Below are 52847 nucleotides of genomic sequence, written 5' to 3' on the forward strand. Positions count from 1 at the left end.
GATGATGTTTTAGATTTATGCCCCCGCCTTTCATTTTAGAATCTTCTTGTTTTCCTAAACCGAGATTTCTCTACAGCTAGCTTTGCCACTCCCATTTGGTAGACAGGTTGGCCTTGAACTCACAACGATCCATGGCCTGTGCCACCAGCACATATGCCTGGGATTAAAGGCAGTGCCACCACTCTGGCCTCAATTTTCAAACCATTATCGATGGTCCTTATGGTAAAGCATGTAATCAATTTTAGAGGATCATGCCTAGTGTTTAGCAGGCTCAAAGAAGGCAGGATTTCTTCAGATATCAAGCCCTTCTAAGAAGGAAGAGTCTGAACTCAGCCAAACCTCTATATTAATCAGAGATAAATAGAACATCTAGGTGCTTTGGCTGCTCCAAGTCAATTTGGTGTATGGATGAATGTATTTTTCAAGGGGGGATTGCTATCACGTCCTTTGCTCATAGTAACCATTAGGTGTTCTACTCCACCTCATACATGCCTTTGTTTCCCATATAAAAAACAAGCCTTTCAGCATGTATGAATAAGATGTTAAAGCACTACAGCGTGGGCAGGTATCAGCCTTTAAGCTATTTTGCTCTTTCCCAGCTTGTACCTCAGTATTATTTGGCACAGCTGCTCCTGCCCTGTTGCTGCTTCTGTTCCTCCTTTTGCCAGCCTATGTGCACATGGTTCGCAGTCTATGCTGCTGCCCCCTGGTGACTTCTTTTCTCTCCTTCTTCTCCTCTAGACTCTGCTGTCCTTGTGGTTCCTCTAGGACACCAAGTACCAGAACCTACGATGCCCACCACTTCTCTTCCTGCCCAGGCTCTAATTGTCATCAACTTATTTAACTAGTCAAGAATACATGGCTAGCAAACTTTACACAACAGCCTTGGTGTATGTCAGAAGTCGCTCCTCTGGGCTTAACCGATCTTGGGGGCCAGTAGTATTAACATGTTGGATTAACACAAACCAAGCACAATATTGAGATCTATTAAGACTGCAGAACAAAATTTGGCTCTGGACAACAGCTGGAAGTTCTGTCCTGCTCTGCCTCATGCTGGCATTTCGTCAACCACGTCCAGTAAGCAGGCGGTTACTAGCCCCTAACACTACAGCCCAGGCTTCACCTCCATTTCCATTGCCCCACTGTGTCTTCCACCTCTCTTCGCTCCTTTGCTTTACTCACCTCTTTCTGGTGGTACGAAATTAAAAAAAGGTTTTGAGGGAGACAAAACGTGCTAACACGCCTTAGTATTCATTTTTTTTCCAAGAATATAGTTCTAGATCAGGATCCAGATGCGGCAAGACAGTGTGGGACCGTGGTTTGGAGGCTCCAGTGAAATAAATTCAGGGATTGCAGCGATTTTGAGCCAGGAAACCAGGGTCCCCACACGCACGAGCGGGGAGTGCTCCACGGTTTGAGGGACCGGGGTGCTGAATATCGCTCATGCCCTGCACACGGTGGAGTGCGGATTTGCTAGGATCGGAGCAGCTGGGCAGTGGCAAGGGGTAGCAGCAACAGAGGTTAACCCAGCGTCAGGAGTGGCAGTGGCTGAAGGTTTGCAGCTCTCCCTTCCGTGGAGGCAATTAAGTGTGGGTGTCGGATGGAGTGTGCTGCGGGAGAAGGGACTCGGAGGGTTTTGGGTCGCGTGGTGGCACTTGTGACCAAACTGGACTCGGCGGACAATTCAGCCCAGAGTCCCGGTTTCAGTTCAGGGGTAGTTCAGTGGAGACCGCGGTCTCAGCCAGCAACAAATTCTGCCCTAGGCAGTCACTTCAACTCATGCCACAGCTCCCGGCTGTGACGCCAGGCTGGGGGGAGCACTCAAATTCCACCCCTAGCTCCAGCTGCAGCGCAGCGCAGTTCTCACTTCCCGGTGATGCGGCTGGGCGGAAAGCACTCAGTCCCCAGAGGCAATGCTCCATCAACGAGGCAGTTCTGCCCAAGGCACTAGAACAGACTCGCAGCAGTTTGGGGCCGCTAACAAGGACTGAGTGTCAGCACGGCAGATTCAGCCGGACCCGAGCGGACTGCCGGTGAGACAAGATTGGCCAGCGAGACTCTAGTTGAGTGATGCACGGCTGGTGGCTCCAAGTACTCTGGCTGGACTATGCACGCAGTTAGATGACCAGAGTCCTGGGTTGAATTCAGCGTCTCGTGTTGAGTCCAGAGTACCTGCCTGGAGCCCGGTGGCACAATTCCGCCCCAGAGACTCGGTGGATCTCGTCGTGCATTTTTGGCGAGCCGCCTAACTGTGCTTGGCAGACAGATTGTGGCCCAGAGCCTCAGCAGAGCTTTTGGCACAGTCCCGGCTCAGACTCTGGTTGGCACACAGTGTGCGATTTGGTCCAGAATTCCTCGGCTGAGCTTGGTGACAGTTCAGGCCCTGAGTCAATACACCCGCACATTACATTGGGCCAAACGCCCCTAGCGTGAGCTTGGTGTGCAGTCCCAGCCCCCCAAAAAATTCTGGTTGGACACCTGTGTGCATTTTGATGACCCAGAATGCCGTAGCTGAGCCGGCAGACAGTTCAGGCAGCCTGAGAATCTAGTGAGCCGGGCGTGGGTTCGGGGCACCAGGGTCCCTGGCTGGACATTGTCAGGGAAACCGAAGGCTGTGGATACCTTGGGCCTGACCAACGGCTCATTCAGAGACCAAACGTATTTGGCAGGACCCACAGCACAGGAGCTGAGAGTAACGGAGCGTGAGGGACCAAAAATGCACAGGGGTAACCCCTCATGCCATCCAACCAGGAGATATCAGATCTTCCCCCTATGGAAATCGTGAGGAAAAAGTTAAATCTAGCGTCAGACCCCTCCATCCAAAACTCTGGAAGCTACCCAAAACAGAACAACCACCGATGTGAAAAACGCGTAAAAAGCTGACGGAAAAAACCCCCAAAACAACATGACGGCATCGCCAAGTGTCCAGTATCCCAAGAAAACAACCCAGAGACACTCCAAATCCTCATGGAAATAAAAGAACAATGCCTCAACATTAGTATGAGATGGATATTAATGGAGGGAAACAGAAGAAAATTCGTAAATCAAATGCCGGAGACAACAACAACAGGTGACGAGCACTAAAGGAGACCCATCGAGTGACCTGAGAAATTGCGGAAAAATGTCAAAAACAGACCAGGTGAAAGAAATAAAAGATAAGAATCAGTTCAAGATCTAGACGGAAACATGATTCAATCAATGATAACACACAGAGAAGAAGAAACGAGTAACATGAAGACCTCAGATAGAAGTGCGAGCACACAGAGGTGAGCTTTCTAACAAATCCAAGAGATGGAAGAACGCATCGCAGGTCTAGAAGATATCAATCACAGATCTTGAAGCAAACCATTAAGGAAAATGTGACATCTGTAAACTCCTGTCACCACAATTTCAGAAATTAAGGACACTAGAAACAGAAGAAATCTGAGGAGTATATAGGCATGAGAAAGGAAAGTATCAGTCTCAAGCCCCAGAAACTATTCTAATAAAATCATAGAATAAAATTTTCCCAATCTAAGAAAAGAGATGCCTATTATAACCATACAAGAGGGCCTACAGGACACACAAATAGAATGGACCAAGAAAAAAACCTGCCGTCACATAATGAATCAAAACACAAACTACAGAAACAAGAAAAACTATTAACAATGCGCCAAGGGAAAGGCCAATAAGCATTTACATGGGCAAACCTTGCGAATTACAAACCCGACTTCTCAGCAGAGACCATAAAATCAGAAGGGCCTGGACAGAGTCCTGCAACACTAAGCAGACCAAGATGCCAGGCAGAACTACTTACCAAGACAAAACTATCAAGAACCATTGATGAGAGAAGAACAAGACTATTCCAGACAAAAAACAAATTCACAACATTACCTAGCCACAAATCAGCTTTTACAGAAGTACTAGAAGGAAAACTCATCCCAAGGGTCACTAAACCAAAATGCTCAGGAAATAGTAACTATCCCATGGCAAAAACATAACTACACAAACGCTCGACTCGCAACCAACATCAAAATTAAGACCTTAACAGTCACGGGTCTTAATAATCCTCAACATCAAGGTCTCAATTCTCCAATTAAAAAGACCAGACTAACTGAAGGGTGCATTAAAACAAGACCCCAACATTCTGCTTAGCATTCAAGAAACACATCTCACCCATAATGATAGGCCATTACTTCAGAGGTAAAAGTTTGGAAAAAAATCGATCCAAGCAAATGGTCACAAGAAGCAAGCAGGTGTCAGTATTTTTGTTCAAAGAAATAACTTTCAACCAAATTAATCAAGAGGGATTGGAGGAAGGACACTTTCAGTACTCATCAACGGTAAAGTCAACAAGATACTCGACATCAAATTCTGAACATCATGCGCCCAATACAAGGGCACCACATTTGTTAAAAAGGCATCTGCAAAAAAAGCTTAAACCACCCAATGATCGCCCACACAATGAATAGTGGGGGACTTCAACACCCCACTCCTCATGAAGAAAGTCATTGAAACAGACAACTAACTGAGAAATGAACATCATTGAAACCAATGCCATGGGTCAAATGAGATCTAACAGATACTATAGGACCTCTCACCGCAAAAAGAAAGAATATACCTTCTCTCTGCACCATGAAAACTTTCTCCCAAAATTGATCCATCGTGGTCACAAAGCAACTAACAGATTACAATAGGATGAAACTAATACCTTGTATCCTATCAGAAAACCATCGCTTAGGCTGCACTTCCAACAACAACAGGAAAAATAACAAAAAAAACCTACACGTACGTGGAAGCCTAAACAACTCTCTGCTAATGACACATGGTCAGGGAAAAAAATAGAAAGAAATCAAGGATGTTCTGAAATTCAATGAAATGTGAAGAAACAACGTAGCCCAATTTGGGAGGATAATTGAAAGCAGTGCTAAAAAAGAAAATTCATAGCACAAGTGCCATTTAAAAGACAATTGGGACATCAACATAAAGCATCTTAACGGACACACCTGGAAGCCCTAGGAAAAAAGAAGCAGAAAACACCCAGCGGAGTTAGACGTCTGAAACAATCAAACTCATGGGTGAAAATTAACAATTAGAAACTAAGAAAACGTCAAAATATCACAAAACCAAAGCTGGTTCTTTGAGAAATCAACAAGAAGACAGACCAGGTAGCCCACTAACTAACAGGCCACGACAGTACTGAAATCAAAAAAAAATCCGAAACGAAAAGGGGAGGACCAGAACAACGACACTGGAGAAAATACAAAGAATCATAAATTCTACTGTGAAGATTGAATGCCACCAATAATGGAAGTCCTAAGGTGAAGGAACGAGGCGATGTTCTTGACTCAATTCATTTGGCCAAAGTTGAGTAAAAACAGATAAAGAGCTAAATAGTCCCATTCTCCTACAGAAATAGAAGCAATCATTGATAGCAATCTCCCAACCAAAAAAAAGCCCAGGGCCAGATGGCTTTCAGTGCAGAATTCTACCAGACCTTCAAGGGTGAGCTAATACCGATTCTCTTCAAGCTACTCAAAAGATAGAAATGGATGGAATATTACCAAATTCATTCTATGGAGGCCATAGTCTCATTGATACCTAAACTCACAAGACTCAACAAAGAAAGAGAATTTCAGACCAATTTCTCTTATGAACATTGATGCAAAAATACTAAATAAAATACTTGCAAAATGAATACAAGAACACATCAAAGATATCATTCATCATGACAAGTAGGCTTTATACCAGGCATGCAGGGATGGTTTAATATATGGAAATCCATCAATGTAATCCACCATATAAACAAACTGAAATAAAAAACCACATGATCATCTCTTTAGATGCAGAGAAAGCATTTGATAAAATCCAACACCCATTCATGTTTAAAGTTTTAGAGAGATCGGGGATACAAAGCACTTTCCTCAACATAATAAAGGCTATATACAGCAAGCCAATAGCCAAAATCAAAGTAAATGGTGAGATACTCAAGGAAATTCCTCTAAAATTGGGAACAAGGCAAGGCTGCCCACTCTCTCCATATCTCTTCAATATAGTACTCGAAGTTCTAGCCAGAGCAATAAGGCAACAAAAGGAGATCAAGGGTATCCAAATGGGAAAGGAGGAAGTCAAATTATCCCTGTTTGCAGATGATATGATAAGTGTACATAAGTGACCCTCAAAATTCCACCAGAGAACTCCTACAGCTGATAAACACCTTCAGCAAATTAGCTGGATACAAGATTAACTCAAAAAAGTCTGTAGCTTTCCTATACACAAATGACAAGCTTGCAGAGGAAGAAATTAGGAAAGCCACACCCTTCACATTAGCCACAAGCAATATAAAATATCTAGGAGTCACTAAGCAAGTAAAGGACTTGTTTGAAAAAAATTTCAAAACTCTGAAGAAAGAGATTGAAGATGACCTGAGAAGATGGAATGATCTTCCTTGCTCATGGATCAGGAGAATTAACATAGTGAAAATGGCCATTTTGCCAAAAGCAATCCACAGGGTCAATGCAATCCCTATCAAAATACCTACACAATTTTTAAAAGACATTGAAAGTTCAATTCTGAACTTCATATGGAAAACAAAAAACCAGAATAGCTAAAACAATCTTGTACAATAAAAGGTGCTCCGGAGGAATCTCCATACCTGATCTCAAACTGTACTATAAAGCAATGGTAATTAAAACAGCTTGGTACTGGCACAGCAACAGGCAGGTTGATCAGTGGAATCAAATCAAAGACCCAGATATGAATCCACACACATATGGTCACTTGATTTTCGACAAAGAAGCAAAATCCATCCAATGGAAAAAGGATAGCATCTTCAACAAATGGTGCTGGTCTAACTGGAGGTCTATGTGTAAAAAAATGCACCTGGACCCATATTTGTCACCTTGCACAAAACTCAAATCCAAGTGGATTAAAGACCTTAACATAAAACCAGAGACACTAAGTCACTTAGAGGAAAGAGTGGGGAAGGGCCTGGAACATATTGGCACAGAAGACAACTTCCTGAACAGAACACCAATGGCCCAGGCCTTAATGTCAACAATTAATAAATGGGACCTCATGAGGCTGAGAAGCTTCTGTAAGGCTGGAGACACTGTCAAGAGAACAAAGCAACAGCCTACAGACTGGGAAAAGATCTTCACCAACCCTACATCTGACAAAGGTCTAATATACAAAATATATAAAGAACTCAAGAAGCTAAACACCACCAAACCGAATAACCCAATTGAGAAATGGGGCTTGGAACTAAACAGAGAATTCTCAACAGAGGAATATCAAATGGCTGAGAAACACTTAAAGAAATGCTCAACCTCCTTAGTCATCAGGGAAATGCAAATCAAAACAACTCTGAGATTCCATCTTACACCCATCAGAATGGCTAAGATCAAAAACTCAAGCGACACCACATGCTGGCGAGGATGTGGGGAGAGAGGAACACTCCTTCATTGCTGGTGAGAATGCAAATTAGTACAGCCACTTTGGAAATCTAACTGGTGCTATTTCAGAAAACTGGGAACAGGGCTTCCTCAAGACCCAGCTATTCCACTCCTTGGAATATACCCAGAAGATGTTCCAGGACACAATAAGAAAATTTGCTCAACCATGTTCATAGCAGCCTTATTCATAATAGACAGATCTTGGAAACAGCCTAAGTGTCCATCAGTAGAAGAATGGATAAGGAAACTGTGGTACATATACACTATGGAATACTACTTAGCTATTAAAAAGAAGGAATTCCCGAAATTTGTGGATAAATGGATTGAGCTAGAAATGATCATAATGAGTGAGTTAACCCAGAAGCAGAAAGACTTAAATGGTATATACTCACTTATATCTGCACACTAGCCAAAGGGGCATGTCCCACCAAAGCCTTCACTTACCAGGAAACTGGGACAGAGGGGAGGACATCCTATTGGGACTCTAGAGGAGAGAAGCATGGGAGAATGGCAAAATAGAAGGATCCAGAGGGTCCTAGAAACCTACAAGTAGAACATTATGATAGGCAGACTTGGGCCCAGGGGTCCCGCTCAAACTAAGGCACCAGCCAAGGACAATACAGGCGGTAAACTTTAAACCCCTACCCAGATCTAGCCAATGGTCAGAACATTCTCCACACTTGAGTGGAGAGTGGGATATGACTTTCTCACGTACTCTGTTGCCTCACATTTGACCATGTTCCCTGGAGGGGGAGACCTGGTGGCACTCAGAGGAAGGACAGCAGATGACTGAGAAGAGACTTGATACCTTATGAGCATATACAGGGGGAGGTAATCCCCCTCAGGAACAGTCATAGGGGAGGGGAATAAGGGGAAACGGGGAGGGAGGGAAGAATGGGGGGACACAAGGGATGGGATAACTATTGAGATGTAACAAGAATAAATTAATAATAAAAAATTTAAAAAAAGAAGAAGTTAGTTCTAAGCACATAATTTAATATAAAATTCTTCCCTACCATTCACCCCTGCCTTGCATTTTATACAAACACAACAGAGTGTTTTTCCATTCAGTGCTCTTTGTTTTTTCTCCTATAAGGACTCCTGCCTGTGCCTTTAGTGTTGCTACCCATCTTGTACATTTTAATCAGAGGAGATGTGGGGATATGTGGATGAGTAACATCCTTCAATGCTGTCTTCCCATAGAGACATCAACCTACTCACACATCCTGATACCTTTGCAAGGACTGAAGAAAACACAATTCTTGCTTTAGTGTAAGAAAATGGAGAGGTATACTGAAGAACGCAGAGGAAAGGAGTTGCCAGCAGCACCGCCCCTCCCCAGGCCCTACTGCGTGGGGGAAAGAAAATCATGAGTAGAATTTAAAACTGAAACCCATCACCAAGGCCATCAGGATTAAACACAGTGCTTGAAAACCTCCCTATCTACTGGGTCAGTACCTAAGGCTTGGACCACCAGAACTGTGTTAGCTCAAGTGGCTGTTTCCATCACCCTCCTCTAACCAGGAGTAAAACTCCACCCACTGAAGAGCAGGGCAGAAGAACCAGACCAAGGTGATGTCTGAGGACCACAGTGCCAGGCTCACCATGCGGACACCAAGTAAGCAACAGCAACCAATGACCACAGACAGAGGTCAAGGCCATCAACCATACACTCTAGACCAGTGTGATGCAAAATTTCAGTTGTCAGCTGAAGAGACCTAGCATCTCTTGCAAGAGGAGCCACCAAGCAAGGCTGTATGGGAATTGTCTTGAGGAATGAACTGAGGTGGGAAGCATAGCCCATTCTGGTTCTACTCAAGGTGGATGCACCATGTGGGGCAGGGTTCCTAGGCTGCAGAAAGGAGAGAGTGAGCTGAGCATGAACATTCATTTCTTCCTGACTGCACATCATGAGTGCAGTTTGACCTGCCAGCATCAATCTCCTGCTACTGTGACATCTCCTTCATAATACACTGTACCCTCAAAGTGAAAACCCAAATAAAGCACCCTGATATTTGTTACACAAGAGAGAGAGGGTTATTACAGCAAAAAAGGATGTAGGACAACTAGCCTCAAAACCAAGTAGAATCTGTAGAGTAAGTAAGGATTTACTTGAATTATCCTAACCTGGAGTAAGTCAGGGCACACCAGCTTTCCTGCTTTGTGGCCCTTGCATCCATGAGCGTCAGCTTCAAGCCAGCTTAGTATTAGTCGTGGAGGCTAAAGGACCATCTCCACCAACCATCCTGCACCTTCTAGTTGAAGGATCATTACCAGGCCAGCGATGGTGAATAGGAATCTGGAACAGTTCTTATACCCCAAAGAGTCCTGTACCACAGCAGGAAGGACATTTTAGTCTGCATTACTGCCAGCTCCTGTGTGGCCCCATTGCACATGAGCCTGGAAAAGCCCTTGAGATTATGACTTAGACATGGACAGCCAAGCATCAGCTTGTGTGACAAGAGTTTCCCTCACAGACACTCTGCCAGCATCAGGAAGCAGAGAATATAAAGGACTCCATTCACTGACTAGGACCTCAGAGTTGGCCTCATGATGTGTAATAATGGGAAGATCTGAATAACCTCCATCCCTGGAAGTGAAAGTTGAAAAAATCCTGGAGCATCCTGAGACCACAGAAGACACAGAATCCCAATCTGTCAGACTTCTGCTGCATTGGCTGCATAGTCACAGATAATGAGGTCACCTCAGAAATAAGTAGCCCATGCAGGCTTGGGTCTCAGTCCCAACATAGTGCTCTGCAGATCTTGGGGAGCTCATGGTGTGGCCTGGCTAGGCATCATTAAACTCTCCAACATGACTAAGTACCTGGGAATGGTTCACGCTCATCCACACTGACTGTGACCAGAGGAGGCATAACCCAGCCTGAGCACCAGTTAATAAGTGAGGATAAAGCACCTGGGATGGTCCTACAACCAAGAAGCAGCTCGTGTGATGAACTGCTCCCTCTCACGTTACTCTCTTAGTTTTTTGAACAAATTCTTTGTAAAGACTTGAGCTTGGGCTCTCTTCTAGTACTTACGTTATGACAACATAAGGTGCGATCCAGTGATGAAATAGAAGAAGAAACTTCAGGCTCAGAAAAAACGAACACAAAAACAAAGCCTCCTTCTTGGTAGTTCTACTCAGACAGCAAACTAAGCCACGTTAGGAAATCTGACATATCTATTCACTGCCCTGACACCATCACAGGCCCACGAACATGCAGAGCTTCAAAAAACCATGTCCTAACCGCACAGTCAAACTAAGACTGCAGAAAGTGAATAATCTTCCAGGCACTTGTAAGTCCGCACTCAAGCTTGTGACAGGGTGTCAGGGTGTCTGCTGCAAAGAGATGTGGGCTACAGTGGGGACAGCCTACTCTGAGTTGGGATGGTGACTGGCTTCACCTAAGGGGCTTGGATGCTTTGCGCTGAGTCCTAGAGACAATGAGATTTGCTGTAGGGAGTGCGGGGATGGTGAGGGTTAGGATCTGTGCCACAAAAGACTGTGTGCTCAGAGGGAAGGGACCCCACACATCTGTCGTGAGTGCACTGAGGTTTAGAGTGTGATGTAGACTGAGAACAAAGGCCCTGGGGGGACTGATGGATGAACTGAGCCTTGGGTCCATTCAGGGAAAAGAGAAAGGAGGCCTCTGCCAAGATGATCACAGTCACCTGGTCAGAAGGCTAGGGAGGCCTGACTCCCAAGACTCATGCTGGCAAGTCCTCACGCTGAGGCACTGGCCTTTGCTGCCATGTGACAAACAAGGAAACCATGATTTGCCCAAACTTGCTCCAAATTACAGCTAGTAATTAGTTCTAGAGCAGGCAAGTCTGGGCTTTATTTTAGACCCGAAAACCCTAGAGCTGTTGAAGACGCAGTTGGGAGAACGTGAGCTTGTATCCAGGAGGCAGGTGTGAGGCCCTCAGGGGTGGATCATCACTGGGTTTGACAGGTGTGGGGACATGAAGTTAGGATGTTGGGGGCCCTGAGAGCACTGCTGTTCCCTGAGCCCTTGCCTCCTGCTAGGCTGCTGCTTGGTGCTGGACACTGTCCACTGCCTTTGCTGTCAGTCCTCCCTCAGGGCCATGTGGCTCCTGTGGAATCGTTGGCCTCTGCCTGAGATCCCTGGTGGTTACTGCAGTGTGGACGGTATTTGGTGGCAAAAGCTATGCAATGAGGTCCTGGGATCTCAGGAGCTAGTCAGTCACCCAGGTACCCAGAATGCACTGTTCCTCATGTGGACACAGGCTAATAATGTTGGCAGTGTTTGGTTGGGGAGTGCTGGTAGGAGGGTTCTCTTAAAGTCCTGGATAGACTCAGAGTAGGCCAGGTGAACGTGTCCACATAGTCCAGACGGGCAGCTAGGCAGGGTCTCGTTACTACAGTGCAACTGACCATGGTCTCTTTGTTTTTGCGAACAGATGAGAAGTGGAGAGGAACTTGTGGCCCAGGATGTGCAAGGCGCATCTGGCCATGGAGACTAAAAATTAAACTCCTAGTGGCTTGGCATCCTGGCCTGAGGACATGTCTCCCCAGAATACCCACCTCTGGAGGTGCCCCATCTCTGGAGAGCCTGCAGTTAGAGGTTCATTCCATGCCTGGTGTTGCTGCCTGGTGTAGACATGTCCACAGCCCCATTCCACTGTCTGCACTTTTCTTTCTACTCATTCTCATCAGCACGTGTCCTCTCACGTGCCTGCTCCCAGCCAAACACCACCTGACCTCTTGCAAGACAGCTTCAGCCAAACACTACTTGCTACAACTGAATAGTCAAAGAGACCAGAAACTTCCACTTCAGAGCCTCACCTTCAGGACTGAGCCCATGTGGGCTGCCTTAGCAAGACAAAGCAGGCCAGTGACTTTTCATGAACAGATAGAGATTTTCTCCAGATATGAATGCTAGAAATCCAAGTTGAAGTTACTCAAAATTTCATTGTCTGATGAGGACTATGTTTAGCTCATGAAGGAAAACTGCCCAAGCTGCTCATTTCTCAGATTTTTTCTCCTGTTCATGATGGTGACACCCTCACAGTGTAAATGCCCCTGAAAGAACCAACGTCATCAACACTGGAGTCATGAGAGCTCAGCATGTGAATTGGGGCCCAACTTGTTCTCACGTAGAGCAGATGCCAATTGTCCTAAAACCAGAAAAGCCAATTTCTGCTCTTGTGCAGGCTTACTCTCTCCAGCAAACCTCAAGGTGATAGTACAGAATATTCTGCATCATTCTAGGTGAAGGACAAAGATGGGCCTCATCATAGCACAGAGATGTAAAGGGGGTTACAGCCTCCATCATCTCCCACACAGAAGTACAAAAAGGAGAGTCTCCTCCCCACCTTGCCCCAGCAATGCGCCAAAGGACATCTTGTTTGTGGTGCTGTTCTTATATCATTCAGGGGCAGGGAGGAAAGTGGCAGTTTGCTCATTCTAGCTTGATGCCTGGCTTGGTGGCCAAAACTCTATTATGCACAGGACTCATAACAATCAATTGAAATCACATCAAAACAGGCAGCACAGTGATTGAGCTTGATAGTCATGCCAACCACAGATCTGCCCTCCAGTGCAGGGCACAGGAAGGCTACAGTCACCTACATGCTGCCTTGTAACACAGCACAGATGAAGGAAGTCACCCACGGACCCAGTGTCTAGCGTGGCTTCTCTGCGGCTGGAACCACCACAGTGTGTGCGTATGTGGTGGTCAGATGGGAGAGAAAGAGAAGTGAACAGCTTGAAAGTCTTGAAGAGAGATGGAGCTGGAGACCTGAGGGTGGAGAGGAGTAACCTGTAGTGAGTGGCCAGCCCTGACCCCTGGGGCCATGGTGAGGTCCCAGCCTGAGTTGCCACTGAGTGCCATGTCTGAGTCCACGGCTACACAGTGGCAGGGGTCAGTGGCAATGTCCATGGCTCATATAAGCTTGAGAACACTGGGATGTCCCTGATGGAGGCAGCCACTGGAGGCCACGTGGATATTCAGGGCCTGTGATTAACTGGTTCTGCCCCACACAGGATGAGGTGCTCTGTAGAGCTTGGCCCCATCTTTCACCTGGAGCAGCATTTGGGCAGAGACTGGCCTGAACCTTTCCAAGGCAACAGAGTGGAGCTGGCCCTGGAGGCAGGGGTGTGCATGAGCTAGCCCAAGGGGGTCAGTGTGGGAGAGCTTACTTTGCCATTCAGTGCCATGGGATGGCACAGGCAGAGAAGTCATACCTCCTTCCTCCAACCCTCACCACTTGGCAGTCAGAAAAACTGCCCATAGGGTCTTTAGCTAAGGAGAAATAGCTCTTGACATTAGCTAAAGTCATCAAAGAGGAGGGATCCTCTACTGAGAAAGTGCCTTCATAAGACCAGGCTGTAGGCCAGCTTGTAGGACATTTTCTTACTTAATTAATGTTTGATGGAGGATGGTGCAGCACATTGTGGATGGTGCCATGCCTGGGCTCATGATCTTGGGATCTATAAGAAAGCAGGGAAGGCATCCTATTGGGACTCTAAATGAGAGATGCATGGGAGAATAGCAAAATAAAAGGATCCAGAGGGTCCTAGAAATCTACAAGTAGAACAATATGATAGGCAGATTTGGGCCCAGGGGTCCCGCTCAAACTAAGGCACCAGCCAAGGACAATACAGGAGGTAAACTTTAAACCCCTTCCCAGATCTAGCCAATGGTCAGAATATTCTCCACAGTTGAGTGGAAAGTGTGATATGACTTTCTCACGTACTATGGTGCCTCACATTTGACCATGTCCCCTGGAGGGGGAGAACTGGTGGCACTCAGAGGAAGGACAGCAGGTAGCCAAGAAGAGACTTGATACCCTATGAGAATATATAGGGGGAGGTAATCCCCCTCAGGAACAGTCATAGGGGAGGGGAATAATGGGAAAGTGGGGCGGGGGGAGGAATGGGAGGATACAAGGGATGGGATAAACATTGAGATGTAACAAGAATAAATTAATTAAAAAATTATGCTTTGTGGAAAAAAAAAAGAAAGCAGGCTGAGCAGGCCATGGGGAGCTAGCATGCAAGCAACACCCCTTTAGGGCTTCTGCATCAGGCCCTCCCTCTAAGTTCCTGCCCTGACTGAGTTCCTGTCCTTTCATGATGAGCTGTGGATGTGGAAGCATTATCAGAATAAAGTGTTTCATGTTTCATCACAGCATTTAAGACAATCAATGTACCCAGACTAGTACATTTCACACATAGAAACCACAGATTGCCACTGAAATTCTGTGTAACGTGTCAGTTTCTATTTTTTTTTTTTTTTTTTATTAATTATTTCTTGTTACATCTCAATGTTTATCCCATCCTTGTATCCTCCCATTCCTCCCCCCCCCCATTTTCCCATTATTCCCCTCCCCTATGACTGTTCCTGAGGGGGATTACGTCCCCCTATATATTCTCATAGGGTATCAAGTCTCTTCTTGGCTACTTGCTGTCCTTCCTCTGAGTGCCACCAGGTCTTTCTAAACAATAATTATTGCTATCATAGAGAGTGCTTCCACACAAAAACAAGGTATGTTTCTGGCTTAAGCAGATTTTGTTTCATGTTTTTCAACAGGAATGAATTTTTATAACTAATGAGTGAGTGAGTGTTTGTGTCCTGCACAAGCTCATCTTGGGGTGCCTCATTTTTCTCCTGGCTTGCCCTTCCCTCCTCCCTGGCCCACCCGTGTGGAATCACTATCTGTCCTTTGTAGTTACTATGCCCTTATTTTCCTTATAGCTTTAGTGCCGTAGCTGTACAATAGAAAATGTAAACTTTCTCCTGATAAACCTTAGTATGGGGAAGAGGACGCCTGTCTTTGGCTTACCTGATGTATGCGGAGTGTGTCCGCATCTGTGCAGCTCAGTCATGTTTAGGGCTGTGCATCACTGCACTGGACAGCTGTGTTCTCTCTGCAATTGGTGAATATCCGTGTTGTTTTCTAATGTTCTACTGCCATGAGTCTTCTAAAAGTGCCCTTATATGGTCTTGTGATTGTTTTTCCAAAATATTGATCTTTACTGCTTTGTTTATTTAGTAAAATAATTTTCTTTTTTTTCCTTTTTTTATTATTAATTTATTCAAATTACATCTCAGTTGTTAGCCCATCCCTTGTATCCTCCCATTCCTCCCTCCCTCCCGCTTCCCCCCCATTCCCCTCCCCTATGTCTGTGACTGAGGGGCACCTCCTCCCCCTGTATATGCTCATAGGGTATCGAGTCTCTTCTTGGTGACCTTTTATCCTTACTCTGAGTGCCACCAGGCATCCCCAACCAAGGGACATGGTCAAATATGGGGCACCAGAGTTTGTGTGAAAGTCAGATCTCCTTCTCCACTTAACGGTGGAGAATGTCCTGTCCACCGGCTAGTCTGGGTAGGGGTTCGAAGTTTACTGCCTATATTTTCCTTGGCTGGTGCCATAGTTTGAGAGGACCCCAGGGCCCAGACCCACCTGTAGTTTTCCAGGACCCTCTGGATCCTTCTATTTCCTCATTCTCCCAGGCTTCTCACACCTAAAGTCTCAATAGGATGTCCTCCCCTCTGACCCACTTTCCTGGTAGGTAAAGTTTTTTATGGGGACGTACCCCTCGGACTAGTGTCTCTATATAAGTGAGTACATACCATTTAACTCTTTTTGCTTCTGGGTGAACTCACTCATTATGATCATTTCTAGCTCAATCCATTTATCCACAAATTTCGGGAATTCCTTGTTTTTAATAGCTGAGTAGTATTCCATAGTGTAAATGTACCACAGTTTCTTTATCCACTCTTCTACTGAGTGGCACTTAGGCTGTTTCCATGTTCTGGCTATTATGAATAAGGCAGCTATGAACATGGTTGAGCATATGTCCCTGTTGTGTGGTAGTGCATCTTCTGGGTATATTCCAAGGAGTGGGATAGCTGGGTCTTGAGGAAGCCCTATTCCCATTTCTCTGAGAAAGCACCAGATAGATTTCCAAAGTGGTTGTACTAGTTTGCATTCCCACCAGCAATGAAGGAGTGTTCCTCTTTCTCCACATCCTCACCAGCATGTGGTGTCAGTTGAGTTATTGATCTTAGCCAAGTAAAATAATTTAAAGTTGTAAATTTTTTTACCAAGAGTACTTGCAAAAGATTTCATTTCTAAACCATGTTGTAGATATTAAATTTTTTAAATAATAAAAAAAGAGTGCTTCTTTTAGTTTCCAGTTATATTATCTCCAAATCTGGGCAAATTTACCTGCATTAGCTCCTCTCTCTTTACTATACGCAATTTACAAACAATGATTTTCTGCCTGCTTGCTCTACCCATTATTGAGGAGTGTCAAAATCTCTGACTATAACAGTGGATTTTCAAGTTTGTGGTGTTTCAGCTTTTTCCATTTTTCTTCATGTGTTTTGAGAACTTTAGGATTATTGCATCATGTTTGAGACGTGGCATCTTCATCGCTGTGTAGATTTCCCTTGAATCCTGCAATATCCTTTGTTCTGACGTTCACACTTATAACATTATTATAGTATTCTCTGTACATTATTTGACTTTAGTGTGCTCTTATTTTTAACCCACTTGTGTCCTTTTTTAAAAAAGTGGTAGTTCAAATGCATCATATAGGTGGGCCCTGTTTCCTAATACTCTAGCAAGCTACGGTTTTAAATATTTTGCCCATTCATTTAATGTAGTTATTGCGACTGTTGGATTAAAATTATCATCATGCAGCTCCTTTTAATATTTCTATGTTTTCCTAAATTATTTTTTGCCCTATTTTGCATTAATTGAACAAATAAATTAATTCTGTGATTACATATTGCCACTTCTTTGAATTATTATTATTATTACCATTATCATTATTATACTGAGAAATAGTCTTACCTTTCAGCCATTGTTGACTGGGACCTCACTATGTAGATGAGGTGGCCACAAGCTCATAAAAATCTGCCTGATTCTCCCTTTCATGTACTAGGATTAAAGACCCAGTATATTGAGTTATTATTTGCATTTCTTTAGAAATTTTTATACATCATTGGTATAGGAGCTATACAATTTAATTAACAAGTATACTGTTAGATAATACTGTACTTACTAATTAACACAGGATACATAATTTAAGACTCCAAATATCTAAGTCCTCACTGAGACCAAGTATGCTACATATATGTTTGGGAAGTGTAATTCTCCACTATATTATGTATCTGGCCTGCTCATTTATCATGGTCTGCCGTCTGTCTGCCTGTGAATTAAGTGGGAGATTGGAGGAGCTAGAGTCAGGTTTATACACAGACAGCAATAGGCCAAGTAAGCAGAAGAAGAGCACAGTGTTGGGAGAGTCGTGGTGGGATAGAAGCTTCACTTTGCTGTCAGCTGCAGTGGGCAGCAGAGAAGAATGTCAGCATCGCATGTTAGACTCAGACCTCTGTGGTCATTTACGACCAAGTCATGGAGCTGGAGAGACGGCTGAGCATTAGGGGCCCTTTCTGCTCTTCCCAAGGAAGCAAGTTTGGTCCCCAGCCCCCCACATCAGCTCACAGCCTCCTGCAAGTCAGCTCCAGAGGGTCTAATGCCTTCTTCTGGCCTCCTCTGGAACCTTCAGTCATGTGTGCATCTACTCACAGACACACACACACACAGACACACAGACACAGACACACACACACACAGACACACAGACACAGACACACACAGAGAGAGAGAGAGAGAGAGAGAGAGAGAGAGAGAGAGAGAGAGAGAGAGAGAGAGAATAAATCTTTCCCCACCACTCACAGCATTGTCAGGAGGTGACACCTTGCCTAGCTTGGCAGTGTCTCCATAACCTTTTCAGAGAAGAGTTTGTCACCTGTGCCCATTGCTCTCCCACTGCTCTTTCCTTTCATTCTTTCTGTCTTTGTTTTGTTTTGTTTTGTTTTTGTTTTTGTTTTTGAGTCATGGTCTCTCTGTGTAGCCCTGGCTGTCCTGGAGTCGCTTTGTAGACCAGGCTGGCGTCAAACTCACAGTGAATCTCCCGCTCTTTCATCTTCTCTCCCATTCTCCTCCCTTCTCACTCCCTTTCTCTGTTTCACCATTTACCCTGATTCTTGCCCTATCCTATCTCTCTTTATCCTCTTTGATCTTAGTTAATTGACTTAAAAATATTTCATTTTAATCTATAATTTCTTTTGTATGTATATAGATGATTTTGCCTATATACTCTCAAACTGGCAAAATTAAGAGACTAGGACATGTTCTGCATCTGAAAGGAGAGATGTCTTCTATTGGTACAAACCCTCTACCTTGCTCATTATAGTACCCACTATTATCTTGAAAGTAAAAGTTGTAATATGGAAGTCAAGCCTGGCTTCCCCTGCAAACCATTGCTTGTGTGTATTTGTGCACTGGAACTGCTCTGGTTCACACCCAGCTGGGGTCTGGGAGGATGGCTCAGGAGTTAAGAGAGCCTCACAACTGTAAATAGCTTCAGTTCCAGGGGGTCCAGCAATCTCCCCAGGCTTCTGCAAGCACTAGGCAAATGCAAAGGGCACTTCCACACATGTAGGCAAAACACTCGTACACAGAAAATAAAAACAAATAAAAAAGTTATTAGAACCCAACCGTTCAAGTGAATGGGTTCCTGAAAGCCTCCTCAGAGAGGAGACCTGGCTCACCCTCGCAGTCCCGAGCCCAGCATGGCAGCATGCAGAGGCAGAGGGGACCTGGGATTCCACTAAGAGCTGTTGCTTTGCCCAAGTCCTAGGATTGTGTGGGCAGCTAGCTCCATGGGTTCCCTGAAGACAAGGTCAGCCCAGGTGAGAAACCCTAAGCCTTGTTCTCCCACACTCTCCCCAGAAGCCAGGGTTCCATAGCCTCACTCAAGCATGGCACCTGCTGCTTTGCCCAGCTGGCCCTGGACAGCTGCCTGCCCCAGGGGAGAGAAGCTGGAGGCTGGGATACCATGCCTCTAGGGATTCTATCCTCTCATTCTGGTCGAGAATGTTCTCCATAAAGACACCTCAGTGGTGTGGCTATGGGGGCAGGGCAGGAAGCAGAGTGGTTACAATTTTTTAAAAATCAACCTTTTCCCCGGGTTGCCTTCCTCAGTAACCCTTTGAGCAGAGCTCTACAGAGAAACTTACACACATTACTCCTTCCTGTCTCCCAGGGAACACCATCTTGCTCCCTCTGCAGACAGATTTTGTGAGATTTTTTCACCTCTCATGGCTCTTGTCTTTTTATGAAGAGACTAAAAACCAATATGAGAGACTGCCTAGGTCTGGAAGGTGGCTCCACAGTGTATGTGCACCTTGACTGGAAAGATCCTCCAACACCCACCAGGTAATAGGGCGTTTGTGTGTGTGTGTGTGTGTGTGTGTGTGTGTGTATGTATGTGTGTGTGTGTGTGTGTGTGTTTATGTGCTTATGTGTGTTTGAGAGTATGTGTAAGTCTGCGTTTATGTGTATGTTTATGTGTGTGTTTGTGAGTGTGTGTATATGTGCTTAGTGTGTTTGAGAGTATGTATAAGTATGTGTTTATGTGTGTGTGTTTGTGGTGTGTGTGTGTGTGTGTGTGTCTTGTTCACCCTTAAATCTACCAGTAACAATTAGTGTCACCTTGGGGGCAAGGTACTCATCTTTGTATAAACTTTAGGAAAAGCCTTGTGCGCTGAGAATTCTCACCAAGGGCTTTGGTCTGTCTATGGAACGGCCTAATTCCCCACTCAGGACTCAGGAGAGAAGACTCTTAGACATTCTGTTTCCTGCAAGGACTTTCCAAGGAGGAAGAGGCATGTGTGAACTTTCTAAAGTACTGTCCCCATGGCTGTTTTGCTGGCCTGTGCTGTGTCTGAAGGCTGGAGTCGGGTTGGTGCAGGAGCCCGTCTTCGTCATGTGGCCCCAGTATTTCTGTGTGGTGGGGAATTAGTGTTGAGGCAGGAGGATGGAACACTGAAATTCACATGCCACCCACCATCCACAAGGAAGCCTGATTGCTTGACCAGCCTCCCTTAGGAAGGTTGTGTCATCCAGTCAGGCTCAGGACCCCATCAATGGCTAAGAGCTACCATGTCTTGGATCCCTCACAGTGAACAGAGCACAGGGACATCTGATGTCTTCCTCCATCACTCACCTGATTTTTTGGCACAGGTCTCACCCAGGGTTGGCAGCACCCACCCACTGGCTAGGTTGGCTACAGGGATCTAGATGAGCCCAGGAGATCTGGCTGCTCCATGCCACCTCGTCCCTCATGTGCTAGAATTACAGATGAACACAGTCACACGCATCTCTTATGTGGTTCTGGGAGTGCAAACTCTCCTGTGTGAGAGTGAGCTGTCTCCCTGTTTGCACTATATCCACGAAAACAAGAACTCATGGGATCCAATATTCATGAATTGGCTGGACTGGCTGTCCCACCTCCCTGCCAAATGAAGTTTTATTTTCATTTTTTCCATTAATTTTCTTGGTAAATATTCACAGTGCTGGACAGGAGGGAAATGTCTTTCATTTTAAAGATGCAGAAAGATGTTAGGGTACCACTCAGGTTGATCTGTTCACATAAAATATTTGCTTTTTGTTTTTGGATAAAGTAACACATTTAAAAAAATCAGTCAAGTCAAACAGAATAAAGCTACAAATGGTAAAGACTTTATTCCTGGGAATAGCCCCATGACCACAGGACAGAGATTTGTCCTTGTAACAGCCTAATACACTCTTCTAATCAGGGACCATTTGTCCCCAGGATGCTGTGGGAAAGAATGGTGTGATTACTTTTGTCAAATGAGACCAGGATCATCTGCTCAAGGCCAGCAGACAAGTTCGTTACCTTTCCATAGTGTTTCCATTGTGTCCTGCACATGCCCTCCTGTCTAGTGTCTTCCAGTCCCACAGAACATAAGCACTGCCATGGAAGGTTTCTTAGAAGGGCATGGGGTAGCTCATCCCATTTTGCTATCCCCAAGGTCCAACCAAGGGCAAGAAATACCTGATGCACACACAGCAGTCCTTCCACCCGCTACTGAAAAATGAGTGACAGGACTGATGGGTGTGAGGTCAGTGGTGGGTGGACAACTGGCTCTGGGTGGGTTGCGAGAGAGCACATTGCTGTCTCAACAGGATGGTGGCCCAGCATAAGACACTCTGGAGTGGACAGTGTGGGAAAGGGGTCCAGATGGGAAACAGAGAGGGTGACGGTTATCTTGCTGGAGGTGTGTGGATTCAGACTAGAGAACAACCTGGAGGGGACATGTCTGCACAAAAAGCTTGATGCTCCCGCCCTGGCCTTCCCTCCTCTTTCTGCTCAGGCTGGACTCTGGCCCAGCAGCACTTTAAGGCTCTCAGTTTGGTGAAATGACCTGCCACCTGTTGCTTGGCCAAAAGCCTCATATGAATAGTCCTGCCTGAGAGACTGTTGGTCAGCATGTAGGGGCAGTAGTCCCTGTGGAAGGAGACCCCATCCACCACCCTAATTGGGGTACACAGCCCAGGAAGCTGTGGCAGTGTTATAGTGATAACACTCCAATCCACAGTGTTGTTCATCGAGGTTTCAGCCAACCCTAAAGTCTTGGTCTCCTCACAGCAGTGTAAAGCAGCTCAGGGCCTCCATGGTGCCCCAATCTCAGCTGAGGAATATCAACGCCACCTCCCTCCACTCCTTCCTGTAGCTGGCTACACATGGTCTCTTCTGTCCTTTAAGGGACTTGTCTCGCCAGCCTCTTACCTGGGCCTTGCACTTCACACTGATGCTCAGGGGCATCTCCACCCCACTCTGCTGGCATCTGCCATTCAAGGAGACACAGAAACAACCCCACAACTGTATGTGAAGTAAAAATGACAAGCATGACAAAGCTGACTACAAACCACGTGTTTCCCCATTTAATCCTCAGACACTTCTTCAAGCTTCCCCCTTTCCTTCCTCAGTTGCAAAGAGAGCAAAGCAAAGCTGAGGGCTGAGTTTGCTTTGCTGTGTCTCTGCTTCAGCTGAGCTTTGGCTTTGATGGTCTTCAGCTGGGGTAGGGGCAACACACAACATCTTCAGAGACTGGTTTTGCTTTGTTTTGTTTTGTTTTGTTTTGTTTTTAAGAAACTAGCTCACCTGACCATGGAGGAACAGAGCATTTGGACCCGGCTGCTGCCTAGAGGTTGGAAGTTCCTGGAATAAATGCTGGCAGTACTGAAATGAAAGGACCCAAAGTTTGCTCATTAATCTATGTTTCTTGCCAAGGTGGTCTCTAGTTGGTTTCATGTGTAGAGGAGCTAGAAAGCATCTAGGAAATTCATTTGTTCCAAAACATGGTTTTGATAGACACATGAAAGACCGTGAGGCTTGTTAGATATTCATTTTGAGGCCTGTGTTGCATGTTCTTGCTTGTCAACTTGACTCCATATGTTATTGACTACATACGAAATTAACTAAAACTCAAATTCCTGGTCATACTTATGAGGTAATTTTTCTTAATTAAGTCCTTTGAAGGAAGAAGATCCATTTCTATTCTGGATTTTATTTTATTTTTTGAGATTTATTTATTTTATGTGTATGAGTGCTCTATCTGCATGTACATGTTCATGCCCAAAGGGGGCATCAGATCTCATTATAGATGGTTGTGAGACACCACGTGGTTGCTGGGAATTGAACTCAGGACCTCTGGAAGGGTACACTGTGCTCTTATCCACTAAGCCATCTCTCCAGCCCCCTATTCTGGATTCTCAAGATGGGAAGATCCACTTTTAATCTGGGCCACATCTTCTGCTGGCATTCTGTATGCAGGACGTGGAAGAAAAAGCTTGCTCTTTTTGCTTGCTTTTTCTCACTCTCATTGGCAAGTCCATTCCTTCACTGATGTCAGAGCCTCCTCCTTCCGGATTCAAGTGTAGACTAGAGACTAGTTGAGACACCCAGACTCATGGATTAAACAACTACTGGATTCTTGGACCTCCTATTGGTAGACAGCCATAGCTCGACTAGCTTGACCACAGCCTGTAAGCAATTCCAGTGAATCCCCTTTTTATCTCTCTCTCCCTCTCCCTCCCCCCCCCTCTCTCTCTCTGTGTGTGTGTGTGTGTGTGTGTGTGTGTGTGTGTGTGTGTGTGTTTGTTCTACAAGTTCTGTTCCTTTAGATATAGGGCGTTCCTCCAGGATTGTGGTACAAGGAAACACTCAAACGTGTTGACCAAGCAGGGGCCTGCATTACCTGTGGAAGGTCTGTGCAGGTTCTTCCCAGTAAGGAAGCTAGGAAGTCATTCTCCAGTGGATCCCTTACCTGGGATGGGAGGTAGGTAGAGTGGGGCAGGACAACGACCAAAGGAAAGGAACCAAAGGAAGGGCCCTGGTAGGGAGATGACCTAAAGGTGCTCCCAGTCCAGGACTGAGCTGGGACCAGGGAAGCGATGCCCTCAGGAGCAGAGCACACTGACTATACAGCCTTTCTCTCTGCTCACTGGGTGCAGCCCACCGGTCCCCAACCAAGCCCTGCAGCAACAGATTCCTACTGCAGGGTGAGCAGCTGCTCCTGATACTTTCCCATTTGGGCAGAGAAAGTCCTGTGGTCAGGATTCAGCTCAGCTCTGGGCACAGCAGGAGGAACCATTGCCATGGGACTTGGGAAGAATTTCATTTGTCCCTTGGTGATTCTGGGGGTATGTGTTTTGGTTTCTAGTACTGGATTCCCCCCTCCCCCAAACCCAGATAGCCATGTGGTCAGTAGGAGATAACTGACCAGCTTAATTAACCGTTATTGTGGGCTGAAGACATGTTATGGTGACAATGAGCCTGTCCATATGATCACATTACATACTCCCATTTATTCCATTTATTGGGTCTTTCTCCTCTGAGTCATGTAGAACTACCTGTAAGTATGTCTGTGTGACATCAGCAGTTTTTCCTTTCTTTGCTCCCACGTCCCTTTCTACGAGGTACAGTGTTGGTGGTTGCATATTGCATTCAAATCCAATATGAACACTGCATATTTCCCCTTCTAGAAAAAATGGAAAAACTTGAGAAGGGAGTAAAAGATAAGAAGACTGATGGGGGTACGAGTCTTTTCAGCAGTTAAGAACCAGGGCCTAGAAAGGGACAAACTTCCCTCTAGGCACCTGAGGCAGGAGACATGACACCCCAGATAATTGAACATATTAGGCCATTAAGTGTCCCACTCTCCAAAGCAAGGCAAGTTCCTCACTATAGAACCTTGACATCTGTAAACCAGAGACTAGGGAGGATGGGAGCTGATGAAGCTAAAGGGGCAGACACCCAGAATGAGCAGCCTAGACTGCCCTGAGCATTCTGCGCTGGCCTATCCCCTCAGACTGTGCAGAAGGGAGGTCCTGGGATAATGGTAAAAACCATCAATCCCTCAGGGAAAGGTGCCTCAGACTCTGATCATTAAGGCACTTTATCCCATGATTCCCTTGTGTGAGGGATGTGAGGTGGTTACAGCAGAGGAGGTGAGTTCCTGATTGCTTCTCTCAGTAGTTCCTGTCAGTTTGAGGTAGTTCCTGTCAGTTTGGGGTAGTTCCTGTCAGTTTTGAGTCCTTCTTTTGAAGATTATTTCTAACACCTGAGGTTCCCTACACTCCTGCAGGCAGAAAGACAGATGGCTGCACCCCAGGATCATGGCCACTGAGGATGCTCCTGGTGGGCAAATCTGGCTGTGGGAAAAGCGCCACAGGGAACAGCATCCTCTGCCGACCAGCATTTGAGTCCAGGCTCGGAGGCCAGTCAGTGACCAGGACCAGCCAGGCAGAGACTGGCACATGGAAGGGAAGGAGCTTCCTCGTGGTGGACACGCCCCCCACCTTTGAGTCAAATGCCCAGAACCAAGACATGGACAAGGACATTGGAGACTGCTACCTGCTGTGTGCCCTGGGACCCCATGTGCTGCTGCTGGTCACCCAGCTGGGATGCTTCACAGCTCAAGACGTTATGGCTGTGAGGAGGGTGAAGGAGGTCTTTGGGGCAGGAGTCATGAGGCACGTGATTGTCCTCTTCACCCGCAAAGAGGACCTGGTCGATGAGACCTTGGATGAGTTTGTGACCCACACTGACAACCACAGCCTGCGCAGTCTGGTCCAGGAGTGTGGGAGGAGGTACTGTGCCTTCAATAACAGGGCCTCTGGGGAGGAGCAGCAGGGGCAGCTGGCAGAGCTCATGGCCCTGGTGAGCAGGGTGGAACAGGAGTGTGAGGGCTCCTTCTACAGCAATGACCTCTTCCTCTATGCCCAGGTGCTCCTGAGAGAAGACCACAGTGAACAGCAGGAAGCCCGCCGGTGCTACCTGGCCATAGTGAGGCAGGAGGTGGAGAAGCAGAGGCAGCAGCTGGGGGAGCAGCCATGCAGCTGGGTCCCCAAGGTGCTGCTCAGAGGCAAAGAGTGGCTAGCCTTTCACTGGGAGGTTTGTGGTACCTTGGTGTGGTGTGTATTAATCCTCATTATTCTTTTTCTGCTCATATTTTATAATGTTTGATGCTCTGCCTTTTAGAGAATTTTCTAAAACATTCCATGCTGTAAGTGTCACCTGTTACAAAACCACTTTCCTGTGTTTGGATGATCCACAAATACAGTTTTCTGGCTATAAAAAGTGTGTCTTTGTGTTTTCACTTATTAATTGAGCTGACAACAGGCTAGCAGGATATATAAATGTTTGTCACTTCCTCACCTGCCTAAAAAAGAAGTCTTTACTGAACTCAACTGGTAGAGTGAAGAGTGTGTCTTTTGTGTAATAAAGAGCTGGCTGTGGAGCTGGGGCAGGAAGAAAAGGGCAGAAACAGAAGCACAGAGAGTCAGACAGAGGCAGAAGGAAGGCAGAAGGGAGACAGAGCAGGGCAGGAAAATAACCAGTGAGAGGCATGTGGAGTGACACAATGCAGAGAATTCAGGTTGAGTTGGAGGCTAGCTGAGAGACTGCCCCAGCAAAAAGCCAACAGCTTTAAACTACATAGATGTCTCCATGTCTTTAATATTAAACCTCCAGCCCTGCAGTACTCCTGGGCTGTGAGACACTGCTGTTCTGTTTCCTTTTAGGATTCTGGTGTGGTCCAGGCTTCTATGCTCAGCTCCAAGGATGTCTGGTCTACACATCCGCTTCTCTTTACCAGCAACAGATTCAGAAAAGAGCCTGCAGGCCCAGCCAACCAATGAGAAGCCAACTAGTGTCTCTGAGGGAGGAACTGTGGGTCTCTACTTACACAGGGAGATCCACAGAAAGAGACATTCTCTCTCTTCCTGCTCTGAATGTTGCTGATGAGGTAGAGGACATGGAGCTCCCACCCAGCTCTGAGGCTCATCAGTTTCTGTATTGTCACATATGTTGGCCAGTGACTTTCCTTGTGGGAACTGGACAAGGGCTAGCTTCCCTGAGCAGAAGGCCCCTCCCTGCCCTATGCTCAATCAGCTTGAAGTCAGCTTCCCTGGGAGCTAGACTAGGGGCTCACTTCCCTGAGATCCAAACAAAAGCTCACTTTATAAGATTAGGGCCAGCTTCTGGCTACCCAATTGTGTGGGAGGCCCTCAGTGTGACAGCTACAGCAGATGAAATGTCTAGATAAGAGTCCCCCTGCAGCATGGCTCAAAGCTCCTCTGCCCTGTACCTTATCAATTAAGGCTAACTTCCTCTAAGCCCCTTGCCCAATTATGTGATGCCAAGGCTGGGAAAGTCCCGCTTGAGGTTTATGTCTTTTTTTTTTTTTTTTTTTTTTTTTTTTTGGTTTTTCAAGACAGGGTCTCTCTGTGTTAGCTTTGGCTGTCCTGGACTCGCTTTGTAGACCAGGCTGGCCTCGAACTCACAGCAATCCGCCTGCCTCTGCCTCCTGAGTGCTGGGATTAAAGGCGTGCGCCACCACGCCCGGCTGAGGTTTATGTCTTTAAAGACCTTGTATTCTAAGGAGTGAAGGCCGCCCACCTTCCTCAGCCTCTGGGGAATGGATGGTCCTTGCTCTGGAGCAAGGTCAATAAAAAACACCCTGTGTACATTGCATCTGAGTGGTCTCTGGTCTTCTGTGAAGTTTCGTGACTTGGGCATTACATCCTCACTGGCTGTCCAGAAAGCCTCTGGGGTTCACCTGTCTCTCTCCCTTCCTCTCTATGGTGGAGTTACAGATTTATGCCACTGAGCTTGGATTTTATGTGGGCACCTGTTTGACTTTACCCCCTAGACCATCTTCCGAACATGACTTTCACAGGAAAAAAAAGACTAATTTTGTTTTTACTTGTGAGTATACATGTGTGTCTGGATGGGGGTGTGTACACGTGAGTGCAGCGCTGGTAGAGGCCAGAAGAGGACATGTGATCCCCCAGAGCTGGAATTACAGGCTATTGTGAACTACCAGGTGTAGGTGCTGGGATGAAACTCCAGTTCTCCAGATGAACAGTGTGTGATCTTATCCCTTGCACCAGTTGTCCAACCCGTCTTCACTTTTTTTAATACCTGAAGAATCCAGGAGAAGAACACTGTAGCTTCATACATGAAAATTCCATGTAACTCAGAATTCAATGCTCATCAGGTTTTATGAACACATGGCCTCTTGATCACAGTGGCCTTAGCCTGCATGTGCTATTCAGACACTATGATGTCTACTATATAATCTTACAAGGCCAAGATACCCACCCTCTGGCCCTTCCTAGCTCTGACCTTGGACTTTCTGGTTCCGGGGCTGGTTGGCTGCTGACCCTGTTTTCTCTGGGGTGAGAACCACTCTGACCTCTTCACTCAGTTCCCCACTCGTGTCCTGACCTCTTGACCCTATTCTCCTCTACACCTGTAGAGTCTTTTGCTTCATGCACATGGTTCTTGTCTTTCTTGGGGAGGGGCGGGGAGAGATGGCGGAGTTCTGATTTATCACTTCAGTGAGGTCAGGCTGTACTTAGGACTAAAGTAAGATTCTGCTCTGAGCTTTGTGTGTTTCTCCTTTGTGTGTGTCACCTCTGTAGCAAATGAGGCCCTAGATGGGACATACCCACTGCTGCTCAGTCCATGCATCGTCCATTTGCAAGCCCCCAGACCTTTACAATGGCAGCTACTTGACTTATCATTTATCTCACGACTTAAACAAAGAGGACACATTTTTCTTTCATACTTTATTTACCTAATGGTATTTTGTTATAGTAAATATAAGTGGGATAATAAAGTATATTGTTAAAATCTATAATTATTGCAGCAGTTTGAATTTGACTTGCTATCAAATCAATAGACACTCGGCAGATTTTAGATAACCCTTATTTTACCTGGGCCTGGGCAGATATTAAGCCCCTGAACTATCCTTATTCTCCCAGCCTCCATCCCATGCCAATGGCTCTAATGATATCTCTCTGGGCTACTTCCCACCCATAATTCCATAACTACCTGCTTATGCTGCTCGTCTCAGCTGTTCTCCTCCATCCACACTGACTGGCCCTGGGCTTCTTTCCAGTCTTCCCCATGGCGGCTCTGGTCCCTCCCTTCTTCTCTCCCTCCTCTCTCCTATGACCCTTCCATCCCCAAAGCCAGAAAATCTTAGCTCCACTCCTCACTTCTGCCCTGCCCAGGTGTAGACAACTTTATTTAGCTCACCAGGGGTGACTGGGAGAGCATTCCTTATACCACAAGGATACAGGGGATGGTTGAATATTCATAACAATGGCCATGGGAGGGAGGGAACCAGATCTCAGGGCACTGAAATTGGCACCTGAAAACAATGCATAAGCCCCTCCTCAGCTGCTCTGATACAGACCCAGGCAGAAATCACCTGAAAAGGCTCAGTGCTCTTTACTATACAAGTAAATAATGAAAAACACAGTCAGAGCAAACACTGCAATGCAGCAGCACAAGGAGAACTTGAGTGAGCAAAGCAGGTTAGCCAACCAGCTGCCCTCCTGCTCCCTCAGGGCCTGCTTCAGCTTTTCTGCCTCCTGCCTCACCCTGACCAGGTAGCTGCCATATGGATCCTGCTGCTCACTGTAGCCACCTCTCAGGAACACCTGAGCATAAAAGAAGAGGCCATTGCTGTAGAAGGAGCCCTCACACTCCTGTTCCACCCTGCTCACCAGGGCCATGAGCTCTGCCAGCTGCCCCTGCTGCTCCTCCCCAGAGGCCCTGTTATTGAAGGCACAGTACCTCCTCCCACACTCCTGGACCAGACTGCGCAGGCTGTGGTTGTCAGTGTGGGTCACAAACTCATCCAAGGTCTCATCGACCAGGTCCTCTTTGCGGGTGAAGAGGACAATCACGTGCCTCATGACTCCTGCCCCAAAGACCTCCTTCACCCTCCTCACAGCCATGATGTCCTGAGTTGTGAAGCGTCCCAGCTGGGTGACCAGCAGCAGCACATGGGGTCCTGGGGCACACAGCAGGTAGCAGTCTCCAATATCCTTGTCCATGTCTTGGTTCTGGGCACTGGATTCAAAGATGGGGGGCGTGTCCACCACGAGGAAGCTCTTTCCCTTCCATGTGCCAGTCTCTGCCTGGCTGGTCCTGGTCACTGACTGGCCTCTGAGCCTGGACTCAAATGCTGGTCGGCAGAGGATGCTGTTCCCTGTGGCGCTTTTCCCACAGCCAGATTTGCCCACCAGGAGCATCCTCAGGGAGCAGGCTTTCTCTCCACCTGTGGACAAGAAAAGGTTTGTGTTTTTATTGAATTTGAGTGAATGGATCCTTGTGAATATTTCATGAAAGCAATGATTCTTGTTCCCAGGAAAATAGGCATCCTTCAATGTTCCCATTTGTATGCTGTAGTGGAAATTTTGGTGTCTTTAAAAATTCTATTCTGTTATAGAACATGTTTTTGTTGTAATCTCAGGTATGGGCTATGGGGCTGATTATGATTGTCCACAGCAGCAGACTGTTTGCCTCATGTAGACCCTGAGAGTTGCTCTTTGCCAGCTGCAAATAGATTGATTCTAAGGATCCTGGAAAAGAAATAACTACCAGAGCCCGGAGAGAAGGAGATAGGGGCTCCTGGTAAAAAGAATGCTGGTACTCAACCCACCCACCCCTGCCCCCAAATGCTCTTGGTTGATGCTGTTGGAGTTCGATGAGAAGAAGTCCGATATATCCTGAAAGGAAGGTTGAACTTGCCCCGAGGAACCCAACAACCCTAACTAGCAGAACCAGAGATCTATGCGCCATCTCCCCACTAATCTTCTTTGTCCTCTACCTGGTGTTCGCGTGTTGAAAGGAATTTTGGTGGAGAAGGCAGGGCGAGGCATTAAGAAACCAAAATAAAATAAAGTTTAAAAGTAGTGACAGTAGTTTGCCTATAATTTTAGGTGGTTCCTGGCTTTCACAGAGTCCCTGTTGGGAGCCACAAGCAAGGGGTAGATGTGTCACAGGAAGAAGAGGCTGTACTCCATCTGGACCAAGACAAACGGGCCATTTCTGAAGAAGAGTTCCCCATGCTCTCCCATGGAAGATGCTCATGGCCCCTCCTTAGAAAACTGTTGTGCAATAAGTACAAATTTAGAAGGAGGCAGAGATGAGAAGCCATGAATGACAAAACAGAGTCACCTCTTTACCCACAGTTTTCCAGACTGTGTGAACATGCTCAGCATGTGCTCCCCCCATTGTATTTCTGGTGGGAAAGCTGCAGAGACTCACACTCAGAGACAGCTGGATGGTCTAGGAAGCAAAGCTGGCACTTGAATTAAGGTGAGGGTGGGTGACAGTTAATATCAGGTCGAAGTCTGGGAGGTGACACCACAATAGGCAGCTGGAGAAGGATGGAAAGGAAGATGGTTAGCAACACTTAGAAGCAGACAAAGCAGATATGCCAGAAAGATCTTACGCTTGCCCTGGCATGGCCCAGGCCCCAGAACAGAAGGCATGCTGGGAGGACTCCATGGACCAAGAACTCAAATCTCCAGCATCTACTGGATGAGGATCTGGGGCTGCCTTGTGAGTCCAAATGAATTCTAAGAGCATTGTAGGCTACAGTCCTCTCATTTCGGGGAAGCTGGGCTATAGCTCAGTGGTAGAATGCCCATTTCTATCACTGATTCAGTATCATAGAAATAAAGAATCTATCATATTATTCCCTTTACTCTGTGTTGGGTTTTCCCTTTCCTTTAGTCTTCTGGGATGTTTTGTAGGAAATAATCATTTTGGATAATTTTTCTTTTTCTTTTTTTGGAGCTGAGGAGATGAAGGAAAAGAAACTGTCACAATTTAGTTCCAGGCTGCCTAACTCTAAATGTCTAAATGAGTGTTAGAGTCAAGTTCCCAAAGTTGAATGAAAGAGAATGTCACAGTGGAGTGTGTGTGTGTGTGTGTGTGTGTGTGTGTGTGTGTGTGTGTGTGCACATGTATGTGTGTCTGCACATGCATATGTACATATGTGTGTTTGTAAGCATATATGTCTGTCTGTGTGTTCTCTGTACATATGTATGCATGTGCATGTGTGTGCACATATGTGGACATTACAACACAGCTGCTTGGACACAAGTGAGTTGGAGACATGAGGAAAAACATCATTGGCCTTTTGTTCCCTAGATGGTAACTGAGTCTGTGTCTGTTTAGGGGAGGGATGAGGAATAGTTACTCCCTCCCCTGCTCAATCTCTTTAGGACCTTGGTGTTTTCTTACCTTCAACTATAGTTCCATATGTGCTCTTCTGAAGGCCTTCCATTCTCTTCTAGAACAAAAAACAGGAGAGGAATTAAAGCCAGGTCCCTGTGGGCACAGGAAAGGCACCTGACTCAGGTAACGGAGCATAACTGTCCTTGCATGGCTGTTTCCATTGCCAGCGCTGCCACCTGTGCTTTACAGTCAAACCTCTCTGAGAGGCTGGATGGAGCAAGGCCGGTCATCCCAGCACTGTGTGGTGCTGCTATTGCTCTTCCTCACTCAAAAGAAAACAGATTCTACTGCAGAGGAACTGACCATCTCCCCAAGCTGAAAGTTCAAAATGTGGGAAGCCTTTGTCTATGAACAAGAACTACACAACCAACCAACCAACCAACCAACCAACCAACAAACAACAAAACCCCTGAAGCAGTAGAGACAATAACTGTCTTGCTGTGAGTAACAGTGATTAGACTGAGGTACCATAGGTTTCCGGAGACTGTTCCAGGGGCACAGAGGCAATTCAGCACATTGTCCTTGGGAGGATGGAATGGAGCATGGCCACTCCTTCAAGGACTGACCTGAGAGGAGGGAGGACAGGAGATCTGGGGAAGTGGCCTCCCCATACCTGGGAAGAGCAGGGAAGAGACTGAGGTACCAGGGTGGAAGGAGTCAATATTCAGGACATGATAAAACTCCCACTGGGTATTAAGTCAAGCATCTTCGCTGCTTGGCTCTGAGGTCCTGGTCGGCCAATAACCACGGTTTCTGTATTTCAGTACACTCGGCCAGACAGTGGCATGGGCATGGTGTAAACATTCTGTTCAAATGCTGGGATGTGGTGTCGCTGCTTTGGGTGAGATACAAATGGGAGCAATAGGAAGGGCCACCCTGTGACACCAACTGCACCTGCCTGAGCTCCCGCTCATTGGAGTCATCTAGGGCTTAAAAGTTTGTAGTTTCAAAACATGTTTTTACTTGGAAAAATACGCATAGAAAACATAGAAGGAAACAAGTCATTTGCAATGACTGCAAGTGGTTTGCTGTTCTGCTGTGCTAACCTGACTAAAAATTAAACCATCACAGATGTGTTTCAAGGCTTCGTGGCTTTTTTTTTCTTTTTCAATCTTCTGTGCTGTTTGCTCATTCTGGCCTTCATACAGTATTTGCATATGTATTTTCACATACATCTTTGGACAATTTTCAGTCCTGTTTCTGCATGTTAAGCTTTTACATAAAGGTCATTTTTGCAAAAATATTAGCCTTTTTTCTTAAACAGACATCTAAACTGGTCTGAAATCATTGCTTTTCACAACAAAAATGCTGCAAAATAATCTTCCCAGAGACTGCTCAGCGCTCCTGATGAACAGTTCATCCAGAGCACACATTTCTGTTAGCTGGGTGTGCTCAGGGTTCACTCTGGGTGGGTCAGTCAGCTCCTGCTTGTCCCAGGAGCTCAGGAAAACCCCCAAATCCCTCAGGTGTTCCAAGATGACGCAGTCTGTTTCCATCACCTTGTAGACACAGGGCTGGGCCTCCACGGCACAGAAAATGCTCCATGGCACGTGCGCTGCTTATGGTGCTTGGGTTATTTTTGTCCTTCACTGTTTTATTTTGCAAAGAAAAATGCCTTTGCTTTGACCTCCATAGAAAACCAGCAATTATTTTCACATTGTCAGAAAATCTTAAGGCATCTCTTTCTCTCTCCTCTCTCTCTCCTCCTCTCTCCTCTCTCTCTCCTCTCTCTCTCCTCTCTCTCTCCCTCTCTCTCTCTCTCTCTCTCTCTTCTCCTGTCTCTCTCTCATCTCTTCTCCTCTCTCTGTCTCTGTCTCTCTCTCTTCTCTTTCCTCTCTCTCTCTCCCTCTGCCTTTCCTCCTCTTTCTTTCTCTGCCTGTGCACCTCCTTCTGCTCTCTCTCCTTGCCTCCCCTCCCTCCCCTCCCCCTCTTTTCTCCTCCTTCCCTTGTACCCCCAGAAGAGCAGTCCTCTCCTGGCTACTTCTTGCACACTGTTCTTATTACTGTCGCTATATCCAGGTTTTTATGAAGAATTTTCAAGTTGTAGAGCATTATATCTGCTAATTTCCCGAGATGCGAGTGCGAAGGGTACAGTGTGGGTGGAGATGAAGCTGAATTTCCCCACCATGACCATCCTCTGTGCAGACACTCAGAGTTTCCAGTCTTCTTGCATGCCCATAGTCCATGGGTTGCTATTGACAGGCTGCTGGAATTTCTTTCTATTAACATTACATGCCTTGGGTCACATATTTGCCTTACAGATAAAGCTCCCTAAATGGCTCCTTTTATCTGTATCTTCTCTTGGATTTATTACTCATCAGAGAGTTGGGGCGCTCATTCACAACAAATCAACAAGCCTCCCTTCCTGTGACCCCACATATGATGCTGCTGGTCCCCTGCTTAGGACACAAGCTGGTCCTCGGTGCTGGAGGTCTCTCCAAAACCAACACAGAGACTTGTACTCCTATGTCTAAGTTCATGTTTTACAAGACAAAATCCCCCTGCTCCCCCGACGAAAAGAATTACTCACAGATAAGGCTGCATGGGGGAGTCATGGCTCCCTTATGAAGGATTTCAATTAGAACCTAATTTGAGTCTCAGTGTCATTTGCATGTGTGCAACCTGGCTCTCATTACCAAACTCAGCAACATTAGCAGGGAAGTTTCTGTATTAGTTTCTGAGAAATGAGCAGACTGCAGGGGACATATGTCCCCCTGAGGAACGAATCAGTTGGAATCTATGAACAAATACCCAAATGCTCATAGGTGAGACAGGGGCATGAGACAGAGACACTAAAATGTGTCACAGAGCAAACAGGGGAAGACTGACAACAGCTTAGAAAAGAGGGGAGGGGGCATGTGAGAGACCCAAGGAAACATGGTAGCTGTTGGGTCAGCAGAGCACACAACTGTGGGGAGGCTGAATGGAGATAGATTTCTTCTACAAGGGGAAAAACTCTGCTAATTCCCCCCCCCCCCCCGTGTGTGTGAGGAGGCCATGGGAGACTGGCAGGCAGTGTGTGGGCAGCAGCCGCTGACAAGGCAGCAGGAAGGTGCTCCTCAGGGAGGAGGCAGAAGCAGAAACACAAATGCACATTCTCAGCTGAACAGCCAACCCGACTTACCACAGCAGTTCATTTTAGCAAGCAATGAGAACACAGCTGAGAAAGCTGCTTCCTGAGACTTTCTTGTCTTCCTTATTCTGAAGCACTGGGCTGGCAACTATGCCTCTCAGGTCAAAGCACCTGCAGCCCAAGCTTGAACTTGACTTTGAGGCCCAGACCCCTCCTGAGCAGCAGGATATGCTGGCTTGCTCCTGTAATCCCAGCATTACACACAGTGAGGCAGCTGGTAGAGAGAGGAGAACTGGCCAGAAGCTGTCAGGCTAGCTAGCCCAGGGTGTGGCAAAACAAGAAAGAAGCTATTTCCACCAAGCAGAAGTGTAGAAAATGACTTCAGAAACTTGTCCTCAGATCTCCACAAGTGTCCTGTGGCATCAGTATGTGCCTGCACTCCCTCATACAACTAAAAATCAACACAGACATTTTCACTGGTACCTGCTCCAGCCATCTGCCCCTCCTGTGTCCCTCTCTGTCCAGGTACTGGAGTCCCAGGGCAGGGAGTGTAGCCTGGGTGGGCTTTGAGGAGTCTGGGGTAAAATGAAGTTTGCGCCCCCTGCGGGGGAGCTTTGGGAAAGAGCATTTGTTCAGCTTTTGTTTCCTGAGGCCTTCAGAAAGCCCAAGGAACCCCAGGGCCTTAGGGATGATGGCATGGAAATTTCAGGCCTCTGTCCCACCATATGGTGTCTCTGCCCTCACTCACTGCTCTTCACTGTGCAGGGAACCCAAAGTACCAGAGCTCACCTGAGAGCAACAGAGGAGCTGAGCAGCTCCTGTGGTCCTCCAAGGCCTCAAGGGGCTGTCAGCGCAGTGGTGGGGTCCTCCTTACCCAAGCCAGAGGGGCTTGGCCTCCAGTCACCAGCAGGGTCCCTGCTGGGCAGAACACAGAACTCACAGAACAGCTGCTTGCAGGGCCCTGAATCTAGAGTTTTGAGGCAGGAAAAGAAGCAACCCCACTGTGATACAGCACACACTACTGCCCTGCAGACTGTGTCCCCTCGGGTGGGTGGAAACATCCGCCTCAGGCAGCAAAACTGCTTCAGTGAGTGGCTGCTTCCTGTGTAAAGCTGCCCTGTCTTACTCATTCTCTTTCTCCTTCAGGAAGGTTTGAGTGCACAGCTCTGGGAGCCAGAAGCCTGGAAATGGGGTACAGCCCTTCCCAGGGTTCATGAAAGCCCTCTGTGAATGCAAAGTCTGGCCTTAGATTCCCCGATCAGCACCCAAGATGAGCATCTGTACTTCCCCAAGCCCCCTAAACAGGGAGGGGAAAACACTGCTGGTCCTGGACAGCCTGGACTGCCCTCTCTCAAAGGACAGCTGAGCTCAGACACAAGATCTGGTGCTGGCTGACCCTTCTTCACTCTGTGACAGAGCTTTAGGTGGTCACTGTGGAGTTTCTCAGCTATGGGATGCCCAGGTGGGCTGGGAGCAGGCTGAAGTATTTCTTTACCTTATTGAACCTGTTAAATATGGAGCTATGAGCATAAAACCCAGGGCTGGCTTATTACAGGGCAACTCTCAGAGAACTCCCCCAGGATGCTTTCTGATGGTCTTAGCTTATGAACATTAGGGTTTCAAGGGGTCTAGGGAGGTGACACACTAAGAGAGTGAACAGGAAGTGGGAGGTAGTGTCACTGTTCTTTATAGTAAACTCAGTAGTGACCAGCTGTGTCTGTGGTTGACTTTATCCAGGGGCAGACAAGCTTCCCAGGTCCTCAGAGCAAGAGGAAGGTCTGTAACAGGAGGAGAGAGCTGTGCATCAGCCTCTAACCTAAGTTAGACCCCTTGTTCCTTCAGGGGAGCCAGGGCCTGATGTTTGCATTTCAAAGAGATGCCTGCAGGAGCCCTGCTCAGCAGGAGAAGAGGCTTTAAAGAGATAAACATCTCAAAGCAAAGGGGAAGAAGAACAAATGTTTGGTTTTGATTTTGATTTTTAAGAAAGCAAAGGAAGAGAGAAGGAATTCTGGGGTGATTCTGCTTCATTGCAGAGGTTTTTTGTTTCGTCGTTTTTATTTTCATTCAACCTTTAGCTAATCAATTTTCGAGTCCTTTCAACTTAGTAGACAGATAGTTGGTGTGAGTTGTTTGCCAGGGCAGATCCACAGTGGCTAGGAAATCCACAGGCCAGGATCCTGTCAGACTAACTCTTCAGACAAAGACAGAATCTCCCAGAAACCTGCCAGAGTTCACATCAGCATCCTCCCCACACCCCCACCCCACAGAACCCCCTCCAGTCCCTAGAATTGAACCAAGGGCCCTGGGAGAAGAACACTGCATCCTCCTGCCTCTGCCTTCTCAGTGGCAGACATGTGCCACGGAGCCTATCTTGGAACAATTCTTTTGTTTGTTTGTTTGTTTTTTCCAGACAGGGTTTCTCTGTGTAGCCTTGGCCATCCTGGACTCACTTTGTAGACCAGGCTGGCCTCGAACTCAGAGCGATCCACCTGCCTCTGCCTCCCGAATGCTGGGATTAAAGGCGTGTGCCACCACGCCCAGCTTTGGAACAATTCTTAAGAAAGAAGGAAAGACGAAGAAAGAAAAAATGAGAAGGAAGTAAGATCTTCACCCTCCTTTGTCTCTGTTCTCTCTCTCTGCTACTTTGTTTCCTCTTTTCAACCACTGCTGCTGTCTATCTGTTTCCCCTTCTGAGTGAGACTTAAGCATCCTCCCTTGGCTCTTCCTTGTTACTCACCTTCTTTGGGTCTGTGAATTGAGTAAATGTATCCTGTAACGCTATGACTAAAATCCACTTAATAACTTACGTACATACCATGTGTGTCTTTCTGGCTTTGGATAACTCACACAGGATGATCTTTTCTACTTCTATCCATTTGCTTGCCAATTTCATGATTTCCTTCTTGATTTTAATAGCTGATAGCATTCCAATTTGTAAATGTACCACAGTTTCTTTAATGGAGGGTTGATGGGGGAAGATGGAGGGAGGGGTGGGGCTGGGAGGAGAGGCAGGAGTGGGCTAAGATCCTGATGTAACTTGAATAAATAATTAACTTATAAAGTTAGGGGGGGATCTTTGATATCTTCTAAACTAAATGTCCATTTTTAACAGAGTAACAAATTAAGCCTGAAGAAGTCATGGGACATGGTCTCCTGAAGGTAGGTGGTAAGTCTTCTATTATTATTACTGATAAATAATGACACAAATTTCCTGACCATGAGCTTTGGTCTGAACACAGGAAGGAAATCCCTGGCTGGCCCAGCTCCTTAGAGATCTCTGGAAGAAAGGGCAGAAGGACTGTAAGAACCAAAGTGATGGATGACTTCAATGAAACTGTTTTCCAGACACAACAGGGCAGGTGCACACATGAGCTCACAGTGGATGCACAACACCTGAGCAAGAACAAACTCAACAAAATTCCCTGCGAAGGAGAGTGGCCACAGAGTCCCACTCCAGCTTGAAGCTATTCACAAATGGTAGCTCCTAGGGGAAGGAAACTGAATTTTCTTCAATGGCGTGACACCGGGTACATCAACCCCACCCCAGGGCAGACCTCATGCGCAGGAGTATGTGGCCAACTAACCCAACGTCATGTCTTTGTTAAGACAAATAAAGAACAAGAGGTTCTGAGAGTATAGAGGTGGGGAAGGCTTGGGAGGAAAAGTGAGAAAATATAATCAAAATATATTATATGAAATTCTCAAAGAATAAACCAAAACATTGCTTTAAAAGACAATAAAGTGGTTGTTCTCTCTGTGCTGCGATTTCTGTGTCCCCTTTTACAAGCTCCCAGGTGTGTTTCCACTAATTTTAAAGGGAAGAAATGGCATACAGGGACGATGGAAATGTCTAAAGAAAGCTTTAGGTCAGAACAATATATTTTTAAAAACGCTGAATGCATATAGCAAAGCTGAGACTGAGCACCTCAGAGCCTTTGCCCCACACTGCACTAAAGCGCTGAGCAGAGTTCTAAGTATTCCGTTTTTAACAGATTTCCTTACTACTTGTAACATCTTCTTAGACCATCTTTATTTGTTATTCTGATCTCCAATGGCAGGGATCTTTCTGTAGAACCACAGGGAGATCAGGAGGGCCACACCCAGGAAGATAGTCAAGCCCTTTCTCCAGAACTTTCTGTAGTATTTCTGCCATTTCCACAGCCTAGCTAGCATCCTCCTGCGTACAGCCACCTTCTCTGCCACTTTGGAGAGTTGGTCCTGGGGGTCACTGCCCTGCATGGCCTGCGCCAGTTCATACAGGTCATTGGAGTAGTGCATGCCTCTGCGCTCCCTCACCAGGCTGGCCACCATGACCAGCAGCTGCTCAGCCTGTGCCTCCTGCTCCTGGCCTGTGGCACGGTTGTTGAGGGCTATCACGCGGCCCCCGCACTTAGCCACCAGCTCCCTCAACTCGCTGTTGTCCGTGCAGTGCACATAATCCTGCAAAGAGTCTCCGTCCAGGTCCTCCTTGCGCGTGAACACCACGATGGTCCACGCCATCACCTGTTCCCCAAACAACTGCTTCACTGCAGCCAGTGCCTGGCTGTCCTGTAAGGTGAAGCGACCCAGCTGGGTGACCAGGAGCAGAGCATGTGGCCCAGGCGCCGACATCACGAAGCAGCGGGCTGTCTCCACGCAGGCGGGGTCGCTTCGCAGGGCCTCAGAGCTGAAGATGTCTGGGGTGTCCACCACCTCCACGTGCCAGCGGTCCCACCTCCTGCTGGCTAAGGCACAGGCTCTGGTGATAGGCACAGCCCCCAGCCTGGACAGAAAGCACTTCTGGCCTAGGATGCTGTTGCCAGTGGCACTCTTGCCAGTCCCGGTCCTGCCCACCAGGATGAGCCTCAGCTGGGGTTTCTGTGTGGCCCGCATGTCCTCCTCTGAGCCTGCGGACCAGATGTGGCAACAGTGAGGTAGAGACATGGACTTTCCCCTGGAACTCTGTTTGCATTCTAGCCTTCAGCATAACAGGAAGGACCCACATTGCCTATTCCCCTTGGAAGCCTGATGCTCCCATCTGCTTTGGGCTCCCTGAGCTCAGGCTCCTCCCCATCTCTCCTTTCTGCCTTTGGATTCCCTGTGCACCTGCAGATGCTCCTGCTGCTGTGTTGCCCATGCTCCTTATAATTCCTGGAGTTCCCAGGGTCTGTGTCCTCTACACCTGGCCAACCTGGTGCTGATTTGACCCTCATGTTCCCCTGAGATGCCTGCCATCTAGCAGAGAGGAGCCCTTCAATCCCAGACGGGCTGAATCTCAGCCCACCACGTGCTCCTTGTGTCCCCACAGAAAGCTCTCTATCTAGGCCACATCTCAAAAACGGAGCTAATGTGGGCTTTCTCCGTGTTGATAGAGTTGGAAGAGAGTTTGTTCCTTCCCTCTTTCACCTCTCTTGTCTTATGCCAGCTCCCTAGAGAGAATACCTCCTTTTCAGATAATACTTGGCAGCTTGTGCCTTTACCCACTGAGTCAGCTCCCTGGCCCCAAATACTGAATACCCAGCTAATGCTCTATCCTCCTAACACTGGGAATCTGTTGAGGGAAGCTCACTCTAGTCCCGGTCTCCCATCCTGTGTCATTATTGTGAAGACCAGAGTATGTTTAGGAGCCTTCATTCATGGTGTGGGAACCAGTGAGTGACAGGCTGGTCACAGCTCTGAGCTTCTCCCAGCAGGGCAGGGTCAGAGACACAGCCAAAATGCAGGACCCAGGTCCTGCAGTTTTCATCCAGGGCCTTCCTGACCTGAGGAGGCTCCGCCCCCTTTCTTACCCTGAGCTCACAGAGCAGCCAGGATACATTCCTGAGAAGGACTCTTACCATGGGTGCTTTCCTCATCTCTTGCCATCCTCCTTCCCACCATGCTTCTCGGAAGTCTCTCAAGTTTGGTTTCCTCATTCACGTGTTCATTCCTGCAACTGGGCAAAACTCAGCCACAATGTCAAGCAAAGTCTGAAGAGCAAGCACCGGGTTACAAAGCCAGGCTTCTGTCTGCAAGGAGCTGAGCATGTGGGAGTGTGCTTCAGTTACAGGCAAGTGTCCACCACAGTGGACCACTGCTGCTCACTGTGTGGTCCCATGTCACTGTTTTGTGCAGAAATCATCAGTAAACGCCTGTAAAATGACACAGATGAGAAATGAAGAAGCAACCCCAAGACTGAGAGCTACGAACAAGGCTTCTGTGGGAGCTGAGGAGCTTGTCCTGGAGGGAAATGTGAAAGCCTGTGTAGGGACTCCATGTTGAGTTCAGGGGGGAGGCCTTCTTTTCAATAACTATTGAAAAGAGAAAAGCAAACATTGAGTGAAATTTTGGGTGATAAATGGTTTTTATTATCTGGGAGCAGAAACTCTCTGCAGTTCTATATGCCTATGAGAGCCTAAGAATCCTCTAGTTCCTTGCCTCCAGTCTTGATTTGGGAAATAGTTAGGTGTCCCCCTCAACAGCACATTTCTTAGACCCATCCTCAGTGGTTCTGAGACAGCAAATGGGATATTTCTCATGAGGTTAATCCACACCCAGAATTTGAAAATTGCTGGTTTTTGAGCCCTTCATTGTAGACATAAAGGACCCTGTAGTTGGAGTGGGACAGACTTGAATCAGGAAGCCAAAGTTTAAATGACAGGTGAGCACAGGGCTTGATGACCAAATTCCACTCCTCTGAGGTCAGCTAGAGCCCCCTCCTACAGGCAGTCAGAAGAGACTTCTGAGGGTGCAGACCTGGCAAGTTGCTTGTGGCCTTGAAAGTGCTGTTGACAGGGACACAGAAGTATCTTTTGCCTTTGGCGAATGCGCATCCTGAGACAAGGTGCCTTGTAAACCGTGCTTTGCTCCTGAGAGGAGATCTAGGATGGCTTTCTCTTACCACGTGAAAGAAGTGTGGGACGCAATAAGTGTTGTTCATCAAGAATGTGCGCACGCCCAGGACCTTTTCCCAACTTGTCAGGTTGAAACCCATACGTTGCCCGCCTCCCCCCCCCCCCCCCCCCGCCCGCACTTCTGGAAGCCTGCTCTTGCCTGTGCCACATGCATGATACAGACCGGCATAGTGCTTTGTCAAATTTGGGTGTGTAAGCAGCAGAGACTTGGGTCTCACTGCCGAGCCCCCCCCTCTCCACCCCAGCTCACAGGCTCAGGCTCACCTTTCCTGGGGACAGATTCTGAAGTGGCCCAGAGAAGCCCAGGCCTCCTGCCTTGCTTCACTTATGAGTGCAGAAGTCTCTTTGTACCCAGGGCTGAGCATAAAGGAAGTGGCTGGGCTGCCTGGGTCTTAGAGATCAGGAAACTGAGAGAAAGGCCAGATGATGGCTTAAAGAGACAGAAGCATTTTCCATTCAGTTGTGGTCTTAGCATTTCCCCTATGGAACTGGTCACTAGACCTCAGTGACTAAGGGATTCTGTGTGTCCAGCAGGGTTAGTAGCATGGAGCATGTTGTCATAGCCAAGGAAGGGTAGAGAGATCTAGGACCCTGAGGTCTGGCTCTATTCTAGAATTCGTTACTGCTATTCCTCTGTTCTTTTTTATATTTAAGGATTTCTCTTACTATAAAATAATCTCCAGGCTGAGACAGGAGGATGGCAAATTTAAGGCTATCCTAGGGTACTTAAGAAGATCCTGTCTCAAAAACAAAACAAAACACCAGAGGCTTGGGGGGTTGAACTCATTGGTCAAGCATTTGCTGAGAATACACAAGGTCCTGGGTCCTATGTCCACTACCAGAGTAAACAAAGAAGGGAAATGAAAATTTAAAAATAAGAATCCCCAACATCACTAAGGCTGATGTTGGTTATCAGTGATTAATTTTTAAATTAGTGCACACATACTTTGTTCATTCCTTCTTCAGTAAATAAAGGCTTTTATTGGAGGTGTTGAGTTATTTAAAAATGTCTTTTAATGGCTGGAGTAATTGCCTTATCTTTTTCTTTTAATCTACTAATATTTTAAACTATGTGTCTGTGTATGTTTATTTATGCATTATGTATGTACGTGTGTGTGTGTGAATGTTGGGTTCCAAGGCATGTGGACTATTGAGGTGGAGCTAGAATGGTGATGAAAGAAGCTACTGGGGAGTCACCTTGAGGTTTACAGCTGAGAGCAGAAGGACAGCGCACAGGATTGGGTAGAGACATAAGTTAGACTGAGACAGTCGCAACAAATGTTGACTCTGCAGGGAACTCTACAGTTTGCATAGACCTTGAGATTGAAGGTGAGGAGACTGGATTTCAAAAGTCTTCCAGCTAGTGATTGTATGTCAACTCCCCTGGAGAAAATATTTACCCTACAGGCATCTCTCTTCAGCAGATGCTAATATCTGGGCAAGAGTGCTAGGCAGACAGTGAGGACTGACAGTTGGCTGCACTCCTCATCAGCTGGAGGCAGAGACTGTCCCTGTGCTGCTGCTAGAATTTCTCTTGATCAGTGTTTGAGCCATTTGAAGAGACGTCTCAGCATAGCTTTAAAGATGTCCCCCCAAAACACAGGCATGTTCAACTAGAGAGACATAGGCAGGAGGATCATAGCTTCAAACATGTTCCCAAAGCACAGGCATGTCCATCTATAGGGAGAGGGAGGCACGAGGATCATAAGTTTAAGGCCTGGACAACTTAATAAGACCCTGTTTTGTTTCAAATCAATAACTAAAAGGAGCCTGGGGATACAGCACAGTGATACAATGCTTACCTAACATGTGGAGGTCCCAGGCTCACTCTGCACTAGGAAGGGTGGGAACATCCTCATGAAAGCTTCTTGTTGGCCTACCTCCTCTTGCTCTTGTAACACCACACTTAGAAGGATCATTTTCCCAGTGTCCTACTCAACATCTAGCCATGTGACCATAGAAGTCCACAAATGCAGGACAAAAGTGAGGAAGGAGGAACAGAGTGAGCAGAGCCTACTGTGAGCTACGAAATTCACAGTAACTCATTTTATTCTTGAAGTTTAAGGCAGTTATGGGAAAGGATTCAGACCACAGACTTATTAAGAAACCATTGACAGCTGTCTTGTGGTTTCTTGCACAGCCCGTGTCTGTGAAGATTCTGTGATGATGGCGATTTTCCCAGGGCTCACAAGGCTATGAACTTATGCAGTGTGGTTGGAGTGGTTGGAGACTCATCTGTGCTTTTCAGTCTATATAACTAAATACTGCATTCATGTGGCCTGTAGCTGCCATTTGAGTAGCAGTTACGGTTTTTATTTTCTTCTCCATTTTATTTTTCAGTACTGGGGATCGAACCCTGTGCCTGGCACATAGATGCCAGGCAAGAGTTGTAGCAATAAGCTGTATCTCTGGCCCTACTTTTACCTCTCATTTTTAAGATGATGTCTCATGAAGTTGCCTAAGCTAGCCTTAAATTTTGCTCTGTAGATGAGGCATGCCTTGAACTTGCCATCTTCTTGCCTCAGCCTCCCCAGGTTACTGGTACTACAGGCATGTGTCACCGTGCCTGGCTAAGGCATGCTTTTTAGTAAGGTGATACAGAATACTGTGTGTAGTGAGGGTAGGGGTGTGGGTAAATATGTGATAACAATGGCAAAGCATAAATAACAAATTCATTTAATAGTTTTAATTTAAGATTTTATTTTATTTTTATTTTTGAGATATACGTTTATATTGTTACTTGTAAGTAGAAAAATTACATACAAAAAGAAGAAGCAGGAAAGAATCAGGGATCATGTGAATGTCACATTCAAGGTGTTTTGGCTAATTGCATTTGGCATCCTTGTAGAAAACATCTTTCCTATCTTGGTGAGTCTAAAATTCTGACTGAGAATCAATATCTATCATCTCTCCTCACTGCCAACTCAAAACCTCTATCTAGACCTAAAAACATCTTACCCCCTAAACAGCTTAGGTTAATTGTAAGACTAAACTATCAGGTCTTCAACCCCATCAGAGACTTGAGAAGGAATGAAAGTTAATTACTTGAGTGAACCAGAAGTGGAGGTTAGCAGCTTCCAAACTGAGAAGGAAAAATAAAAGGACAGAGACAATTTACTGCCTGAACAGTCACTCAACACTCTCTGTCATGTTGGAGCATCATCTTCAGCCTTCTGGTCCAATATATCTGACAGAGATATTTGTGAGTCAGGAACTATTGAAGACCTGCTTACCCTGTCTTGGCAGAGTTTGGCTGTCGACTCTGCCTGTACTCAAGCTTGCCCATTTTTAGGCAGAATTCTGTCTGTAGTAGAATGACTGCATTTTGCCCAGTGGCTTGTTTGCCATATTTGAAGCCATCTCTATACGGAGGATATTTGATGCTATTCATCCTCTTGAGGTAGGCTGGGTGTTGCCAAGAGTCAGCCTGTCTTGTTTTCAAAGAATCTTTAAGAAATAAAAAACTTCTTAAATGCCATATTCTATAGGTCTCTGAGGCTTTGAAGACTTTATCTGACTACTTTACCTTAACTACCTATAAGATCATATGTCTCTGTTAAACCTAGGATGTATATTCTTTTGATTAAAAATAGGCTGGTAGTTAACATGTCCATAACTTGATCAACTAACAAATGGCTTGTATTACTTAATTATCATAATCAGCCAGCAATAACACTTTCCAGGTATTGGAAGTAGCTTTGTATTATAATTGAAGTGTATGGGTTCAGTGCCTAATATTAGAGCAGAAATATATATAATGTGTGAGGAGGATAGTCTTTAAAAATCAGCAGGTCTGATGAAGAGGCATTTTACTGACGAGTTTTAGAGTGGCCTCCTGTATGCTTAAGAAGCCTGATGTCCTTTGGAGTAGTTTTAGACTCTTCACACTTTGGAATAATTATGGGCTAAGAGGATATTTAACTTGGATATACCCCCCCCCCCAAAACCCAAACTCTCATAACTAGACCCGTTGCTGTAAATTGCTTATAACCAATTTTTCTCCACATCCATTCTTCCAGGTGAAAGTTCACAGAAGTCTGGTGGCTGCACACTCCACGAAAGGGTTTCTCCTGCCTGTGAGCAGGGGAGGTGGATGTGGAAGCTTCACAGCTATCTGTCTGCTTCTTTCTGAAGAGAGGCCACCTTGTGCTCATGTTGACTAATTTGTTTTGAATCCTGAGAATAACCCTGTCCACACAGGGAGTAAAATGGTTTTTCTATGAATGGACGGGGGTGCCTTGCTGCTGGCTGTCAAAGGTGCACACAGGTGACAGGTGCAGAGTCAAGCTCTCCTAGAGGCAATTGTGAGAATAGAGTGACATTAGTGAGAGGTGGGTGCTGCCAGCCCACAGCATGAAGCTGTGTCTCTTAGGCATTGCCTATCTGTGATGTCACATCTAAGTCACTGTTTTGTTTTTTCCTGGAGGGCCAAGTGTCAGGATGTAAAGAGTGGCCCCTTCATTGGTTCAGTTCATGAACAAAGCTTAGACACGAATAGTGCCTGCTCCAATGTGTCATCTCCACACGCCACAGACAACTATCTCTATTTTCTTACCCCAAGTATCTTTTAAATGCATGCTAGGGAGTAGATAACTATATCTTAAGTGGTCCTTTTTATTTGTGGAGGGATAGAGAGATGGCTCATTGGTTGAGAGCACTTGTCATTTTTGCAGAGGAGCTGGGTTCAATTCCCAGTACCCACAGGATGGGTCATGAACACCCATAACTCCAGGCCCAGGGAATCCAATGCTCTCTTCTGGCCTCTACCCTTTTCTGACCACCACCCTCTTTTGACCTCCAAGAGTACCCGACATGCACATAGTGTATATTTTACATGCATGCAAAATGCTCCAGCAAAAATTCTTTATGTGAAGCCGGGCGTGGTGGCGCACGCCTTTAATCCCAGCACTCGGGAGGCAGAGGCAGGCGGATCGCTGTGAGTTCGAGGCCAGCCTGGTCTACAAAGCGAGTCCATAATGGCCAAGGCTACACAGAGAAACCCTGTCTCGAAAAACCAAAAAAAAAAAAAAAAAATTCTTTATGTGGTAATTAATGTGATGCCATCGTCATATGAACCCACTCTTTGGCCGAATCTTTTCTAATGTTTACATAGGCATAATGGAAAAGAGGAAGGCAGTCATGCCGTTATCCACCACAGCCTTCTGAGTTTAGTGTCCGTCCGATGGAGGTAAGTGGTTAACGGTTAAATGGATGCTTAACTCCCTTCTACTTTATAGAAACCTGTGATATATTGTAAGAGCTGCTTGAGAGTGCTTTAGAGGGGTTTGGATGGAATCATTGGGTCTTGGCAAAGGCTAGGAAAGCAATGATGACTTCCTTCCTCAAGAAGATGTGGGTCTTCCCAGTCTGGAGCTTGCTAGGCAGCTTTATATGAGATGTGTTCTATTCAGAACAATGGGGGCCTCTGGTGTGGACTACAGTGTGGAGGGAATGGGGAAGGCTCAGTGGGAGCTATGAGTGGGTCAGGGCGCCATAAAGGCCTCTGTCTGCAGAGTGTGCAGACAATTCCTCAAAGGCACACACAAAGCCAGGCGTCTTCAATTGTCATCTGAGCACATTTAAGCTGTTTCTTCCGTGAGTGGACGTGACGCAGCTGCTATGAAGATGCAATGGGCTATCACAAGAAGGTCTTTGTGCATCTGTGAACTCAGGGTCTCACAGAGAACCCTCCTTCCTCTCTGCTACTAGCCCAATAGTGAGCACAGACCAGCACTACCTTTACACTCCTGACTTTACAATGCTCTGCTGGACCTGGGGAAGCAAACTCACCAGGGGAGGAATGCTGCTGCCTCAGGAAAGTGGGAAAAGCCCCATTCCTGCCTTCACAAGTGCACCTCTGGGAACCTAGGAAGAGCTGGCAGTGAGAGGCTCAGATGTGTCTCCTGATTTAACCCTGTGCTAACCATGGTTCTTTGAGCTGCTCCTGCTGAAGCCCAGCAGAGCTCAGTCCTGCCTGCTGGGCTTTGCCTGAACTCCTAAGGTAAACTATGACTGTGATAAAATTATCTCATGTCCTCAGTGTTTAGAGTGACTTTTAATGGAGGAACAGGTGACCCAGTTGTCTAAATTGACTACTTCAAGGAGAAAGAGTTAAGAATTGATATGCGCACTTAGAGTTTCATAAGTATTACTGCACAGCTTACAATAAAAACATTAACAAAATGCATTTCACTACCATCTTACTAATGTTAGGTTTTCTCAAATCTTTGCTCATCATTTTATCTTTATCAATATAATAGGTAATGTATTTTCACTGAGATTTTCATACAAATTACTCAGTGTGGATGTAATTACATTATTTTATTTTTTTTAAATTACATTATTTTAATATGTTAAACCTGTCTATTTACTGATATCCATCTTACACATTATTGCCAGTTTCTCTGTTCTACTGTTAGTTATTTAAATGTTTTTGGCTCAATGATGAACAGCTTGTTGTCTTCCTGAAACAACTAAGAACACTTAAAACTTAATAAACAAACTTCTGTGCTCTTCCACTGTTAGCCGAGTACAGCTAATATCTAGAAGCACATCAATAAGGGTGGTGGGCTCCAGATCTTCTTTCTGGTGTCCATGGCATGACAGGTATTTCTCACTAAACAAGATGGAGACTGTGATTGAGATGAAAGCCTTGCTACTCCTAAGAGGGAAACCTATTGTCAGAGGCTTGGCCTCATTGATTACACTTTGGTAGCTAAGGGCATCCTTTGCAGGAGGCTCAAGAGCTCTTTTCTGCTGAGCCATCTCTCTTGTGTAATACTCCCAAGCAAGTGGCAGCAAGAAGCTCTCAGATTGCCAAAGGAAGCAAAGGGCGCTGCAGATCTCCAGATGAAAGTCAGACTCTGAGGCCATGGAGCAGGGTTCAGGCAGAGGGGATCTGACAATTTTCTTAGGGAAAATGAGAAAGGACCTCAGGAGTTGTCACATCTGTTCCCCCCACTGTGCCTCAGGGAAGTTGGGTTCTTGTTATCTTACCAGAGCCCTCCTCCACTTCCTCTGCCTCTTCACTCAGCTCTTTAGGGGTTGTAAACAGGCAACTGTGGTCAAAGTGAGCCCAGGAGGAGCCTTAGGTGAGACCTCTGAGAACATGGACTGGTTTCTCAACTGCTGGTTTCCTCGGTTCAAAAGCTCCTTGACACCCACAGTTTCCTCTCCACACACGCTTGGAAAGCCCCCTGTGCTTTGTCTTTCTATCCTTCCTGTGTTCAACTATATCGTGAGATGAACTCTCTGGTTAAGTGATTGACCTCAAGTGAAATAACGGGTTCCGGTTCAATATGTGAAGAAAACCATAAATTGGTTACTCCAGAGTCCTCAGGGACAGCAGAGAACTGTCTTTCTCTGTGTGAGCAGAAAGGTCGAAAGTCCACCTCACCTCTGACAAAATATGCACCAGCCACCCGGAGCTTATGAGGAAACACTTTCCATGAGAGCACTGACCACATGAGACAAAACTAAAGCTCAGATAGAGACTAGGGTAAAGCTTAACGCTGAATAAAATAAAAACAAACTGGTTGAAGCCATAAAGACTCCCTTCCCTAAAGCCTGGGTATTTGCTGGCAGTTTGCCTGGTACAGTCCATGGCCTGTGACTCCTGGATACACAGCACCATGCGAAACACATGAGCTCTGCATGCTGAACACTACTGGCCTGGGCTTGAGAACCACTTATTTATGATTCAGGGCTCAAATAGCACACTCTAAAATAAGAGCGACTTTATTCACAATAGCCACAGTAAATTTAAGTTATGAAATGAGAGGCCTCTCCAAAGAAAATTATAAACACTAATGAAATCAATTGAAAAAAAAAAACATGTGAAGCCAGGTAAAGTAGTGCACGTCTGTAATCCCAGAACTCAGACAGGCAGAGGCAGGCAGATCTCTGTGAGTTCGAGGGTGGCTTGGTGCACAAATCGAGTTCAGGGTAGCCAGGACTACACAGAGAAACCTTGTCTTGAAAAAAACAAAAAAACAAAAAAGGAAAACGACACATATATAGAGACATACACACAACACGCATACGTGTGTGTGTGTGTGTGTGTGTGTATGTGTGTGTGTGTGCATATGCATAAAACTGGTCATGTTCACAAATTAGAGAAAATCTAGTTTAAATGTATTGCCAAAATCACTTTATAGACACAGTCCTCATCAAAATTCCAATGCTGTTCTTCAGATAAATAGAGAACGCAATACAAAACCTCACATGGAAGAACAAAAGACAAATCCATCCTGTGCTAAACGTTATGTTGTAGGTGCCATGTACCTGGTTTCAATAAACACAAGATATCCATAGGAATCAAAAGGCATAATTCTGACATAGGAACAGTCATATAGACTGGAAGAACATGACAGAGGTAAATTCACGTATTTGCAGCCACCTGATTCTTGACAGAGAAGCCGAAAACATACACTGGAGAAGGGACAACCCTGGAGAAAAGACAGCCTTTTCAGCAAACTACACACCCTGAAATGGACATTTGCATACAGAAGATGAGAACTTTCCCCCATGAGTTATCCAGCATAAAAACCAAGTCAACATGGGCCAAAGGCCTAGATAGAAGACCTGGAACACTGAAATTACTAGAACAAAATAGAGAGAAGACACTTGAAGAGATTCATGGGAAGGGTGAGTGTTTTGATTTCTACCTCAAAGCGAAATTACATCAGAGAAAAAAACCGAGTGAAGAGATGCCTCACAGTGAGGGAGAGCACAGCTGCAACTGTCCCCTGATGGGGCTGCAATATCTGTACTACGTCAGGAACTAGCAACTCAAGAAAGAATGGACGAAGAAACTGTGGTACACTTACACTATGGAATACTACTCAGCTATTAAAAACAAGGAATTCCTGAAATCTGTGGACAAATGGATTGAACTAGAAAGGATCATACTGAGTGAGTTAACCCAGAAGCAGAAAGACTCATGTGGTATATACTCATGAATATCTGGACACTAGCTCAAGGGGCATGTCCCATGAAAGTCTTCACTTTCCAGGAAAGTGGGACAGAGGGGAGGACATCCTATTGGGACTTTAGGTGAGAGAAGCATGGGAGAATGGGGAAATAGAAGGATCCTGAGGGTCCTAGAAACCTACAAGAAGAACATTATGAAGGGCGTATCTGGGCCCGGGTTTCCTGCTTAGACTATGACACCAGGCAAGGAGAATACCTGCAGTAACCTTCAAACTCCTACCCAGATCTAGCCAATCGACAGGACAATCTCCACAGTTGAGCGGAGAGTGGGTTCTGACTTTCACATGAACTATGGTGCCCCATATTTGACTACGTCGCCTGGATAGGGAGGCCTGGTGGCACTCAGAGGAAGGCTAGCAGGCTACCAAGAAGCAACTTGATACCCTATGAGCATATACAAGGGGAGGAGGTCCCCCTCAGTCACAGACATAGGAGAGTAGGAGGAAAGAAGGAGGGAGAAATGGGAGGATACAAGAGATGGGCTAACAACTGAGATGTAATATGAATAAATCAATAAAATATATTTTAAAAAAGAAACAATAAAATAAATGAAGAACAAAAGCTGGGTAAATAGATGCTTCTCAGAAGACCTACAAATAAATAACAAAAATTCTCAGTATAATTAACTTTGAGGAAAATGCATCCCAAAACCTATCACCTAAATTAGAATGGCTATTAGAAAACAACAAAGAATAAAAATGTTGGTGAGACATGATAGTGGACACCATACACTGATGGGGCCCCACAGAGAATAGTGAGATTTTATTCATAAAAATAAATCTACCATACAACAGAAAGATCCCACATGGGCCTCCACACCCAGAGGAAATGACGTCAAAGGAAACGCTTGCCACTGCTTATTGAACAGTAGTCACAGTAGATGTGATACTGACTCAATGTAGGTACTCAACAGATGGACTCAATGTAGGTACTCAACAGATGGACTCAATGTAGGTACTCAACAGATGGACTCAATGTAGATACTCAACAGATGGACTCAATGTAGGTACTCAACAGATGGACTCAATGTAGGTACTCAACAGATGGATAGAAAGAAAAAGATGTGTTATATGAACACACTTGAATTTCTTTCAGCTATAAAGGAAATCATGTCATTTGCAGCAAAGTGGATGGAACAGGGAAAGATAAATACTACACAAGGGAATTTCAAAAAACCAGTCTGAACATAACTAAACTGGTGATTACTAGGGGCTGGGAAGGGTGAGGAGAGCAACACTGGATTTGGTCAGTGTACACTGTGTGTATCGTGTAAATATCAAGCCAACAATATTGATAAGAAGTCAAAAACAGAAACGAATGAAAAGTTAGCAGAGATCACTCTCCTTACTAGTTTCAAATGTTCCTTTCTCCTGAACTGCACAAGGCTCTCATGCCTTTGTCTGCATCACCTGAGGGGCCTGTAACAGAGCCTGGATGTTCTGGTCCCCAAACTGCTGCTGGAAGAGAAAGTTCAGAACTGCTGCCCTGGGTTGTTGTCCTCGTATGGACTGCTGATGCTGTCTCAGCACCAAATCCCACAGAACAGATTCCGGCCTAACTATAGTAAGAAGTGGAAGACTTATTTCTAAGATACGTTAACTTCCTGCATTTGCTTGTTATATGTGACACTTAGGCTGTGATAAAGCTTGGACAAGGGTCTCCAAGACCCACATGGTGTTGGCTTTATGTCCAGTCTAAGGCTTAAAGGAGGTGGTGCCATTGCTAGGAGGTAAAACCCAATGACAGGAAGTTAAGCCACTGGAGATGTGTTTTTTAAAGCAGCTATTGGTGCCCCTTGGCCCTTCCTGTTTCTTTCTCTCTGTCTCCTGTCTCTGTCTTGCTGTCATCTCTCTCTCTCTCTCTCTCTCCTCTCTCTCTCTCTCTCTCTCTCTCTCCTCCCTCAGCTCTCTCTCTCTCTCTCTCTCTCTCTCTCTCTCTGTCTCTCTCTCTCTCTCTCTCTCCTCTCTCTGTCTCTGCTCTCTTCTCTTGGCTTTTCAAGACAGGGTTTCTCTG

The 52847-nt window shown here is 46.1% G+C and overlaps 2 protein-coding genes across 2 annotated transcripts; one reads left to right on the plus strand and one right to left on the minus strand.

Moving 5' to 3' along the window:
• The first annotated feature begins 1779 nt into the window (after positions 1–1779).
• LOC127186279 (GTPase IMAP family member 3-like) lies at positions 1780–26491 on the plus strand. Its single transcript, XM_051142712.1, has 3 exons — positions 1780–2033; positions 24899–25745; positions 26375–26491. The coding sequence occupies exons 1-3, from the start codon at positions 1780–1782 to the stop codon at positions 26489–26491; spliced, it is 1218 nt and encodes a 405-aa protein (XP_050998669.1).
• Positions 26492–29066: 2575 nt separating this feature from the next.
• Positions 29067–42195, minus strand: LOC127186280 (GTPase IMAP family member 8-like). The gene is made up of 5 exons (XM_051142713.1): positions 42108–42195; positions 40788–40885; positions 39004–39857; positions 31905–31953; positions 29067–29928 (listed from the first exon to the last, which is right to left on the minus strand). Exons 2-5 carry the CDS (start codon positions 40828–40830, stop codon positions 29084–29086), a joined length of 1791 nt encoding a protein of 596 aa, XP_050998670.1. The 5' UTR covers positions 40831–40885; positions 42108–42195; the 3' UTR covers positions 29067–29083.
• Positions 42196–52847: the final 10652 nt, after the last annotated feature.

This window comes from Acomys russatus, unplaced genomic scaffold, assembly GCF_903995435.1.
Source record: "Acomys russatus unplaced genomic scaffold, mAcoRus1.1, whole genome shotgun sequence".
Taxonomy (NCBI): domain Eukaryota; kingdom Metazoa; phylum Chordata; class Mammalia; order Rodentia; family Muridae; genus Acomys; species Acomys russatus.

What these genes read in the sequence shown, in the direction of transcription:
- LOC127186279 (XM_051142712.1), top strand. Translation starts at nt 1,780, where the DNA reads ATGCCACAGCTCCCGGCTGTGACGCCAGGCTGGGGGGAGCACTCAAAT. An exon ending in CGGACCCGAGCGGACTGCCG is followed by an intron (nt 2,034 to 24,898) that starts GTGAGACAAGAT and finishes CTTCTTTTGAAG; the next exon opens with ATTATTTCTAACACCTGAGG. An exon ending in GGCTAGCCTTTCACTGGGAG is followed by an intron (nt 25,746 to 26,374) that starts GTTTGTGGTACC and finishes GTTTCCTTTTAG; the next exon opens with GATTCTGGTGTGGTCCAGGC.
- LOC127186280 (XM_051142713.1), bottom strand. Translation starts at nt 40,830, where the DNA reads ATGGTGGGAAGGAGGATGGCAAGAGATGAGGAAAGCACCCATG. An exon ending in AGATGAGGAAAGCACCCATG is followed by an intron (nt 39,858 to 40,787) that starts GTAAGAGTCCTT and finishes TCTGGTCCGCAG; the next exon opens with GCTCAGAGGAGGACATGCGG. An exon ending in TTGGAGATCAGAATAACAAA is followed by an intron (nt 31,954 to 39,003) that starts TAAAGATGGTCT and finishes TTTTTGTTCTAG; the next exon opens with AAGAGAATGGAAGGCCTTCA.